Source organism: Helicoverpa armigera, chromosome 12 (assembly GCF_030705265.1).
Source record: "Helicoverpa armigera isolate CAAS_96S chromosome 12, ASM3070526v1, whole genome shotgun sequence".
In the NCBI taxonomy this organism is placed as follows: Eukaryota; Metazoa; Arthropoda; class Insecta; order Lepidoptera; family Noctuidae; genus Helicoverpa; species Helicoverpa armigera.
In genome coordinates this window covers 16,626-88,714 of record NC_087131.1, presented here as the reverse complement: position 1 = coordinate 88,714, position 72,089 = coordinate 16,626, and the positions used below count along the sequence as shown (strand labels likewise).

At 42.7% G+C, this 72,089-nt stretch overlaps 5 protein-coding genes across 6 annotated transcripts; 1 reads left to right on the top strand and 4 right to left on the bottom strand.

Moving 5' to 3' along the window:
- Window positions 1-14,743: 14,743 nt before the first annotated feature.
- Window positions 14,744-23,308, bottom strand: LOC135117649 (uncharacterized). Its single transcript, XM_064037252.1, has 3 exons — window positions 23,047-23,308; window positions 22,772-22,887; window positions 14,744-14,944 (listed from the first exon to the last, which is right to left on the bottom strand). The coding sequence occupies exons 1-3, from the start codon at window positions 23,306-23,308 to the stop codon at window positions 14,744-14,746; spliced, it is 579 nt and encodes a 192-aa protein (XP_063893322.1).
- A 4,460-nt stretch (window positions 23,309-27,768) lies between these two features.
- LOC110383206 (protein ST7 homolog) lies at window positions 27,769-33,984 on the bottom strand. Its single transcript, XM_049838692.2, is given in 4 exon segments — window positions 27,769-29,264; window positions 29,267-29,669; window positions 31,955-32,374; window positions 33,095-33,984. Coding segments are annotated over 4 exon segments (1,338 nt in total). The 5' UTR covers window positions 33,452-33,984; the 3' UTR covers window positions 27,769-29,106.
- Window positions 33,985-36,523: 2,539 nt separating this feature from the next.
- On the top strand, window positions 36,524-36,907 carry LOC110383209 (uncharacterized). Its single transcript, XM_021343954.3, has one exon. It carries the CDS (start codon window positions 36,645-36,647, stop codon window positions 36,819-36,821), a length of 177 nt encoding a protein of 58 aa, XP_021199629.1. The 5' UTR covers window positions 36,524-36,644; the 3' UTR covers window positions 36,822-36,907.
- Window positions 36,908-38,582: 1,675 nt separating this feature from the next.
- LOC110383208 (proteoglycan Cow) lies at window positions 38,583-48,007 on the bottom strand. 2 transcript variants are annotated; one of them, XM_021343953.3, is made up of 9 exons: window positions 45,396-45,527; window positions 43,288-43,354; window positions 42,939-43,041; window positions 42,628-42,771; window positions 42,173-42,350; window positions 41,581-41,659; window positions 41,373-41,471; window positions 40,614-40,994; window positions 38,583-39,927 (listed from the first exon to the last, which is right to left on the bottom strand). In XM_021343953.3, the coding sequence occupies exons 1-9, from the start codon at window positions 45,495-45,497 to the stop codon at window positions 39,842-39,844; spliced, it is 1,239 nt and encodes a 412-aa protein (XP_021199628.3). In that variant the 5' UTR covers window positions 45,498-45,527; the 3' UTR covers window positions 38,583-39,841. The 2 variants fall into 2 exon arrangements, with proteins under 2 accessions (XP_021199628.3, XP_049694650.2); XM_049838693.2 differs by lacking the exon at window positions 43,288-43,354 and having other exon boundaries at window positions 45,396-48,007.
- A 7,315-nt stretch (window positions 48,008-55,322) lies between these two features.
- On the bottom strand, window positions 55,323-60,423 carry LOC110383207 (uncharacterized). Its single transcript, XM_021343952.3, has 4 exons — window positions 60,196-60,423; window positions 56,991-57,657; window positions 56,817-56,926; window positions 55,323-55,596 (listed from the first exon to the last, which is right to left on the bottom strand). Exons 1-4 carry the CDS (start codon window positions 60,401-60,403, stop codon window positions 55,565-55,567), a joined length of 1,017 nt encoding a protein of 338 aa, XP_021199627.1. The 5' UTR covers window positions 60,404-60,423; the 3' UTR covers window positions 55,323-55,564.
- Window positions 60,424-72,089: the final 11,666 nt, after the last annotated feature.

Here is a 72,089-nt window from a genome sequence, read left to right as displayed (position 1 = left end):
AACAATATATAAGTACGATATTGTTGGTATAATATTCTGCTGTAATCTGAAAATTTTCAAAATGTATCGAAAAAGCTATCGACAAACTAAATAGCCGGCCATTCACGTGTGTAGCGGTGCACCACTACAGTTATTCAATGAGCTTGGTATCAGCCCCCACGCCACTCCGCTGGTGCCCTAATGTACTGGCAATAGTTTTTCTGATGCCAAGACAATGTGGTCAAGTGATTGAGCGCAGCTGTGTTGATAGCCGACTGCACCCCCGCGCCTCGCACCCCGCACCCCACACCCCGCGGTCCAACGAAAAACTATAATTTGTTTTTTGTCTGCAAGCGTGACTATATTGTAAGTTATTGGGCAGATTCCTCACGGAGAAAGCACTTCCTCAAGGAAAACGGTGTAATATATGGTCCGACAGCCGGTTTCGCTAACAGTGATAAACTAGGCGTTCAGCGCGTGAACTTAAATCTACCCTCACGAAGTCATTAACGACTGCTGACGCGTGAGTATATACAGTAGGTGTCTATAGGTCCTTGTTATAAGCACATGTACATCCTCTTCTCTCGGCGACACATGCGCCGATAGAACTGGCAGCTCGCGGCTCTCCTTATAATGAATTAGCCATGTCAACAACTCCTCGCGAGCCCCACACTGACACACTTCTGCGTGTGATTACAAACAATAACTTCTGTAACTTCAACTCCTCTGATACAAAGTCTAAGAAAATCTTAACTTGAGCTGTGACATTCCGCTTGCTCCGCGCGAATAACCGAACTAACTAAATTAACTTCTGAATGCCTACTTTATAAAAGTCTCATTTGTGAATATGTTACAGAGCGGTCGAATATGTTTGCACACAATACACGTAACTAAACTGTTGCTGAACTTGTCGCACTTGGCTTTGTACAGAGTTGACCTTCTTCGAGTGCGGCTTGTACAAACTTCATACAGTCTAGCTATAATAAAGTCGGCTTATAAGTTGTACAGACTGGAGTATTGTAAACATTTCATGTGACAAGCTCCGATACTCCGCGGCCCGTGCGAGTGTCTACTTATATGAAAAGAAAACAACAAGCAAGTCGGATGTTGTTGAGAAACATTTGAGAAGGATAACAAAAGATCTGCGGCGAGTTGTTTGTCGTGTCAACAACAAGCAGCTGCTGTCACAAGCGGCGCCGAGCGGGTCGCGCGACGCGGCGTTATCGCGCGCGCCGGCACTACGCCCGCGCCCGGTGATGGATCGCTGCTATTCATTAGGGTCACTACTAATAAGCCACGGCGGGATCACTAATAAATTGTATTAACGAAAATACATAATACATCTAAGAATAATTCCCTTTCATTGCTAACGAGCTTTGTTACTGCCAGTAAGTACGTACCTATATATTTTAGGCCTATTCCCAATAAAGAATATAATATTCCGCCGCTCTTTTCTCTCGAGTTTCGTTTAGTTATCGATAAATTTTGATCAGAGCGTCGCTAGAAAATTTCCTGCGCTCACAGATAAAACAAATTGTATCGACGAGCTCGCGCTTTGTTACAGCCAAACGACAGAATTCGTTTACGCAGCCTGATAACAAACACATTAACTGCCCCGATACACAAATAAACCACTCGACGGACAAACAAAGCGAAACTGTGTAAATGTCGGAAGATTTATAAATCAAAATATATCGTTAACATTGGCGGCCGACAATGTGGATCCAGTCCAAAATAATATGATGTTCGCGAGGCGAGTGGCGAGTGCCGCCGCGACACTACGTGCACTAGTTTTTACATGCCCCACCATTATTAATTTTCCTTTTATCGTTTTAGTGTTCTAAAACCGTTAGGACGAATCTTACGTACAATAAATGAGATCATAGCTGCTATGTACCACACAGTTACGCACGTTAGGCAACACGAACACGAAATTGCATGAAATCGCGCAAGATGGACACTCGCCACAATCTGCATACATTACGCGACGCATGAGGCTCACAATTAGCCGCACAATTAACGCGTCATCATGTGTCACATGCTAAGTGTAGGTACGCAATATACATGATCTGAGTTTAAAGCTGTTATAAGAGGTTAATATTTTATTTTGATATCAAATGTTCAATAACACATCGAGGCAAAAGCACATATTCAATGAAAGTTGCATTCAGATGTAATATTATAGGGTCCAATGAGACCATAAAATATATCCATCCAATGGGATAATACAAGGGAAATGAAAACATATAAATAACTCTAATTTCCATTATTATTGTAGCTTCACAACACAAGTCATTTAAATTCAATAATGTGAACGAGCGGCTCGAGCCACGAGTACGTAATGAATTGATGACGTCCTTAGAACGTCGATAGTTAGCGCCACTTGTCGTACTCATTACCCGCCGGCGCCGCGACCGAGCGTGTGCCGAGTGGCCTGCGCTGGCTATCAGCGACCATTATTATTATGTTATAGATATTCCGTTTATTTTCCCGACAGTTTATTTTCCCTGTGGAATACAATTTAAGCTGATCAGCTCAGTGAGCGTAGCTGTTCGCGATGCCAGCAGTGCGCCGTGTACGACCCACCGATAAATGATCACTTGCTGATGTTAGCCGATCGATGTTAATGCCACTATGTACTCGAATATATTACATGTTACAGTAGACTACACTCATACCGAAAAGCGCACGAAGAGGCAGCACATTCTTTCACATAAGCTCTTCGCAAACATGAAATACCAAATCGTGACGGAAATGAAAGGAAGAAAAATGATATGAACATCGCGGGGGGAGGTAATAGCGGAAGCGGGATCGTTCCTGCGAAATAGTTTTAAAATTATAAAGTGTAGGTAAGGCGTCGGCGCGTGATTTATGACGGCGCGGCGGCGTCATTAATAACCGCGCGTCGCCGCCGCACACAACTTCCTACGTACATGTTATATTTGATGCACTTACAAACAACAAGCCTGTACTTATAAATAAGTACAATTTTGCAAGTGAAGTTACAGTAGTATCGGCTCGGTACATATTGGCTCTGTGTCTCGGCAGAGTCGGGGGGCGCACACTAGCGGCGCCCACTGACTCTGCACTTCTACACTTTACACTTTACGTTCAGTATACTCTTTTCCTTCTCGTCTCAATTTATCTGTCAAGTTGTCTGGAAGAGACCTCTTAGCAATAAGACCGCCCAATATGTTACCTAATTTGATTAGTTCTAAGATCAACGATGAAAAAAATCGTGTACCCAATACCTACAGTACCATAGTATATCTATCTATCTTGCTTAAATTTATAAAATGGCTGGCAAATAATTGTATAACTCATTTTTTTTTCGAAAATTGCTAGAAGTTAAATCATTTATAATATTTAATTGTTTGGATTCAACGTTTACTTAACATATGTACTTTAATTATTAATTCAAAGATACATTACATTATTTAGTAGTATGCAACGTGCATGAAGTCAAACATTAGACGAGAGCGTTCTGTCTGCGCTCGCACATACATCAGTAGCGCTAGCACTGTGTACTCAGGTAAATATAAAGTTATCTCCGTTCTCAGTACATAGGTACTACATATTGTTCCCTAAATTAAATTGTCACTGTCAATGTTTGTCCATACAAGTGAACCTGTTACCTCCGTTCTACTCACATTTTGCGCCACAACTAACAGACTAAGTAGATAATAGATATACAAACGTTTTTTACTACTAATGAAGTTTTTAACATTAAGTTTATTGTAACATGATCATCCACAGAAAGCTCCTGCTATACCAAACTATGTAATGTCAACATAACTAGCTAGCGAGCTAGATCCCGCGCGCAAATCAAACTATTTGCTATGTATCAGATTTGTCGGTAATGATCCCTTCACACGAGCCGCAATATCGGCCGGTCATTAGTGCACCACGAGTCTCATTACTGCGAGCCGATAAATACCCTTTGTGGCGGTAACGAGTGCCGAGTACCAGTGTACAGGTGAGCCGGGCACAATACACTCGCCGATGTTATTAGTCGGAGCAGGCGGAAACAGCGGGAATCCTGAGTATGTTATAAGAGCAAATATCCGCGAAATGCAATAAAGGGCGGGCAGGGCGCGGGCTGCCTTACGTAACACAATATGCTGAACAATCCGGCGGTCGATCGCGACCAGCGGGACACTCGCGTCCGTCACCGCGCGCGTACTCGCAGAACACCCACTACACGCCACCACTCCTACGTGTCACCAGACATTCTGGAAGTACTTTCAGAACAACTGATCCCTACAATTTGCCCGTCTGTGGCTGACTTGTCATATTTGACAAACTTTACGCCTAACTGCCGAGAGCTCACGACTCGTTCACGACTGCAGAGTCTTTCAGAGAGCAGTAAGTCTTCTGCACATTTCATTTTGTAGTGAAACATTTCGAACAGATATTGGTAACACTGATACGTATCGAATATCGACTGATATCAGATATTACGACTTGTAATTTATCACTCGATTTGATATCAATAAGGATAGCGGCAGACCGGCGACTTAGCGATTTATCTTTTTGTACGACAATGTGCTTAACGTAAGTACAACATAGTCGTGCCAACGTCTTATTTGATGTTTTGTATTTATTTATTATTTATTTATTTATTGCTTAAAAGGTACATTTTACATTATAGAAAATATAAAATTTGTTGGACATTTTATATTTTCTATAATGTTTACTGTTTAACTTTATACACAGTTTATCTGTTGTTGTAATATACGTAATCGTCAGACTGCCTCCGTCGAGTGAATTCAAACAACCCATTTTATTATATGGGGTTCTTTTTACTTTCACTTATTTTTTCACTAATCACTACGACCGGACGCGTGTGCCATTAATTAGCTACGCTAGTACTCGCTTCTACGTCTGTCTACTGCAAATGCAATATCATCAAAATAAGTCTGTGTTCACGCTCACGCTGTACTTCACAATCATTTTCAGGCCAATTAAGTAATGCGCGACTGAAAAACGGCGCTCACTGAAGAACAAAGGCACAACAAACAGCCGCGACCCGCCGCCGCTAATTAAATATGAACAAGAAACATCCAAAAATTGTCGCCGACCTTTGACCTCGACCCTCCCCCCCCCCTGCCCCGGGGCACGCTGTCACCCGGCAGGTGGTAATTGGGTTAAGCACCGCGACTGCAACGGTAAACGCTATTTTGGTTCGTCTGTCGATATCGGTCTCTCGATAAAGTGCACGTAATCACTGACACGTACGACCAGTTAAAAACCAATTACACGACTCGATACTAACTTCATTTGGTTATGTTGTGTGGCTTTGTCGCGCACGTCGCTAGCTGTCGCTGCTGTTGTTTCAACAAGTTCACCGAGGTGCGTCATCGTCGCGCTACGCATTGTTACAAGCACTCCGAGGCGCTCATTATTAACTCCGAGCTATTTCGCGGTCCTCATTACAACGGCACTTTAGCCGAGGTTTGGTCGAGAGCTGTTGTCTAAATTGCGTTTTCAAATTGTGTCGTCATTCGTGAACTGTTAAGAATATTATAAGATGGAGTGCACTAGAGATTTAAGCATCTACAACGAAATGCACTCAGAACAGTTGAAACTTATGAACAGTTGGTATCGGGACACACAGCGTGCGGCGCGGCGCTGTGCGGCACACAGCTGCACGCCGCACGGTGACCGCACGCGCTCACAGCGGCACTACACCCGCCGCGTCGAGCGCTCAATGAGTTACGTATTTGAACACCTCGCTGCCATTCATTACATATGCATGCAGCGAATCGGTGCTCCTGTATATTCGGATTCAATACGGTTTCAAAATAAACTACTTATCGATAAAACATTATAACATTAATCTTTATGTATATGTATTCTTATTTACTTTTTTTATAACATATGAACGTAAATAGGGATCCGTTTTTTACCATAACAGTCCCATTTCTAGCTGTGAAGAACGCACGAAGTTTTTTGATAATAGTATTAAGTTGTAATGTGATGGGGAACAAGACCATTGCCATTTATCGCGTCATAAAGGGATTTCCTATTAAAGAGGCCAGAGCTGTAACAGCGCACGAAACGCTCCGACCTCATAAGCAGTAATGGCGTCAAACTTATCCTGTTACCGATGGAACAACCTTCTCATTTCTCAGTGACGGGTGCCAGCGCCATCGCTGCGTGGTTCATTCTGTTTGATTTGATACAGAATGATATGGTGGTGCTAGCACATTACATTCCATTATCCGATCGGCCGATAGACTTTAATCAAATGACAGCTAGTGTGCCGACTGCCGAGCGATACGCTCGCTGATGAGAAGGTTAGCCTAATCCCTGCTTCAGTAACGCAAATTTTTTCAAGTATATGTATTATGTCTGATCTGCTATTAGTGAATAGATACATTGTTTAAGAATTAAATAGTAAATATCAGTGAATACTGGAATCAGCTATTGATATCGGCGCGTGGTCCCTACGCGGCACTATGTAAGTGAGTGATACTTCTGTGCGGGCGAGGCGGGCAGCGCGCGCCGCTCGGCTCCGGATACGTTTTCAATTAACTGCTAGCGAGGCCCGCTCCGTTTAATATCGCGAGCGGACTTTAATCACAGAAGAATCAGGCAATAATACTTAGCCGGGACTCGAGGGACGACGCTGATTGAAATACCTATCTACGTACCGGGTACAGACGAACCGCTGCATCGCGGATGCTGCCTTCACAAATGAACATTCGCCTTTTTATACATAGTGATATATTTTTGGATGGGAATATTTAATTAAATTAGAAGTCGTCGCTGCATTTGGAAGGAGTTTAATGAAACATTCCGAGACGTGTCGCAGCGTCGCCTCCTCGCTAACGTCGCGCTGACCGACGAGCCTCGCCTACTAACTGACTAATCCATGCTTTGCGTATGCCTCTCATGGGACTTCTACAGCCTGCATGATAACGATCTTAGATAACAAACTCAAGTAATAAGTGGCGTGGAACGTGGTCGGTAGTCGATTATCAGCACTAATACAGTTACGCAGTGAGTCACACGAGCATGGAACACAAGCGCACTCGCCTGTTGAGGCACCAAACAAAACTTCACAACAATTCCCAACTCCCTCGGAATTCGCACAAGTTGTGAGACTGCCGCCGCCCCGCACCTCGCACCCCGCACCCCGCACCCCGCACGCCGCGCCAGGGACGGACAGCTAACATATGCGAAGAACCACTCAACACCAGGACCACAAATATGACTGCCATCAATATGTTGTGATTCTGTTACAAATATACTTTGTTCTCACAAATACCTGGTAAACTCGATTAAGTTTTCCGTAACGTGACTCAGGCCACAATAGTTGCTGAAGTCTAGTGTGTCGTTCTGAGCTGAACTTCTCCGCAGTGGTGTCAAAGTCAAAGTCAAAGTCAAAATCGTTTATTGAAAATAGGCTAGATTCTAGCACTTTTTCACGTCAAAAAATACAAAATTACAGCACCCCCAAAACGCCCCCCTTTCACCACTTCCTAGTGTTATGGCTGGGAAGAAGAAGTGGTGAAGAACAAACTTCCCAGCAACACAGCTGTCTATTACAATTTAATTATAATTAAATTACAATTATACAATTCAATATTAGTCGCAAAATATATATATATAAAAAAAAACACTTGTTGTCCACTTCAGAGCTGCCATCTGCGTGTATCTGTGAAATAATCATTAATGTTATAATAAGCCTTTTTAATCAGTATATCCTTAATTTTGATTTTAAAAGAACTGTCCGTTAGTTCTAACAAATGAACTGGGATTCTATTATAAATGCGTATACAAAGGCCCACAAACGAACCGTGCACTTTATGCAATCGATAGTTGGATGCGGTTAATTTATGTTTATTTCTAGTGTTGAAATTGTGCACGTCACTCTTTTTACTAAATAACTCTATGTTTTGCCTTACATATATTATATTGGCATAAATATATTGAGACGCCACAGTCAGAACACCAATATCCTTAAACCTTTCCCTTAGGGAGACTCTAGTACCTAGTCGGTATATCGGTGTGGGTGAAGTGTGCTGCTCTCGAGTGGACGTGTGCGCCGAGCCCACACGTCGCGGACTTGTGCAAGTATCGCGACACGGCTGCCGCACGCGACCCATGTCAGGACGCCCCGGCACATTAACTACTGTGTGAACGTGCCCTTGATAACTAAACGTACAGCAGTCTCAAGAAACTGAAGCGCTTCCCTTCATTTACATTGAAAGACATGTCAGCATTACCATTAATTTCTGGTTACTTCGACACAACTTGGTACTTGGTACTTTTATTGCTCTCTAGGTAGTCATAGGTGCACCATTTAGTGATACAAGGGGACATTTTAGAATTTCCACTGAGATTTATCATTTGTTAGTAAATAAATAAGTGCCAACTAACTCTTACACATATGAACTTCAACTTAGCAATACGCGGTTCCCACCCAATTCAGAAATGCAGGAGCCACGAGCCCAGGGAACAAAGCCAGCCGCGCTTCAGCAAATACTGATACGACGATACGAAATCGCGCATCAGACTTCATCAGCATCTAACAAGCAAATATACACGATTCATTCTAAGACACGTGACAATCCTGCCAACGTGGAAATAATTCACACGAGTGCTTGTTTTATGAAAAGTTCACCGAAGCGTTGTTGACGAGTGAACCAAGTTTCCTTTGCATCAATACGGAGAGTACACAACGGAATATTAATCTGTCGCCAGTGACCGAACAGACTACAAAAACAGAAACATGACAATACTCTGCCGAGGTTTAATAAACAATCGGTTTGTGTGTGGCCAACCGCAGAGCGTCACAGCCGGCCGTCGTGCCCGCCGCCGCCGCCGGCTCACCAATGTCTGCCTTTGTATCCACGTAAATGTTCGCCCGGACGACTTCACATAATGGCACTGCATTTGTCATAAGGAAACTTTATTGCAGTCTAATGCAAGTACGCTCAGGTATGATACTGACGGGCGAAGAGCTGCGTCCTTGAACAGAACACGAATGACTAAAGTAGCAGCTAGGTAGAAATACTGCTAATGTAAGCTGATTACGGCAGATGTATTATTCTGTTTATGTATAATTGTGCACGCATAGTGTGTGTGTTGGCGTCGGCAGTGCCACTGTGGGCAAGCTCATAACCCCCATTTACTTGACTGTATCGTCACACTTTCATATTTTTATGTACCCCTATATATTCCCTTACGTAATCTTTTATGAATCTCTCATCATTGCAGTCCCTCATTTACATAAATTTAATTAAGGTGAATGTATGTATTGTAATTTTTTGTCATATATGCCCGTACAGCTTCCGAACAGTCAAAGAATTATGCAAAAACTTTGGAGTCTATTCGATACAAACAAACAATTAATCAAATCTATCCTCTTTATGCATGAGTACGTTGACTACAGAAAAATCGAATTACAGATTTTAGTACCTACAAGTTGCATCTTAATCATTATGTACTTACTTTTGTTTACGGGAAAACAGCGAGTTTCAAATAAGCTATCAATATTATTATTTTTCCTGAACCTTAAGTTTATTTTATTTAATACACTGTTAAGGAAACTAACTTTTTTGTCCCAGTAGTAAGTACATATAGAAAGTCCTGGTGGCCTAGCGGGTAAAGGACCAAACTCTCAAGTGTGAGGGCGCGGGTTCGATCCCAGGTCAGGCAAGTACCAATGCAACTTTTCTAAGATTGTATGTACTTTCTAAGTATATCTTAGACACCAATGAGTGTGTTTCAGCTGGGACGTTAAACTGTAGGTCCTGGCTGTCATTGAACATCCTTGGCAGTCGTTACGGGTAGTCAGAAGCCAGTAAATCTGACACCAGTCTAACCAAGGGGTATCGGGTTGCCCGGGTAACCGGGTTGAGGAGGTCAGATAGGCAGTCGCTTCTTGTAAAGCACTGGTACTCAGCTGAATCCAGTTAGACTGGAAGCCGACCCCAACATAGTTGGGAAAAAGGCTCGGAGGATGATAGTAAGTACAAATAGCGTAGGACACCCTCAAACAATGTGGCTCTAACGGTAGAATTCAGCATCATCGATAAAAAAAGAATTATTATTAAAAAAACAAAATACCCGACTGCACACTAAAAAAAGAGTAAAACAAGCCCCACAATAATATTGATCAATCAAATGCTAAAAACTAATTATGTAATACCGTTTAAACAATACCTATATTAAAATACACTACAATATGTGTTCGTAATCGATAGTTAAATAAACAGAAACTTATTTTGAATACAAATTTACTGAATATAATTTATAAATATTGATGGAAAGCATCGCAGGCGGGGACCACCTTGACCGCCACCAACGAAAATTCTGCTAAATGGTGCACAACCGAAATGACTATAAATAAGCCTCTGTTGGTCCCCGCCTGCGATGCTTTCCATCAATATTTATAAATTATATTCAGTAAATTTGTATTCAAAATAAGTTTCTGTTTATTTAACTATCGATTACGAACACATATTGTAGTGTATTTTAATATAGGTATTGTTTAAACGGTATTACATAATTAGTTTTTAGCATTTGATTGATCAATATTATTGTGGGGCTTGTTTTACTCTTTTTTTAGTGTGCAGTCGGGTATTTTGTTTTTTTAATAATAATTCTTTTATTTATAACTTTTTAGCTGTTTTTATTTAACGAAAATGTTGTAGATGTAGAAGACTATGTACCTTACTTTACCTTACTTTACCTTATGCGTGTGCCCGCATTCGGGCTGTATACTCGAGCATATCCCCCTCCGCACCGCGCCGCGCGCCGCATGCCAGGCCACGCCCTATCTTTTTGCTTGCTAACGCATGAGTTGCTTTGCGTTGACGCAGAATTAACATGTTCCCGTGGGAATTTTGAGAAAAAACGTATCCTATATTAATTACTCCCGTGATTGAAATGAATCTAATGATACCGCATACATCATCATCATCATCATCATCATCTCAGCCATAGGACGTCCACTGCTGAACATAGGCCTCCCCCTTTGATCTCCACAGATACCTGTTGGAAGCGACCTGCATCCAGCGTCTTCCGGCGACCTTTATAAGGTCGTCTGTCCACCTCGTTGGTGGACGTCCTACGCTGCGCTTGCTAGTCCGTGGTCTCCACTCCAGCACTTTTCGGCCCCATCTGCCATCTGCTCTGCGAGCAATATGGCCTGCCCATTGCCACTTCAACTTGCTAATCCGGTGGGCTATATCGGTCACTTTGGTTCGTCTACGGATCTCCTCGTTTCGGATTCGATCACGTAGAGAAACACCGAGCATAGCCCTCTCCATAGCTCGTTGAGCGACTTTGAGCTTTGAGATGAGGCCGATAGTGAGAGACCACGTTTCGGTGCCGTAAGTCATCACTGGTAACACACATTGGTTGAAGACTTTCGTCTTGAGGCACTGAGGTATGTCGGACGAAAAGACATTGCGTAGTTTCCCGAACGCTGCCCAGCCGAGTTGGATTCGGCGGTTGACCTCTTTCTCGAAGTTGGACCTACCTAATTGGACTACTTGTCCTAGGTAGATATATGAGTCAACAACTTCGAGTACCGAGCTTCCAACAGAGACTGGTGGGCTGAACATGGACATTTGACATAATTTTCGTCTTGTCCATGTTCATTTTCAGGCCCACCTGTTGTGAAACTCGGTCGAGGCCCTCGAGCATCATACTGAGTTCCTCCATCGACTTTGCCATGACTACGATGTCGTCGGCAAACCGAAGGTGAGTGATGTATTCGCCGTTGATGTTGATGCCAAGTCCTTGCCATTCCAGGAGCTTGAAGGCGTCTTCCATTGCGGCGGTAAACAGTTTCGGGGAGATAACGTCCCCCTGTCTTACGCCTCTTCTCAATGGAATCGGCTTCGTGCTATGCTCCTGTACTCGGACCGACATGGTGGCGTTATTATACAAACACTTCAACACCTCGATGTACCGATAGTCAATATGGCATCGCTGGAGTGACTCAAGTACCGCCCATGTTTCCACCGAATCGAAGGCTTTCTCATAGTCCACAAACGCTAAGCATAATGGCAAGTTATACTCCTCGGTCTTCTGTATAACTTGCCGCAGCGTATGGATGTGGTCTATGGTACTAAAGCCTCTTCGGAAACCGGCTTGTTCGGGAGGCTGGAAGTCATCGAGCCTGTGTTCGAGACGGTTCGTGATAACCCTTGAAAACAGCTTATAAACATGGCTTAGAAGTGTGATGGGTCTGTAGTTCTTCAACAGGCAGTTGTCACCTTTTTTGAAGAACAACACCACCCCACCCCTGCTCCATGCTTCAGGCGTTTTGCCCTCGGACAGGACGGAGTTAAAGAGCTTCTGGAGGACTTTAAGTACCGGTGTTCCACCCGCTCTCAGAAGCTCTGAAGTGATTCCGTCCTCACCCGGCACCTTGTTGTTCTTAAGCTGCTTCAGGGCCATCCTAATCTCGTACAGACTGATGTCCGGGATATCTTCGGTATAATGTCGGGACAGCTTGGCTCTTGGATCTCCTGCCAAGCTGTTGACGGGCTTTGCGACCGAAGTGTATAACTGTCCATAGAACCTCTCAATCTCGCCTAAAACCTCTGCCTTGGTCGACGCTATGCTGCCATCCTCCCGTTTCAGCTTAGTCATCTGGCTTTGCCCAATAGACTTGTCCTTTGCGAACACTTTGGAGCCTTGGTTTCGCTGTATGGTCTCTTTAACACGATTCGTATTAAAGAGACGCAGATCGTGTCGCAAGGACTTGGATATTCGTCTATTGAGCTGCCTATATGACTTCGCGTCGTGGGAAGACTGCAACTGTAGCAAGCGTCGTTCAGCCATGAGGTTTAAGGTTTGGTCGGTCAGTTTATGAGGCCTATCTTTACGGCAAGGTCTAAAAACTTAGCCCTACCGTGCGGACAGTTTCCACTAGCCCGTCGTTGATCTCGTCCACTGACACTAAGTTCTCGAGGCAAGCAAAGCGATTAGAGAGCTCGAGTTGAAAGCTTTCCGGGTTTTGAATATGGGACCGAGTAGGTCGGAGCGTAGACTTCATCAGACTGGACCTTTCAAGTTTAACATTGATATTCAGTGAGGCTCTTACGATTCGGTGATCGCTTCCGGTTTTTACCCTGTTGATCACAGAGACATCACTGAATATCCGTCTCTTGTCGGTCATGAAGAAGTCTATCTCGTTTCTCGTGAAACCATCGGGACTCAACCAGGTCCATTTCCTGTGAGGCGGCTTCTGGAAGAAAGAGTTCATCATGAAGAGTTCCTCTTTCTCCAGAAAGTCAGCCAGCCTCTGTCCCCTAGGGTTCCGTTGCCCATATCCAAATTGCCCCACTCTCAACTCATCACCGCTTTTCTTGCCCAACCTAGCGTTAAAATCCCCCATAACAACAGTGAAGTGGGTTTTGGAACTATGTATGGCCCTACTTACGTCCTCATACATAGTCTCCACCTCATCATCGGAGTGTGACGAGGTCGGTGCGTATACCTGAATGACCTTCAGCGAATATCTTTCGGATATTCTGAGTATTAGGTATATCACCCTGTTCGACACACTGTCGATGGTTGTTATGTTGTTTACGAGGGACTTGTGAACGAGAAACCCGACACCACCTTGGGACTTTTGGTCGCCCTCCCGGTAGTAGAGCAAGTTACCAGACTTCAGGGTTACGGTGTCCTCTCCCTCTCTACGGACTTCGCATAACCCTACAATGTCCCAATGTAACTTGCTCAACTCCTCTTCCAGCTCGCAGATCTTTTCGTCAGTCCTCAATGTGCGTATGTTGTGCGTTACCAGGGCCAGTCGTCGTGGGGGTGGGTAGCCGGATCTCTTCCGGAGATTCTTAGCACCCCCTGCTCCGCCGTTACCTTGACCGCTACCCGCGCCAGGGATAGCGGAGCTGCCGGGGACTGGGGGCCTGGTTTCTGTGCTTCTCATTGGGGGGTAATTGCCTTTAATCGCCACGCTTGGCAGGCGGGTTGGCGATCGCAGTGAGGGTATGCAGTACGCGGAGGACGCTGCTGCCCGACCTCCGGTTTGTCCCTTAGTCGCCTCTTACGACACCCACAGGATGATTTGGGGGGAGCGCAATTCTAAGCCGGCGTCCCACGGCATACCGCATACATATTTTTTTAAAGGGAAATTTAGAAAAAATATCCCGTGGGACTTTTAGGATAAAATGTATCCTATGACACTCCCGTAATCAAGACAAATCTAACGATACCTCATACATCAAAATCCATCAAGCCGTTTAGGCTACAGGAGGTCACAAAGGAACAGACATACATACATACTTACATACACTCGAAAAACATTACCCTCCTTCTTTGGCAGTCGGGTAAAGAAGCAGAACTACTTTTATTCGATATACGCTAACTACTTCTATGGAGACGTGTGAAGTCGCAACAGGTACGGGGCAATAGGGGCTCCGATAAATTACAACACATTTCGCAATGAATACCTATGATGTCTCGTGTTTATCTTCAGTTAGTGAGAGCTTATCTGAATAACTTACGATAGTGAATTAATATTCAGCCTGTAGATAAACTGGATGGAATAACATTGGTTGTGGGGCGATGTTAGGCGACACACTGATGGCGGGCCGGGTGTCGAGCACTGAGCGGCCGCGGTTAATGGCTCTGTTCTCACATTATGTACACTCCTTCCACCTTCCCATGGCCCTTCCAACGCTCAGCGTTATACGGGCCGAAACGTGAGGCGGCTGCGGACATCCAGCTCTCTTGGCAATCTATTTTGGTTTCGTCCGCAGGCGCTGCTTGATCTCTACAAGTTGACCATGTGTGTCCCTTTAGCACTCTTCCCAAAATTGGGTCTGCTGACAGCACAAAGAAACAGGACTTCGTCGCCGGGCTGCGCTGGTGTTGTTAGTAGCCGCGTTTCTGGTGTGTTCGCCGCGACGACGTCCTTATGCTGGAGGTGTTGTGGCTGCGATGTTGTTGTTGTTGTTGCTGGTGGTGTTGTTTGCTGGTTCACATTATGTACAATCGTAAAACGCACAGTTTGCTTCTAAAACATTGTAAACAGTCCGGCTCGTACGTGCGCTGTAGAACAAAGCAACTTCAGCAACCGCGCTCATCTCGTAATGAGCTTATCAGGGGCTCCCGGCAGCTCAGTATCGCGGGACTAATTAACTTAATTTACCTGAACAATTACTAATCATACTCGATTTGAGATCAAGGCGTTTACCAAATTAGCTTCTTCTTAATGAAATAATACAATTTGACTTCGTCAGGAGGATCTAACGCTAACCTTAACGATCGCTCACTGCGTCTATGGAATTCTCTGTGTTTTACTAAATCTTATTCGAAATTACTGTTATCTCATACAACTTTACGTTTAATTTGTCGGCAGTAGTTGTGGGGAGCTGCTCGAGTTACAAGTGCCACAGTGGCGACACTTCACGTTTCTAAACAAACTTCTTTGAAAAGCATTGCACGAAGTTTTTCCTCCTATAAACTAAGTATAAAATGCAATGTGTGTGTAATGTCACAAATTTTTAGGTTTTACTTGTCCGGATTGAGTTCAACTCGACTGTACTTCATGAGTCCTGCAGGTCCCCCCCCCCCGCGCCCCGCGCCTCACGCCCCGCTCCCCACGCCCCGCCGAGGGACGCACTCCAGACTTCATTTCGCAAATTATACTCTCAACAAACTCATATCCGCCCAATTACTTACCTGTGATACTACACCCTCTGAAATTGCTTTACATATAAAACCTCCTTTATATAATATTACGAGATTTTTTATTTTACGTTAACATTTCCTTACGGATATGAAGTTTCAGTATATCTCTTACCGCTTTCCACTTTAGTGTCCAATTACTTACAGCCCTAAGAGTTGGTTTTATGGAAGTAAAGCTTCTGAAAATATCTGTCGGATGTTGTTTTCAACTAGAAAAAGACAGTTCCGTGGAAGTGTGACAATACAGTGCGGGTGAGCTCAAACGCGTCGTCACCGACAACAAGCACCGGCGCCGACCAAGCGAGGAACTTAACTACACTAGCTAAATCACAATCACGTACCTTTCTGTGTTACTTAAAACAAGGTCAAAACTAAGTGTCCACTGATGACTAGCCAGCGACGGCGATAGACTGACAATACCAATGAAATGTGAGAATACTCCTGCAGTGCTATGTCTCTCTGCCATAACAATGGCGGGCACACGAGCGGCGTGACGTGTCGGCGGCGCGGATATCTGCTGAGCCGTGTAACTCGATTATGATAGCCCTCAATATCGCTATGGAAAATGCATTACCGCGACAGGTCCTCCCCGCATCCCGCCTGCCCCCGCCCTCGCCGTCCACTACACTCGAACTGAAATAAATCGCTGTTCGACGCTTGCAACTGACTGCCGCGAATTGCTGACTGCGAATAAAATAAAATACTAGACTCGATTTACAAATCCACACGACCATGGAATATCTCTTACGATACACCTGAACTCGTACATGTTCAACAACTACAAAATTCGTGTTCGCTATCCAAAACTAAACCGAATAGACTTCGTAAAACTAGGTGTAGACTTCAGTACGTTGAGTAATTATAAAAAATATATGAGATGAGACCTCTTCATTTTTCAAATACATAAGGATGTATCAGTACGATAAATGTGTTATTTGAAAGTGATGGAACATGAGGAGCGATGTAATGCTCACTGGCGGACGATCTCCCGAGCAGTTCAGTTAGCTGGCAGCGGCGGGACACCTAATGCGATTACGAGCTACAGAGAGGAGCGGCGCGGCGTCGGCGCAACACAAAGGCATACCCGGCGCCCACTAACAAATACCGCGTATTTTTCGTGCAGTGTGGTCTCGCGGCGGCCGACAAGCGCCACCTACTGGAAACATTGCTGGCTTTAATCACGCCCTACCTGCTCGCTACATATTTGTCTCGAAATTAAATCGAAGAGGTTACTGGTTTAGACAGTATTTATAGTACCTACTCGTAAACAAAACAAATTATTGCGTTTACATACAATAATTCTCATGAAAGTCCGTTATATACCAGCCACATACTTAATAGAAATCCAGAACTATTAACACCATAAAAGACGCTCTCATCTCATGTTCTATAACGAAACCTAATAGATGAGGAATTACTCGCGGATCAGAGCGATTTGGATTGTTTTTTGCTGGACAATATTCTATGCATCACAGTTAGCTTTCAATATGGCTATAACCCACGCGCACGAGCAGTGACCACGGAGTATATGTAATAAGTTTAGTGTAAAACACCGGAGCGATGTGATCATCACATCGAATGACAGCAGCATGCATGAACGCCACGAGGCATAGCCAATCATGAGTCAGGTATATTCACACTGATAAATATGTGTTAAATCTGTTCTACGTAGAAAACAATGTTTCATGCAATCACGTCAATTCATTCCGGATAAAGATCTATTCCCTTTACTAAAAATAAATCTTTGTCAACGTCATCGCCATCAGTGGGCAACGCCACAGTATTCCCGCAGCAGTACATCAGGCTCAAGCAGCCGAGCCGACGTGTGACGCCTCCCGTGTCGTGCGAGTCATTCCTAGCGGCTTTCCTCCGAGCCAGCTCTTGTATCAGTTCTGCTTGACGGCACCGGAAGCTCAACGCATCCCTGTTTATATCCGTAGTGGCGTGGTACTCAGCGCGATGGTACTGCAACAAACATTTGAGTGCGCGACAAAACGCCGCTCTCGCTAATAGGGAAAGTTGCACAATAACGCGCCGCCGCACAAACGACGCGCCACTCCGCAAAAATACAGCGAGTGTGTCCGTGTGGGGCCACGCGGTGCGCGGGACGCCACGAGCGCGGTGCCCGGCACGCCGGTACTCACGCGGCACTCGATATGCATCCGTGATGAGTCCCCATGCGTGTAGCCGGTAACCGACTGCTGGAAGACTCCTAGACAATTATATCCGATCAGAGTGGACACTTACATTTATTATTATTGCACTCTGCACTATGATCTTTAATACTTCATGTGATATTCATAGTAATATAAAAACAAAATTGAGAGGTATCAAGGGACTATCAGGATTCATTGTTGTTATTATCACAAAAATAATCGTCGCGACACCACACTGTTGAATGCAATGAGATAGAGACAGAAAGAGAAACCCGCGCACGCCGCACAACTATAGCAAAAAGTGTCGATACACCTTTTGATCTCATGTTGTTCCGTGTAGCCCGCTTTCGATAAGGAACTACGTTCCAAAAATTTATTTTCAGTTTTAGTGGACACACGCGAATAAGCTAACTTGTCACGTTTGTGTTCCCAACAACAATATCCGGCAATATGGCGCGCGTCCCGCCGCCGGCACGCCACCGCCGCACCACGGCCACGCCACAGCCGCGCCGCGACCCAGCGTGGGATCATTACTGGTGGGAACTAATATCGAGACACTCTCCTCGTATTTTCATATCAGTTACAAAGTTGTACATCTCGTGACTTGCGGAGTATTCGTCACACTTGGTCGTGTTGGTCATCACATCGTGTGTGTCGGTACGAGTGCGCGCTTCCCGCCGACCGGCGCTATACAAATTTGATGCGCTTGCAATAATTAGCCCGCAGAGACTATTGAAACAAAATGCGCCATTACATAAATCACGCAGCTATTGCGGACGGTAATACTACCACATAACACACGCCGACACCAACCGTTCATGTTCAATATTAGCCAAACTGCTACATACAATATGATAATGTTACAATTTCGAAATTATTCTTCGTTTTGATTTTAAATTGAAAATTTGTAGCGTACCTCATCATCATGAGTGTTCAGCTATCAAATACTGAAACGGATATTCAAAAAATCGTGATAGCCGTGCAGCCGCGGGTCAGTGAGCGAGCGATGTGAGCGAGCACGCTAGTCGTAAGGGAACCCCGGCGGGGGGGGGGGAGCAAATGCATAAAAACCTGTGATTGGAGCTAACCTCAAAGGGCCGCAAAAAGTTCCGCAGACGCGACGGATCGCTTCAAATTGCATTCAATCAACGCCTCGCGGTGCTACGATGAGCTACGCGACTGCTACGTTATTGCTACCTTCGTAGCATTCTCATCACTTCAGCGTTAGACAATATAAAACGAATACTTAAGCAAATATTTCAATAGTAATCAAGTGCGTATCACTTAAACAAATCACTTCCGCATAATAATTTATTACTATTATACAAAAAAAAAACCCAGAGTCGACTGAAACTTCGTATGTATGGTTGGATTCAGTATAATTTTTAGATTACAAAAAGTATTTCATATCATCTAAAAACCATGGGGTTCTCTTTTTACACGGTTTTTTCAATTAAGATTTTAGTACATAAGAAAGCTTAACTTTTCTGTTTGCTGTTCATTAGAACTTGTGCATAGGGTAAAAACTTTACACTCAGGTGTATGGTAAATATTAACTACCTCGTGTTTGGGCTTATATTATTCGCATTGATAAGAAGTCGCCTTTGCCAGTTCAGAAGTTTACACATAACAGGGAAACCTCTTCAAGTAGGTAAGGTTGGTACTTAAACTTATCTGGAGTGGTTCATGTGAATAGTGCAATGGTTGGGGGTCAAACTCAAGACCTTTACATTACCAGGCAAACTCTGTAACTATGGGGATATTACTATTCACATGTATAATGTTAGTATACCTTGTTTTTTATGGTCCTTTATGTAAATAATCTTTAAAATCAACAGAAATTCAACATAACCTATTTTTGTAAAAATATGATATAGCTCCTATACCCCATGGATTTCAGGCTTGATTTTTTGGCACCATCAAAGGTCTATCATAATGAACCCATTGGTACCCATTTCGTTGCTGTCGATTCTGGGTTTTTTTACTATTTCCTTTGTATTCTTCAACGAGCACGTGAAAAGCAAAATAATCTTTGATTTCGACGGACAAACTCTTTACCGAATACATGCTATCAAAATGGCATGCAATTACAATTTCAGTGAGCGCGCAAATTAATTTCAGATATTAAAACAATAGTTATTACTTGGGTAGATGGAAAGCGCTCGAATTGAATTGCAATCAGCAGGTAGCGATGATACGCGAGTGTACGAGAGTTACTGAAATTACTTACGGAGATAACGCAACGGAAAATCCCCCAACAGAGTAGCGCGCCAAAATGCTGGTGTTATAACCCCCTTTTGGAATCCGCTCATTTTTTAAATATCAAAAATCGTTATGATGTCTCATAAAACCCGAAAGCCTCGTTAGTTCACTCGTAACTGATCGTTTTGGTCATGTCCACGATATGAATTTGACCTTGAAGAAGGCTCCTTACTTACCTGCATATGGAATCTCCGCTCATGTTTCCTTACTCCGTGGTTACTGTGTGGTGCGCGCCCACTCCACCGGCGACGTTTTAATCATGCAGTAACTCGACACTAAGTGTGACATAAAAGTTACCTGTAATGTTATAACCCTTTAAGTACGCTAATAGTCCCATTCGGGACGACTACGGTGCCAGTTAAGGTGAAGCGCGGCATTTCGTTAAGGGCGAGTACACGTTAGCGCTAACTGTCGCGTGATGATACCGACGGCAGCTGTGACGTCACACGCTCGGCAGACACAGCTGAGCACCGAGCACACGCTGTTCAGCTGCCCAGTCACGGCCGCGTTAGTCGCCTCTATACTCCATCACAATTAATAAACCATAATCCCACAGGTGGATTGTTTTCCAACTTTAAAACGTTACAGACCCCTAAAAGTCAATTTTGATTAAAAAAAAAATATTTCCAAAAAAAGAATAAGTACATTTTACAATATAACATTGGCCCAAACTAGGCAAGCCTGTATTTTGGGTACCAATGATTGAAGAGGGATATAAGAAATCTTATACGATTTTAATATCTATTCACCAAATAACCCACTTGACAAAAGTAGGAGGATATTTTTTTTATTTTTCAAATTTAGATTTTTTGATTTCATATTTCGATGTGAAATAGTGAAGAGCCAAATAAACTAACGAATAATCACTCAATACATATTTACGTGAACGAAAACAGAACATATTACAGTTGAGAGTGATGAGATAGTCCACTATACTACGAGTTTCGTAGCACTTGCTACGCCGTAGCACAGCGTAGTAAACCGGCAAGTGTTTGATGCTGATAAGTTGTAACAAGCCGCTGCTACGGTTTTATCACTGTGTTCGGCTCGGAGCCTTCCTTAGCACAAGTGTTGTTTGTTATAGCTATTTGTTATATTTACTTTGTATCATAGTTAAGCATTGTGTTTTATTAAACACAAATACGATGTGTGGGGATATCATTTTATTTTTTATACATATAAGTATGTACTCAAAACGTGTTTGACGAGTGTGAGGATAGCAGTTGAACGTTATGCTGCTAAGGCACGGCGTGCTCCGGTATACTTGGCGTGTGTGCGCGGTGCATGTGAGCGACTCACAATTCTATTCCATAGTATACTTAGTGATAATACACTGCTACTGAGTGTACAGTAGCTCTCTTCTGTTAGTGGACACGAATCCGCTGACACATCTACGAGCTTGTGTTGAGCTGCTGCCGAGACACATTATCAACATGCCATTTAATGATGAATGTTCACACAATCATGAATGTGTCTAGTAGTCAGCCTGACACGCATGTAGTGTGTAAGTGCAAGGCATCAGCAGTGGATGCTCAGTGCTGCAGCCGAGTGGTCGGCGAATGGTCGGCGAGTGGTCGGCGAGAGGTCGGTGAGTGGTCGGTGAGTGGTCGGCGAGAGGTCGGTGAGTGGTCGGCGAGAGGTCGGCGAGTGGTCGGGGTTCGCGACGTGACGTTAGAGAATGTTGCGCGATGAGGGGAGTGCGCCGCCACTCGCCGACACATGAATATTCACCGGCGAGCGCGTGCTCACAGGAATTAGCTTATTATGACCTCACTACCGATTCATATCAACGCTTTGAGAGAGTTGCGTTACTGGTTTGGTCTGTAAGACTCGCTATATAACTTTACATTGTGTTAAGTTTGTTATTACCAATTATTTGAAAATTAATGGAAGTTTTTGAATGATTTTCCGACGTAAAACCGGTGCAGCGGGCGACATTGGTACATCGGTACACTCATACACTGGTACAGCCGATCAATTATAACATTCCTCATGATTTAACATGCAATTGCTCGGAAAATGTACAAAATGTATGAGTAATGAGGCGCGCGCTCGAGCGGCAAATGAGTGCCAGATTACCGGCGCGTTGTTTCACCTCGGACTAATCACTCGCCTCTCACGGCGCGGTACTGAATATGCATCCCACAGCTCATAACATAACTGCCCTGACTAATATTATCTCACTCTACTAAATATCTCCAAACCATCTATACATGTTTAAATAAAAAAAATAAAAAAAATCGAAGACTTTTAATTGGTACTCATATACTTTTATATTTTCACATACTTTTTTTACTTTTGTTTGGTCTTAGAGACAGAAGAGTATGGAAGAAAAACCTTGCTGCGCCGTCCCCAAATAAAAATTTGCGATAATGGCAAATATTACTCGTTTAATGAATATGCCGTAGAGCAAGGCCGTTGCTACGCCGTAGCAGTGCCGTAGCGAGCGTAGTAATAACGCCCCGTAGTGCAACACACGTGAGAGACGCCACTATGTAATGAATTGTCCCACAGAACTTGATCATAGTTATACACCAACACATCATTTTGGGGCTGTCATGTAATCTTTGAATACTCTGTATTTCCGAGTTTCCGAAAAATATATATATTTTTTTCATTTACATCAGTAATATAAAGTACACAAGGCGCGCATGAGTTATATATGTACATAGGTAAATACAAGTGCGACATACCCGAGCGTGTCGCACGGCGGGCTCGGCGGGCGCGGCGGGTGCGGACGGCGCGGGGAGCGCGGGGGGCGGGGGGGCTGCGCCCGCGCCGCCCGGCGTGCGGCTGCGGCGCGGCGGCTCTGCACACACGACACAAAAAAGATATAGTTGTCTAGTACGCATAAGTTTCCATGACTACATATTATAAAATAGTCCTCGACTGAGTGCATTTTTCTGTGCGTTCGCGACAAATCCAAAAGACTGCTATTGTTACATGAAGATAGTAGTGAGATCAGTACCGAGGCACTTGGCGGAGGGCGTGGGGTCGGGAGTGCGCGCGCGCCGCCGCCGCGCGGGGGGCGAGGCGGGGGGCGAGGCGGGGGGCGAGGCGGGGGGCGAGGCGGGGGGCGAGGCGGGGGGCGCGGGGGGCAGCGCCAGCAGCTGGTGGTACAGCTCCAGCTCGTGGTAGAACTCGAGCGAGTCCGGCGAGCCGCCGTCCCCCGCGCCGCCCGCGCCCACCTCCGCCGTCAGCCCGTTGAGCACGAGCCGGCGCGCCGCCATCGCCGCCGCATGCACTAGCGCGCGCGCACCGCCCGCCGGCGCCGCATCGCGCTCACTGCCGGGGCACACGCGACACTGCTGTTTGTTGACAAACGCATACTCCTAATCAACTCCCCTACCGAAGCAAGTCATGAAAAAATACTCAAAAACCAAGAAATGTAAGATAGAGTCTTAACCCTATAATTCGTAGCCTAAACAGATATGACGGCTTAAACGAAGCGCGACGTAAAAGTTATAAAAGTATTTCGAAGACATCGCAACATGACGCGAGTAGTGTCCGGGCGCGTGGCACTCCCGGCGCGGCGCACGCGAGCCGCCTCACTGCCGGAGCGCCTCACGCCGCCGCCGTGTCACACAGCGGCGCTGCGTGTCGCTCAGATCCCTCACATGCCTAAGCAGAACTTGTGCCCACAAAACTCCCATATTCTAGTAATGCTGGCAATACCTTTTGTACGGGACAGTTAAGTTCCTGCACGGTACACTATAATTGTTGCGTGTTAGTTAGTGAGTGTGTCCAACATGTAAAGCACTTCAAGTAGTAACCCAGTTTATTTATTAACTCGTATCGTACTGACTGCCTCGTGAGTCTAGTGGTCGCAAGCGCAGCTGCTGTGCTCGGGTTCGATTCCCGGGTCGGTCCGAAATGGCTTTGTGGGTTTTCTTAAACTTTCACAAAGCAGCCCGTTGTCTGGAAGTTGGTGATTGATTCACCCGTACATCGGAGAGCACGTAAATTTCGGTCCTGCGCCTGATCTCTTTCCAGTCGTATCGGATTGCCGTCCCATCGGGCTATGAGAGTTAAAGAATAGTGAGTGCACTTGTGTCTGCGCAAATGCTCGTGCACTATAATATGTCCTGCGCAGCTGGCTGATCTCCTTAAATGAGAACAGCCGCCGTGGCCGAAATCGGCCGTGGACGCCATTAGTATCGTACACTGTAAAAGGTTGGTGATTTCTACATGTACGTCTGTTCAACGTGTTGGTAAGTTGCACACTAAGTATAAAGAAATATTAGTCATGACAGGAGAACTTGTTGATTCGCGTTGTCAGTAATATTGCAATAAGGTCAACGTGGACCGAACACCTTTATTTCAACTCTAAGAGAGTGTAAGTAGTCTAAAGTCTAACTACATATCTAAGTACGATGAACTTATTGTCGTAAACAGCATACAAATCAACAACTGTCGTGAGCTCATATTATTGTCAAAAAAAGGGGTTCCTCAAAGGGGGTACTTAAGCTCGCACCTACCTACATACGTCGTCCAGTGCACAAGCTGGTTGATCACCGAGGCAAGGCCGAGCGCTTGAATTTGGCTTTTCAGGCTGTCCGACTGTGGTGAAATCAACTTTCTTAACTTTTATTTCCTTGCAGAGGCTCAAGTGGCTTCCGAAATGTTGGGGACCCTAGCAGAGATGAGACCTTAGGTAGGATCTTCTGGGGCTCAATTCTGCGAATATGTGTCAATTGAATCTCAATTGCAGTGTTAACCTTAACGGGAATTCTGCTACTAACATAAGAACAATCGTTTTCCAATGACATTGTGTGCGTTCGCGCAGCGGAATGTTGTTGAATTTAAAGATTTTAATTATGCAGATAATTAGTGTAAGACGTCCTATAATTGTGTATGGTAAATAAAAATTTGTGTATGCTGCCATTGTGGAGAAATTCACCAAAAACAGATTCCGCTGGGCGAACGTTGGCGAACGTTGTCCTGGCGGAACTTTTTTTAATCCATAGACTTTAGAAGAAAAGAGATGTGTCCGAAAATTAGTGTGTATTTGTTTGTAATTGATTATGTATGAATGAAATCAGTGCATGCATAAACTCAACGCGTCGGAGAAATTCAAGTTTCCGCTACGCGAACGTTTGGCCATTAGCTAGTGGCATTATTATTAAAAAAATATTTTTCAATCAAGAAATACAATTGTTTTATTTTTTCCTAACGCTTGTGTACGCAACTGTACCATATTAATAAATACTAACCTACCAACGAACGTTGCTTAGACAATGGCACGGCCGCTTTTTTGTAGCTATCCGAACTTGGTCGGACTATGTAGGGTTTCGATGCTCCGTCAGTATTATAATTGTCTTTCTTTAATTACTGAATTTAATGACATGAAATTTTGCAAGTGAATAGTTGAATGATTAAACTAATTATTGGCATACATTTTACCATGCAATTCCTTTAGAACGTCGTGATATTCGACTGATTTGTAAACAGTGATCTGTTCATGGTAAAATATCCTATAACTTTTTAATTACTAACGGAACATCATTGATACTTGGCAACATGTTGGAAACACTTACAAGGTTTGTGTAAACGTGAAAATCTAGACCCCAAACTGCATACTTTAAGAACTAAGACCTAATAAGTGTATTTTACGTTTATATTTTTATCTTTTAAACCCTACGACTTTTTCTAAATCTGTTTTTTAAACAAATATAAACAAATTCAAAACAACATGTAAAAATCTACAGCTCTCTATGTAAGCGCTTTATATGAAAACTAGCTAATGGCCAAACGTTCGCGTAGCGGAAACTTGAATTTCTCCGAAGTTTATGCATGCACTGATTTCATTCATACATAATCAATTATACACAAATACACACTAATTTTCGGACACATCTCTTTTCTTCTAAAGTCTATGGATAAAAAAAGTTCCGCCAGGACAACGTTCGCCAACGTTCGCCCAGCGGAATCTGTTTTTGGTGAATTTCTCCACAATGGCTGCATACACAAATTTTTATTTACCATACACTATTATAGGACGTCTTACACTAATTATCTGCATAATTAAAATCTTTAAATTCAACAACATTCCGCTGCGCGAACGCACACAATGACATTCCATTGGTCTGCCATGGCTCTAGCTAGAGTATAGTCTGCTCTGCAATCATATTGCAATCGTAAATCATTTGCAGGCAATATGATTTATTATGGAATCAAATAAGAGGATAATAACGTTTAGGTATTTAAGGGCTGATTTTTCAATCATCGGTTAACTTCTATCTGAGGAATAAATATGGCGGTTTGACATATTTTCCATACAAATTCTGTCAAAACGTTAAAAATATTCCTCAGATAGAAGCTATCTGGCGATTGAAAAATCAGCCCTTAAACAAAGAACGAATGCAACATATACCTACTTCAATCGTAATTGAGTCGTGATTGAATCTTAGTTGGATATCAATCCTATATCGCTTAAGTAAAATTAGCAGAATCAAGTCCCAGGTCGGAAGTGCTGTACAAAGTCTATAATATCAAGCACCTATAGGTTCAATCGTATATAAAGTATCTTTATTTCTTAATTCCGTTATCAAATTTTTTAACTGTTCGAGTCTAAAATCTAAAATGATTATATACTTACTTCATGGTGATTTAATTAAACACTGTGTACGAGTTCTCGGCAATACCTACCTACGAATATACCTTACTATAAGTAGCTGCTACCGCTAACCTATCTCGAAAAGATCTCGACAGTATTCATAAAATAAGCCCTAATACCAACTCCACACTTGAATAGCCTCTTAATTAACAATATAGTATCAACTAGCTTTTGCCCGCAACTTCGTTCGCGTGGAATAGTGACTACCAGCAGATTTTTGATTTGACCAATAGATGGCGCTATATGTCCGGAATAATTTTCATTTTATTTTTTTTTGTAATAAAAACTATCCTATGTCCTTTCTCAAGTTTCAATCTATGTCTGTACCAAATTTCACACAAATCGGTTCAGTAGTTTAGGCGTGAAGAAAAGACAGACAGACAGACAGAAAGACAGACAGACAGACAGACAGACAGACAGACAGACAGAGTTACTTTCGCATTTATAATATTAGTTTGGATATACGTGTATGTAAGCGATCTTGATTACACTAAAATAATGATTGAATTGGTTGTTATAATTTGTATTTTCGGCTAGTCAGAAGTCAGTAAGTCTGATAATAGTCTTACTTACCAAGGGGTACGTACTGGGATGCCCGGGTAACTGGGTTGAGGAGGTCAGATCGGATATCGTAGATCGGTAATCGCTCCTTGTTAAACACTGGAGTTCATCCGGTTAGACAGGATGCCAACCCCAACATAGTTGGGAAAAGGCTAGGGAGATGATGATTGTCTTAACATTGATTTTAAACGGAGTTCTTAGGTGAATAAAGTAATTATGATGGTTTTTTTTTAGTTAAGTGCCTGTTCAAATAGATGTAGCCGCTGTAGGTAGGTATAGCGTTGAGGAGTTCCCTCGAATCTATCTTTTCCAAAATTCTCACAGCATGAGGTGAGCTCACGCCACGTTGCCGTGGCGTCTTGGTTGCCGCGGGCGGCGAGTTCGCAGTGAGTCGCGGCGCGTCCGTGCCGAGTCCGCGACGTGCCGCGCAGACGGACAGCCGCTCGCCCTTAACACGTTCCACTTATAGTCCAAGCGGGGTTAATGTTTGCGTAATATCCAAAACAAACACAATGCATGCAAGAAAATTTATTGAGATCTCACTATAATATTTTTATTCGTATTATGAAGTAGTACCTACTTATGAAGTTTTTACTACAATCGAGTACCTACCTACATTGTACCTCCATAAGTATGTGCCTACCGTAGATATAGTAATGACTACGACCGCTGCGCAGTGCGCCCAGTATTACAAATGCTGTGTGTGCGTATGTTTTTTCTTCATTAATTAAGCACTCGAATAATACTATCTAAAGTTATCCTCGTATATAGATAGTTGCTCATTGCGAAAGTTGATTTGACGTGGAGAGCTGAACGGACGCTTATGCGTCTTCATACAACATTGTTCATTCCTATGAACATTAGCAGAATGTATGCGTACTCATTACGGGTAGTCAGAAAACTGCCAGTCCAGTTTCCCGGGTAAAGCTTGGGTTTCCTAGGAAAGCGGTGCCGTCATATAGCGGCCGTCATATTACGAACGCAAATACACGGTCGTCTTTACGGTGATGACATGTGGAAAGTTCCACGGCCGTTTTAACACACCGTCATGAACTTTTTGTTAGTTGTATCATACTTACTAACCTGTTTTATTTAATATTTCTCAAATTTCACAACACCAATTCTGTTTTAGTTGACTTTTTCTATAATCTTTACTTTTTATATTATAGAATTGCTTCGTGGTTACGAACCAAATCTATTAAAATTTCGTCGTCCTCGCTGCTCCAAGAGTTGTATCAAAATTTTGACGTTGTTCCGAAAAAAAAAACCACAAATACGTATTAATAAAGCTTCACCGCTTTCAATAAAACGTTCACCAAACTATCTGACACCGTCAAGACGGCCGTCATGCAAATGGCGGCACCGCTTTTTGAAGTTACGGTGTCGGTTACCGCTCTCTAGGAAACCGCCCCATTTTGTTTACATAGACAACGTTCTGGTGACGTCTTTTACCGCTGTATTATGGCCGCTATATGACGGCACCGCTTTCCTAGGAAAAAACCAAAGCTTAACGGGGTTATGGATGATAGATAGGCAATCATCAGTGCGCAATGCATGCACAATGAACGCATGTTTTGGTCGCTTCATTTGCTTGTAGGTACATATAATATTGCAGTAAGATAAGAGCTGAAATAGCTTTACCTTCTGTAAGGATAAATATTCAATTAGTTCATGTTCCACTGCTATACCTTAGTTAGAGCAATAACAACTACAATTACGGTATACAGATAAAGGTATATACGAGTAACAGTGAGACTGATGGGTTTATTGATCGTCGATAACAAGGATAGGCCAGAGTCGGGCAGTACTAGTTTATTGCATGAGTGCGGTGTGAGGGCGGTCAGTAGGCGGTCAGACGGCGGCGAGCAGCGCGTGCAGGCGGCGCGGGTCGAGGCCGGCGGCGGCGGCGCGGGCCAGCGCGTGCGCCTGCGCCGGCCAGCGGTGCGCCAGCAGCGCCAGCAGCGCCGTCAGCGCGCACAGCGCCGCCGCCAGCGGCAGCAGCGCCGCGCGCGCCGCCGCGGGAACACCGACAGCGCGTGGTGCGCCGGCAGCAGCTCGCGGTCGGCGCAGGCGGGCGCGGCGCCGCGCCGCGACGCGCCCGCCCACGCCGCCGCCAGCACGCGCAGCGCGTCGGGGCAGGCGCGCCAGTGCCGCAGGTGGAAGAAGGCGTAGGCCAGCGCCTCGCTGTCGCCGCGCCGCAGCACGTGCTCGGGCGGCAGCGTGAGCGGGCGCAGCTCCAGCAGGTACTCGGGCACGTGCGGGTTGAACTCGATGGCGCGGCGCGCGGCGTCGAGCGCGGCGAGCTCGTGCGCGCGCGGCGCGGCGGCGGCGGCGCGGGCGCGCAGCAGCGCGGCGGTGTAGCACACGCACGCGGAGCGCGGCAGCCCCACGTCGTCGTAGCGCGCCAGCACCGCCTGCGCCACACCACTACACTTAGCGGAACAATCAACTATTCGCAAACATCATCAATGACCAGCTGTAAGTGCCGATCTCGACAGGTATTCTGTCCGGATATTAGGAACTGCAGTAATTTTGAAGTCATTGTTTATTGCTACAGTTTCGATCTCTGATCAATTGGTGTTCAGATTTTATTTTATTTTTATTAATCTGTCTAGTCTTTTCCCAACATGTTGGTCGGCTTGTGATCAATGTTCTTTTCAGGACTTGTTAAACAAGTCCAAACAAAGCTATGATACGATTTTCCATCATCAAGTGCCACTGTAACAGTTCATATCTTCTGGCTAAACCATCACAGCAGTTCGACAGAATCATTGTATAATATTATTTTATTGTCATCAAAACTACATATATAGCAAATAATTTTAATGATGAAGGATTATACCTTGGTAGATGGTAAAATTAGTTACCATGGACACCATCATAGTCCCCAGGCCGGCGAACAAATTTTTTTTTTTATACATATACATTTAAGACTTTGTGAGTGCCTTCCTTACGATGAGTCCGACAAAGTTTTCGAATGCGCAAATTTTGGTGCCGCTGCGTTTTTTAATGCCTGACTCCTGGAATTGTCGATATGACGTCACTATGACTCTTCGTACATACTTGTTTAATTTTTTGAGATTTGTTTAATAAAGTTAACTAGAAAATTGTGGTCAACTTGCCCGATAAAGATCATGCCGCGTTTAGAGTGTCCACCATCCGAAAAATGTCGATATGAAGTCACTGTGTCTCCTCATACATACATGTCGGACAAGAATAACAATGATAGATAACATTATTCTAAATGCAAATATGGACTTGTCCGACAAATACATTGAGTTAAATAGTCAGTTCGACGGAAGAAGTTTATTCTTTTTGTCAATTTCTGACTTAAATATTCACGTGCATTATTTAAGTATATTAAATTGGCATACTACTTACCAATTTTAATTACTATTTTAGAAAAAGTAGCCTGACTAAGACGTATTGTTGATAGTTTATATTATGTTAAGGAATAATATCCCACATCTATTAATGGACTATATATCAATCAAAAGGTCTTTTTAAGCGCAACATTTTGTCTCAACATACCACTTATCAATTCTTAGTATTTTAGAAGATATAGCCCAAATAAGGCGTATTATCGATAGGTTTTACTATGTTAGGGAATAATGTCCCACCTCTAGGTATGAACCATATGTCAATCGAAAGATCTTTTTAAGCGTTATATTCCGTCTTAACATACCACTTACCGATTCTTAGTATTTTGGAAGACATAACTGACCTACGGCATATTATTGATACTTTACATTGTGTTAAGGAATAACATCTCTCTTGAAGTTATGAGCCATATTTCAATCAAAAGATCTTTGTAAGCGCAAGGTTGTATTAGCATAACTCCGACAAATTGTTAGTACTTTAAAAGCTAGAGCTTTTTTAAGATTATATTATCGGTAGGTTCTGTCAAGCTAATCCATTACTTCTTTAGTAACAAATTATATATTATTTGAAAAACCTTTCCAAATGAAACATTTCGTGTTAATATACTTCCGACAAATTGTTAGTAGTTTAGAAGCTAGAGCTTATTTAAAATTATAATTATTGATAGATGTTTTCAATTAAATAAATCCCATCTCTAGTAATGACTTATACCTACATAACTCAAAAGACGTTTTTAAATGCAACATTTCATATTAAAAAAACTTCGGCGAATTGTTAGTATTTCAGAAGCTACAGCTTATATAAGATTATTTTATCGATAGGTGTTTTCGATTTAATAAATCCCTCCTGTAGTAATGATACATATATCATTCGAAACGACTTTCTAAATGCAACATTTACCTACTATTAACATACTTCACACCAATTGTCAGTACATTATACCAAATCTTAAAATATATCTATATTTTCCGGACGGTGGACACTCCATATGCAGCATGATCTTTTTCGGACAAGCTTACCACAATTTTCTAGTTAACTTTATTAAACAAATCTCAATAAATGTAACTTGTATGTACGAAGAGTCATAGTGACGTCATATCGACAATTCCAGGAGTCAAGCATTAAAAAACGCAGCGGCACCAAAATTTGCGCATTCGAAAACTTTGTCGGACTCATCGTAAGGAAGGCACTCACAAAGTCTGAAATGTATATGTATCAAAAAAAAATTTGTTCGCCGGCCTGGGGACTGTCACATATTTATTTCCATAAAAACATGATAAAAGGGAAACAAAGTTGGCATGGCGATCAGTATAGCGACCTGCACGTCGGCGTAGGCCTTCTGCTCGAGCAGCACCTCGATGAGGTTCTCGTGCAGCGCCAGCGCGTGCAGCGCGGGCGGCGCGTCGCGCGCGAGCTCGCGGAACAGCCGCGCGGCGTCGCGGAGCCGGCCCAGGCGCCGCGCACACATCGCCGCGCGGCGCTTGACGTGCGCCAGCACGGCCGCGTCGCGCCGCGTCCTGCGGCGCGCCGCGCGGCCGACGCTGCGCGGCTCGGCGGCGCGCCAGGCGCGGCGCAGCACGCGCTCCGCCTCGTGCACGGTGGGCGCGTCCTCCTCGGCCAGCAGCAGCAGCGCGGCGGCGCAGTCGGCCCGCAGCGCGAGCGCGGCGCGGGCGGCGGCGACGCGGGCGCCGGGCTCGCGCTCGCGCCACGCGCGCGCCATGGCCTCCTCGGCCGGGCCCTGCGCGACCACACCCCGACATGGTTTTTATTTTTTTCCTAAGTATCGATAGAACTTTATAATGTTCATTATATTGATTTTTTTTTAAGAACAATCTTTTTTTCAAGCAGAAGAACCACTGATGGCAGTATCTTGTTTATAATAATATACCTGAAGACACTAAACCTAATACCTCATGTCAGTATTGTCTCTTCATTCAGTACAGCAAAAGCTTTTTGAATACTTAATACTCGATCTTTGCAATAGACATTGGTTAATACAGATAATCAAATATCGTCATTTCCCGAGCCTTTTCCCAACTATCTTGAGGTCGGCTTCCAAACTACATTGGAGTCTAAATGTTAAATATAAAATTATACATAATATTAAGTCAATGGGTCATCTTAATGGCGGATATTGGACTAGCTTTGGTGCAAAGTCAGTCACTACCTCTTCCAGAGTTCCAGAATTCAGCTCGGAAACTTGAAATCTCCTGACTCCCTGAATGCAATTCATAAACAATTTTTATAGTACCGGATAGTGCAAGCATGTTTTTGGTCTCTTAACTTTTTTTCACACATATTTACACCAAAACAGAAACCAACTAAATGAAGAACATGTCTTCTAGTACGTTTGAAGTCTGTAGGTATAACAAATAAAAAAGTACTAAAATACACTCTTTTTTTTCCTCTCAGATCAGATCAGAATCAGAAGTCACACCTTCGCGCCCCGGCTACATACCTCAGCGCCACAGCCGAACCAGGCCTGGTGCTCCTGCGCCGACAGGTTCATGTCGTAGTAGGTGAGCGGCGCGCGGCGGGCCGCCGACCACAGGCGCCCGTACTCCGCCCCGCGCAGCAGCGACAGCGGGTTGCGCCACACCTTGCAGTCGGCCGCGTCCGCGTCGCCGCCGCCGCCGCCGCCCAGCCACGGGCCCAGGTGCGTCAGCGACACCTGCTCGATGAACGACGTGCCATATTTGCGGAAGTACCACCACTCGAAGATCAGGATCAGCCCAGAGATCAGCGACGACGTGCCCGTCAGGGCAACGTAGAACTTAGGCGTCAAGGCGCCCAGGAAAGCCGACGAGTCCCACATCGTGGACGCCGTGCTTGCCGGCGGTAGCGCCACCCTCGTCGGCCCCGATCCACTCTCGTAAGTTCTATAGATGTATGTATTTAAGTGCGGAATAATAGTATTTAGTTACACATCACAAGCATCACAGTGTAAATCTTAACCAGCGAAAAAATATCCTTAATAGTAGAGATCAGAAGTGATACAAATTCGATAATGTAAGTAGCTAATTTGTTTTGGTGTAATTGTAAATATAAATAAATCAAATAATCGCTTGTGTATTCGAGTGACTTCTGTCTGTCAGTCAATGTCCGTCTGTCTTCTGTCATTTTCTGTCTGACAGTTGGCGTGCGTTCCGAAATATTATCTGCGTATTCTTTTTTTTTACTGCCTTATGCTCATTTGTATGCTCTAGTACTTTTTACTGCGGTGATGAGACCAGACCAGTAAGTATGACGTGGGCTATCACGGGGTTATATCTATCGCGTATGAAATAGAGCACCAGAGCAGCCACTACAGGCGCGATCGGCTTTTGCAGCGAGAGGTCTTCGAAACGTCAAATGTCACTGTTCGATTACGCATTACGCGCGCGGGTTTTTTTTTAAATCAAAACTCTTTAAAAGGGCAACCCAATACCCCTTGGTAAAAGTAAAACTGATTTTCAGAATCAGTGGCGGCCCTAGGGGTGTGCGAACTGTGCCTTCGCACAGGGCCTCGCGCTTGGGGGGGCCTCGCGCTACAACCCACACTAATATAAAAAAAATATAATTAAAAAATCTATATCTGGTCCAAGAAAAAAATATGCATTTTTTCTTTATTTATAATTCATTCTGCGTTTACTTTTTGAGTTCTAAATTTAACAAAAAGTTGGAACACCAAAGTAAGAAAAACAACTGGCTCTCGATCCAGTCACGGATTCTTTTTATTTGTGCTTAATTCCGAGTTTAATTTGAGAGTCCTTAAACAAACAATTTAAAAAAATTCGGCTGTTCACTTGTCAGTACAGTTCATTCTAACATGATTAGAGTACTTTTATGTCCCAAAACTCAAAAATTTTCGCGCTCGCTACGCTCGCGGCTGTTCACTTGTCAGTACCGTTCATTCTAACATGATTAGAGCACTTTTATATCCCAAATCTCAAAAATTTTCGCGCTCGCTACGCTCGCGGCTGTTCACTTGTCAGTACCGTTCATTCTAACATGATTAGAGTACTTTTATGTCCCAAAACTCAAAAATTATCGCGCCCGCTACGCTCGCGACTTCACCTTGCACTGTTGTTTACTATACAAGTTTAGATGCTTTAGTGACCCAAACCTCAAAAATTTTTGCGCTCGCTTCGTTCGCGGGTGCTTTATTTTCCGCTTCTTTTATTTTTATCATCCTTTTATAGCCAAATCCTTGTAAGTCCTTTTATTAACAAGAAAATAACTCCTAGCTCGCAACACAGACTTTTCACGTAGGACAAAGGGCCTCGCATAGACCTGCCGCACGTAGCCTCGCAATGGCTAGGGCCGCCGCTGTTCAGAATTTATGACTACCCGGCAGTGATGCCAGATGGGGGGGATTCCCCCCAAATTTGTGGGTATTTTCTGCCCACGGGGGATTTTTTGGGGGGAAGAATCCTTTGGGGGGATCAGCGGGGGGATTAAAAATTGGCTTGGAGGGAGTTGGAGGATTTTTCTAAAAAGTTTTATGACTAAACGCTACCAAATTACTCACTACTTAATTTGAAAGATAAAGATAAAGATAAAGATAAATTTATTCGCAAATATGGGTACAATACAGGTGACACAGATACATTACAATAGTTCAGCCATATTTTGCCATGAAGGCATGCAAATTTAAATAGTTTTTTTTTTTAAGACATAAACAGATTTTTTTTAAAGGACATTATAAGTAAAAATAAAATAAACTAAATTAAAAAATGACATATACTAGTAATTAACTTACATAAGGCTTTCAATAGCATTATTATCAATCCTGATTAAAATACTCTATATAGTAAAGTCTTTTTCATTGAGGAATTCACTTATACTGTAGTAACGCACCATAGAACACACAAAAACATACACACACTACCACATGACACGGACATGTAAGCAAATGAGGGTTTTCTAAAATGGCGTCCACCAGGTGGCGCACTGAGTCGTCAGGTCCAGGTAACTGTCAAAGTGCTTATCTTTACTATGAATAGTGAACGATTTTAGTGGTTTTTTTATTTTATAATTAAAGCACTGCATTATTGTTTTACTATTGAGGTTGAGTAAATAAAAAAAACTAAATCATATTGTGTTAACAAATTTTTCAACTACCAGTGACTTTTGCACCCTCTCTCTTAGCTCAATTTTTAGTTCGGAAACCTTATTCTGACCGTAGTCCATAATAAAATCAATAACACTTCCAATATAACAGAATTTCAATAAACAATAAGTTCGGCACCTACAATTCCATACTATTTGACAGCTGTTTGGACCAGACGCATACGTGGCGCCACCCGGTGGCAGAAAAAATTTCAAAAACCCTCATTGGCATTAGGAATTTTGTCGTTGCCTTTTTCTAACGCGGTTGTGGAAAGAGCTTTCTCGCAAGTTGCGATTATTAAAGACAAACTGAGAAACAGATTAGCCATCAACACGACCGAATCTATTTTGAGAGTATATTATTATGAGAGATATTCAATGCCGGAAGGATGTGTTAATTTTAAAGTAACTTTTAAAGATGCTCAAGAGATTTACGGAACTCTCGGAACTGCAGCCGGCGACGTAAGTGAGGATGCTGATCCAGTATTTAAATAAATATTTTTCTAATTACTGGGGGTTTTTTCTCAAAACACTAACATTTTGGGGGGATTTTGGGTAAGATTTGGGGAGAATGCTAGATCATCATCTGGCAACACTGCTACCCGGGACGACTGCCAAAGATATTCAAATGGAAGTTGGTACACATAGCAGAAGAACAAAATTACAGAATAATACATAGTATTAGTCATTTTGGTACGTCGCGTCATAATATTATTAATTTTAGATATTTTTTCTTATGCTTAGGGATAAACCTTTTTTTGGCGTTGGTACCACTCACTGTTTGACAAGTTCTTATATAAATAATCTGTGGTTTTCACTGGTCGATCGAACTACCGAAGATCTTGGTTGGAAACTTATTTACGTAACAACTCGCAGTTTTGCAAACGTTGAGGTTAGACTTGGTAAAATCTTTCAAAATGTTGGGCCGTTTGGGAAAAAAACACGTTGAGATAGCGGCATCGTTCGCGACATCAGCAGTTGGCTTCGGAGGTGCGGCGCTCGTGGGCCTCATCTACGTCACGGACTGGAGACGGTTCTGCACCGTGATCCCCTTCTACAGGGGCAAGTTCCAGCATGAGCAAGAAGAGAAGTAATTCACAAAGTGAAATTAGCGAATCAATTATGAATTGTATATTTATTTAGTGTCAATGTTATTATAATATCTAAGTCAGCATTCTAATCCAGTATTTTTACTTTGACTGTCTCAAATCCTATTGGAACCGGGCCTGTTTCTTGAGGTTTAAGTTAGTAAACATTTTTTGATGTTTTGGTGGTTCCTGACATCAATACAGTGACTCAGAGAGTCCGAGAGTCAGAACCAAGGATTCCAGCTATCTGTGTAATAGTTAAGGGTAATATACAGTACTAATATAATGTGTGTACCTGTGTGTGCCTGATACTTAGCTGTAGGCACAGAATAAGGAAAGACAAGCGGAGACGCCCTAATGCTGGTAGGTCAGGTGCCTTCTTCTAGATCAAATAGGTATGGTGGCACAACCACAATGATCAGTTTGAAGTGAACTATCAAGGCATGCAGGTTCTATGCAAATCAATGATTTTTTGTAAACAAACAACTGGTGATTTTAAAGAAGTCATATAAGGGTGGAGACAGTAGCATTCCTTGTCTTCTGAACACCTACATTTTACTGTGTTGTCAGATTTTCGGCCATCTCCTTTTTTTTAGGGTTCCGTACCCGAAGGGTAAAATGGGTCCCTATTGTTTTTGCTTCTCTGTCTGTCACCAAGCTGTATCTCATTTGAACCGTGATAACTAGTTACAGAGTTGAAATTTTCACAGATGATGTATGTCTGTTGCTGCTATAACAACAAATACAAATTTTCACATTTGATGTATTTTTGTTGCTTCTATAACAAAAAATACTGAAAACTCCAATAAAATAAATATTTTGGGGGGCTCCCATACAACAAATGTGATTTTTAGCTTATTTTTGCTCCATATCGATAACGGCAACAGGTAGATTGAAATATTCACAGAAATAAATAATAGTATGGAACCCTTTATGCGTGAGTCGGACTCGCACTTGGCCGATTTTCTTGATTTTCTCCACTCCTAGTCATTTAGTTCTCAATGAGTGTAGGTTTGCCTAACATTAACTATTGTATCCATTAGTAATTTCCAAAGAAATGAAACAAATATTTTTTTTTTATTGGTTTATTAATTTATAAGTACAGGGACAGATTTAAAAAAGTGCAAATAATTATCTAACTAATGTGATTTATGTAGATACCTGTACTTGCTTACAAGTAAAAATAATATTCTATAATATCTAATTTCCTACAACACATTCATAAGAAATAGTAAGAATCCCAGCAACACAGAAGCGTTACGGCATACTGAACAACATAGGCAACAAGCAGTGAGCTGCCACAGACGAGTGTCATGTGTGCTGCTCTCTTGCCCATTATTACATCTAGTCATTTAATATCAAACATTCATAAGCTTAGTTTTCATAGTATGTAGGAATGTCTGAGTATTTAAGGGTTATAATGATTTAACTTTCTAAATAATTAACAAGGCTGTTTTCTTACAAACATACATATGTATGTACATATATTTATATGCATAGATTTCATAAAAATGTGTTTACAGTACTCTTCATGACACATCTTATACCTGCCTACTTCACACAAGTACATAGGTATCTGCAGTGTACAGCACAGCATAAAATAAGTAGTTGGTAGGTACTAAATAACCAGTATAGGTACTTAATTTTGTAAAAAATTAAAATACATTCCAGAAGTTCAGCTTCACAATGTGTCACAATGCAAAAATTACTACATGGGCAGTGACTGAATATCAGCTTAATTTTATGTAGGACTTCTTATAATATGAGTATGACCTATAACTTTCCGATTTGTGGAGGACGGCTAATCATGTAAATAAAATAGATCAGTTAAGTAATGCATAGATTAATCTTAGAAGATTATGAATTAGGCCAAATAGTCACCTATTAATCTCACACCCTGGACAACTATAGAATACAGGGTTATATAACGTGAATATAGGTAACAGCTTATTGTTTACCTATTTATAGACATTTTATTTCTTCTACATTGAAATATGTGGGTACTACGAGTTGTTACATAGAACTATGCACCTGCTGTACCTACCATTAATTAGGTACGTTGTATATGTCACCGTAAGATTACAAACATCGTTAGATTACAATCTATCTCGAGAGATTGTAAACTGTCGAATTATTGTGAACCGTAACATCTGATTGCAATTTAACGCATTATTTTTCGCTATATTATAATCTATCGATGAGAAATTGTCAAATTGTCAACTGTCCAAAAGCTCTCCCTGATTGGTCAGTCCTTTTGTAAGATCGACCAATCACGACCAGCCGTTCTGTTCCCATGGAGTTCCCGTATACTTTTATATAACTAATTCTATAGATATAAGTTATTTTCAACAGGAAATCAATTTATAATCACGAAAACACAGTTGTTTACACAATCGACAACAAACGAAATAAACAAACAAAATGGCGGGAGCGGCGGGGGCACATTACGTTCTACTACTCAGCGCGCAAGATGCATTCCGTTCTACGCCAGTTGACAATTTGACCGCTTTACATTGATAGATTATAATATAGCGAAAAATCATACGGTAAATTGTAATCAGATGTTACGGTTCACAATAATTCGACAGTTTACAATCTCTCGAGATAGATTGTAATCTAACGATGTTTGTAATCTTACGGTGACATATACATCCCATTCATAAGTAGAAGGTAGTGCTTAAATTCTAGGTAAGTAGGTACTTACCTGTTGCCTTCACGATAGTGGCCTATGTAGGTACCTACGCACTTTTATAGGTGCCTATTATTGATACGTACCTAAGTAAAGAGGTACCTTTGTACCATTAATTTGTAGGTATACCTAAGTAGCTAAACTTGTAAATATTTTATACATATTCACGGCTTTGTTCACACGTTCAGTGGCTAGGTTTCCTTTGTCAGAGTGGTTACGTACAATGCCTACATTAGGTAGGTATGATTTGAGAGAAGTCTTCTGTGGAAGACTTGTAAGTACTACGGAGTTATCCGACAGCGCTCTTCGTGTGTGTACGGATGGCAGGCGCGGGCGGCTAGAAGCGCAGCTCGGCGTCGCCGCTGCCGCCGCCGTCCTCGTCGTCCGCCGGCGCCCCCTCCGCGCCCTCCGAGCCCTTCTCGCCTGCAACGTGCAACCGCCACAAACGACGTGACTTTTATAACATTTCTTTATTGACAGCTAGCGGGGGCCCGATTCTTCTAAGTAAATATTGTAAAAATTTAATATAAATTGAATCGCAAAATGATTTATCATATGGTCACGTCTATTGCGGTTCAGTTCTCAGCGTTTTGTTTAGTCTGCTGTGCTTTTGCCGTTAAAGTACAAAAATTAAATATATGGAACGTTTCTAATGGTTATGCGTATTCCGATGTTTTCAAGTCAACGGGCCCTTAAAATTCAATATCAGACTATTCAGATCTTTGATTTTGCTGACTCCGTAGTCGCTGGCATAAGGGACAGGATCCGCGTACGAAGTCGCGGGCAGAAGCTAGTTTTACATAAAAATGTGACGTTTTGTCAACGGTCGGGTAAACAGTTATCGGCACGGATATTGAGCTCTCGGCGGAAGAGGGGATCGCATTGTGCATTGTACACATATCGCAATAAATCGATTCTGTGCAGGTGAAGGTCAGGGCTCAATATCCGTGCCGATAACTATCCCGCCATCTTGAAAATGTGTCATTCTTTGTTTACATTTTGGCTCATCTCGGTGAATAGGGTATAGTAGCATAATGCCCGCTAAGGTTAAAACTGCTATTGAGATCCAATTGTCACATTATGAACGGCAAGTGTCGGGCGGAGCGTACCGGGGCAGGCGGGGGCGCCCTTAGTGCGCGAGCCGGCGAGCTCCTGTCCGTGCGCGTCCACGCACCAGCACACGCCCAGCGCCGCGTGGCACTGGCGCGGCCGGTAGTAGCCGCGCGCGTCGCACGCCGGCACGTAGGCGCCGGGCGCGGCGGGGTGTGCCCGCGCGAGTGCTGCACACGGCCGCGCCGCGCGCCGCATGCAGCCGCACCACGCCGCGCGCGACACCGCCGCGCCGCACGACGCCAGGAAGGGGCGCAGGCAGCGCTCGCGCTCGTCGTGCCGCAGCGCGTACAGGTTGCCGGCCGACAACAGCCCGTCGCCGTCCGCGTCCAGGTGCGCGAACATCCAGCGCACCTCCGGCTTGCAGTCGCCGGGGAACCCTGCGGGGGCGGACCGTTAGCGAGGCGCCGCGCGTCTGAGGCACGCCGCTGATTGTAACTTTTTGTCAACGTGACTTTTTGTCACTGTCACCTGCTGTCACCCACGATGCGCTCACTGAATCTGTTCTTGGGTGACAAATCGCGTTCATTTTCGTATGCCGGCTGAGTGACAAAAAGTCACCAGTGAGTGGACTCCCATTGTAATGTACAGGGCGAGTGACAGTCACGTCACTCCAGCATTGCCTGCTGCTGCAACTATTTGTCACCGTATCCACGTCACGTCACCATAATGAGCGCACTCAGTATAGTTTTCATTACACTTGACTAAGTGACAAAAAGTCACGGTGACGAAAAGTTGCCATCAGCGGCTAGCCTTACCGTCTGCCGGAGGAGCCGTCGCTCCCGCTTCGTCCATCAGCACCGAAAACCAGTCTAAGAGTCGATTCGCCATCTTGTCCAGTGCACAGCCTTCGGATCCTGTCGATAGAACATTATCAGAAGTTAAATACTTCTTATATGTATGCCTCCATGTGGCTCTTAGCGAGAACTGATGCGATAGAAGTAAGCGTAGGTCTGTGAAATCTACCTTGAGCTAGGCGCCGTCTGGATTGCCTTTCGGGCAGAACTTCATTGTGAGATGATTCAGATTTTCGTCGTCGCCAATCCTGTAATTAGAAGTCACACACATTGAGTTTTATGCATATGGTTCGCTTAATCTAAAGTTACTTATAAAGGGATTTTGTTTTTAATTCTTTTCTTAGCTAATGATAGGATGGCGCTGACCTAGGTACCTACGCGACTGAAAGGAACGGAACGTCATATCAACATCATATAATTTTCAGGTTGTATAACGGAAAGTACCTACTTGAAATGAACAATTAAAGAAATAGGGAGAAAAGAAGTCAGTCAGATTATTATCAGAATTTGGCGAGAGATTTTGAAAACAATTTGTCCAGAATTTCTTGGGTCTCGGCTCAAAGGGCTCGGTGCAATGTTTTTTTTTTAGTTTGCCAAGGCTCACTAACGTAGTAGGTACAACGCCACCTATCTTCTTCGTCTTGGGAATAATTTTTGTAAAATTCCGAATAAGAAAACCTCCTGTTATAGAGAAATACATATACCATAGAAATGTAATAAATAGATCTGTTGTCGTATGAGTGTGGCAGTGTGGTACGCACCGGCGGGGGGCGGCGCGCGCGGCGGCGGCACGGACAGAAGCCGCGGCACGCCAGCCGCACGGGCCGCGCCGGCCGCCGCACGCAGTTGTGCAGGTCCAGGCGGCACAGCGACGAGTACGTGCGGTTGTCGGAGCCGCACAGGAACTGCGCGCGCGCGCGCCCCGGGCAGCCCACGCACCTGTGCCGCAACATGAACGAATGTACCTACGAAATACTTCTCAGCCTTCCCCTGTGAACTACTGCGGACCTGTTATACCGGCCGCGAGTCGCACGTCCCCGACGCCACGAAAATGAGACAGATGACAACATTAGAGGGAGGCACAGGCGGCAAAGGTATATGACTGGATTTTAGTCAGAAAAGTCTGACACTTCTCTGCGCTGTGACCATTCCCCTTTGCGAAATCGATAAGTGGATAAGATGCAATGATCACTTGGATTGAGTCGAGCAGACTGACCGTTTGGCGTCGTCTGCGTCGAGGCCGGGCTCGGCGTCGCGTGCGTCGTAGAACACGTCGTCGTCGTCGTCGCGCTCCCACTCGCCCGCCTCGCCGTCCCCTCCGCCGCCCCCTCCGCCGCCGCTAGCCGCCACTAGTATGTCACTGCAACAAACGTCATCAGATTTATAGGTCATTACTCACCGACCATGACGTGTGCAGTGATTTAGCACCAAGGCAGAGGATCACATCGCAGGCAGCGCAAGGCAGAGGATCGCGATACGATCCACTTCCCAGTCACACAGGAACGCATCAGGAGATGGACAACTCACCCTCGGCGCAGTATATCCTTCTTGGTAGCGCAGAGCGCAGTGAAGGCGTCGCGCAGCACGCACACCTCGCGCTTCTTGCACACCAGCGAGCGGCACAGCGAGTCTGTCAATCGATACACAATACAATGCTGCCGCTCTTATACATGTATTTGAAGATCCCACGTACTCCATACATGGGCCCTTAACAATTAACTCAACCATTCGAATTAAGCTTCAGTGTTGAAAAAACAATAATACCTATCTTTATTGGCAGAGATAAGCTAAATAAGTGTTACTGCTACGATGTCACATAAGTAGGTACAGTAGGTAAATATTAGCCTGAAGTCCAGATTAGATGAAAAGCACTCACTGTGGGGATCGTAGACATACCGACGAGGCCTTCGCGAGTGCGCACCGCTCACCGCTGTGCCCGCCTCCTGCAACACAGCACGCGTGCTTCATAACTACTTGCACAGGTGCCACTCAAAGCTAAAACTGCTATTGCGATCATATTGCGATTCAATTTCTATTCGGTTTTGACATTATTAACTTAGGAGAATCCTAGAAAAGGCTCGGAGATGATGGATGGATGGATATGGTGGAAGAGGACAATCAAAGAAACGATGGATGGATTGTGTGAAAGTCGACATGGCTAGAAAGAACGTTACTTGTGAGATGACGGCAGACAGAAGAGTATGTAAGAAGAAAACATGCTGCGCCGACCCCAAATAAAAATTGGGATAAGGGCAGGAGGATGACGATGAGTGTTTTTAAAAATCGGTTCAATGTTTTTGTAAAACAAAAATTATTTTTTAGCTTTTCAGTGATAAGCATAGTTGTCACTCTCCGCATTAGTGGAAAGTTCCCAATATAATAATATAAGCCCTAATACGAGGTAGTTAATATAGGTATACCGTTGCCCTCCAAACCTCCACTCTTGTAGGTATATGTAGTGTAATAACCAGACATAGGTATAGGTACGCCTGAGTGTCAAGTTTTTACCCTACGCATGCCTGCAACCTTCGAAAGTTGCCCTCGATTTCTCGGGGTTCCCTTGGATCCTGATTTTATAAAACTATGGGACCACTTGGGAAGTATACCTACCCTAAGAATTTTGTAAATCGGTCCAGGCGTCTTTAAGTAAGGTTTTTGGGAAGTCGGTTATAAATAAAAGGAGAAAAGTAATCAATCAGATTATTATCCGAATGTTCCGAGAGGATCTTTCTGCAACTGACGCATAACGGTTAGTAGGATGTCGGATAGGTATAATATTATACCTCTGTTGGTTTTTCGATACCTACATTTATTAAAATATGTAAACCGCATGCTTGCAAAAGATTAGAAATTTGGTATTTTGTAATTTTTTTCAAAAACTGTACCTTTATAAAGTTCTACATTTTTTTTTTCAAATTTTTAACTTATGTGGGACATGTTTACCAACTTTCAGAGCATTTGTTTCCGAAAATATTAAATAAAAAAATAAAATATTAATTAAATTTTAGTAAACCCTTATTTATTTTAAAATACCTATTCAACGATATACCTATATCATAAGTCAGGATTTTGACAACAAAACATATTTTGCGTGGTTTCATAGTTGACTACGGAACCCTAACATTGCTTTGTCAGTTACACCTACTTCCCTAATGTGGATGGACTCCTAATACTTTCGGCACCTTCTCCACATTTTCATTGCATTTTCCTTGCGTTACCTGTCTACCTCATCTGAGCCCTTAGTAGGTAGGTATATCAAGTAGGTAGGTACCTAGACTACAGTTAACTGCCTACTGGTAGGCTGGCCAGTCGGCGCCATACCAGGCTTCTACAACACGAGATGCAGGAGCAGAGATTTACAAAAACCTACGGTAAAAAATACCATAATAGGCATGTTACCTATACAAAATCGATATGAACCTACGAACAGCCTATGAACGTATTGTTGATATAGGTATAATTGCATTGAATCCATGGGCCCGATTCTATTAATTTTACTTAAGCGACATACGATTCACATTCGACTGAAATTCAATCACGAATCACGACTCAATTACGATTGAAGCGTATGTGGCATTCCGCAATTTTTTCATGGAAATAAACGTTTTTATCCTTTTCTGACATTTAACAATGAATCATTGTGTCTGCAAATGATTTACGATTGCAATATGATTGTAGAGCAAACTACCGTATAGACCAAAATCACCAAAATGTCAGACCACTCGCAATCCAATCGAATGTCGCTGGAATACGATTGGTCTTTTATTAGTAGCAGGGCTGCTGGACCGTGTCTGAGTTGTACCTACTTATGCTTTTGAAACCTTTCAAATCTGTAGGTAGTATCTTTTGTATACCGAGTGTTTAGGTAGGTAACTAAAAAGGAGCACCCTAAGTAAACATGTCAATAACACCCTGGGACTGCAGGAGCACTTGACACGAAATGAAGGCGCAGTGCAGCGAGCAGAGGGCGCGTGCGAGCCTCACCGCGTCGTCGTCGAACTCGAAGTCCTGGTCGGCGCGCCTCGCCGCGGCCGCCGCCAGCGCCAGCAGCGCCGCCAGTGTCGCCGCCCTCACGAACGAGTGCATCGCGCCACCGCACTCGCGCCACTGCCGCGCGCCGCCTGCCCGCCCCGAGCCCGCGCCCCGCGGTCCGACCCCGCGCCGCACACTGCCTCTGGGTACTATGCCTACAACACTTTGCCTTCTGGGAAGTTTCATTCTTCATTTATAAGTACCTACCTAGCTATTTTATTTGGTTGTCAACGTATTTTCGGTACTTAATTACAGGGATGTCTCTGTAATTCGAGCTTGTGAGTTGTGGTTCTGGTTCAGGATTATTTACTGAAAGATCATAACTAGATGATGACAACATCATGAAATATCAGATGTTAGATAGGTACTTATAGTTATCGGCACGGATAATGAGCTCTCGGCGGAACAGTGGGGATCGCTTTGCCCACTGAACACTTAAGGCAATAACCCAATAAATCACTTCTGCGCAGGTGAAGGTCAGGGCTTAATATCCTTGCCGATGATTATACCTGCCTACTACCAGCTTTTTAGAATTCCGTATCCAAAAGGTAAAACAGGACCCTATTGTTTTCGCTCCTCTGTCCGTCCGTCCATCACCAGGCTGTATCTCATGACCCGTGATAGTTAGAGTTGAAATTTTCACTGATGATGTATTTCTGTTTCCACTATAACATCAAATACTGAAAACGGTGGCTGGGAGTCGTTTCGCGACACCCGGCGCCCGTGGTGTCTACCTGGTCCAGCGCGGCGGCCGGGATGAGAGGTGCGAACTCTCTGTCATTCCGCCGTCTCCCTCTCGACCCGAACCATGGCCCGAACCAGGGCTGGATGCGAGAAGCCGTCGTGGTCCACCGTGTCTTCTGGGCTGTCCGCACAGTGGTGACACCCGGGCGCCTCCTCAAGACCGATTCAATGCAGGCACACCGGACACCGTGTTTGGTGAGGACCTGCGTCATGCGGTACGTGAGGTCGCCATGACTCCTCCCGAGCCACTCCTAAAGAGAATATAGGCTACTTTATTTCCGCCGCCCCATGTACATTCCTCTGAGCCTTTTTCCCAATCATGTTGGGGTCGGCTTCCAGTCTAACCGGATTCAGCTGAGTACCAGTGCTTTACAAGAAGCGACTGCCTATCTGACCTCCTCAACCCTGTTACCCAGGCAACCCGATACCCCTTGGTTAGACTGGTGTCAGACTTACTGGCTTCTGACTACCCGTAACGACTGCCAAGGATGTTCAATGACACCCATGTACAAATCTTACAAATAATAGGGGTTAAAATATGAAATTGAAAATTACTGAAAATCTAAATTGTTTTTTTTTTTAACAAAATTATTTAATCAAACTATTTGCCATTATGATCTATACAGTGCTGCCATCTAATAGGAAGGTCATTTATGCCTTTACGATAGAACTCTGAGGATCTAGACTGCAAAAACTGGTTGAAAGAATTTTGTGCTGCCTCCTGGGAAGAAAACTTCTTGTCTCGCATATAATTGGCCAAATCACAAAAAAAAAATGGTAGTCCGTTAGAGCAAGGTCTGGCGAATATGGAGGAAGATGAATAGTTTCCAACTGCAGTTCCTGAAGAGTTAAAACGGTTTCTCTTGCTGTATGAGGTCTCGCGTAGTCATGGAGCAATAACGGTGAAGGTCGATTCATGAGTCGTGGCTGTTTTACTGCAAATTTTTTCAACATTATTCGGTGTTCGACTGGGTATCTGCGTAGTTTGACTAGGATCGGCTTTCACCATCTCTCTTAATTCCTCGTTAATCACCTGTCAGGCGGTCTTCCTCGTGGCTCGTTCTTCGAGTTGAAGTTTCCACCACGAAAGCGTTTAATCCAAAATCGCACGGTGCGTTTATTAGCAGACACCTCTTCAAATGCAGCATTGATATTGCGGGCTGTTTCTGCCGTGTACTTCCGCGTCGGAACTCATATTCAAAAATTAGTCACATTTTCGCAGTACCTACCTATCCATCTTTCTTGTTTAAGTTGAATAACAAAAACAATTAAACATCGATAGGTAATCAAATGTCTCACATTTTTTAAAAGAACATCACAGAAACCATGTGAAAAAAGTTTCATTCGAAAACTTCAAACCATGAAGACTATCTATGGCAATTCAAAAACCTACAAGAACAAAACGGCAATTTCATACTTTAACCCCTAATAATAATTTTCCATTTGTAGTAAATTCGGCTATTTTAGGACTGAACTATTTAAAGTACTTATAAAACCATGATAAAACCAGTGGACGTGTGTAACTTTTATCATAGTTATTAACCAGATAATGAAATTCCAGATAATAACTAATAACTTAGGTACTACTAAAAGGAGTAAAAAATTCCTCCCCATGGCTACCGACTGGGAGCGTGCCCAAAAGGCTGACAGCAGTGCCATGCTGGACAAGGCCAGCTTTTAGTCACACGAAATGTCAACCAAGAGCTCCCGTACGTATGAACAAAGTAGCCTGAACCCAGGCTATGTCATTCAAGATCACAGAATTGATTTACAAAAACCCAAGACTCACAATCAAATATGTCCCCAAAAAATGCTTATTATCTTTGATTAGGGCTGCCATCTCGAATTCCGCCAAACCCGGACAAACAGTAAATAAAACCCGGACATTTGGCGTAAATCGCATTTTTTCCCCGGACGAGTCCGATTTTTTTTCTTAAACAAAACAAGACCTGATTTTTAATCCATTTACTATAACCACATGCATAAATTCTATGAGGTGTTTCCTTACATTGAAAGATTGTGACTTCGAAGGTCATAAATAAGAAAGCTCATATGAAAACTAGGAGTTACTTTCTTGTTAATAAAAGGAATTTAGTTAGACAAAAAATTATGAAAAATACAAACAACTGCAAAGTGAAGTAGCGGCGAGCGAAGCGAGCGCAAAATTTTGAGAATATAGGGATATTAAAGTAGCTAAACTAGAAACAAATGATAATGTTAAGTAAAGAAGCCGCGAGCGAAGCGAGCGCGAAAATTTTTGAGTTTTGGGACAGAAAAGTACCTAAACAAGTTATAAAAAAGCCACTGGGAACTGCAGAGCTTAGCGAGTAAAATTTTTTTAAAATTGTTTGTTTGACTCTCAAATTAAATTCGGAATTAATCACAAATAAAAAGAAACCGTGATTAGGATCGATAACCAGTTGATTTTGTTAATTAAGTGCTCCAACTTTTTGTTATATTGTACTCAACAAGTAAACGCAGAATAAATAAGAAATAAAGAAATAACCGCGAGCGAAGCGAGCGCATTTTTTTATTCGCAGGTTTTTCGCACACCTTGCCGGTTTTCCCCGGACACTTCTTGAAACCCCGCCCGGACGGCCCCCGGACGGCCCCCAAACGAGGACAAATCCGGGGAAACCCGGACGGATGGCAGCCCTATCTTTGATTCTATTATTTGCATATTGTCATATACTGTAATATACAAAATATATCAAACAATGTTTAAGGTTCTTCTAACCTGCAGACAGACATGTGTAGCTGGGGAGTTCGTTGAGCCACTTCTTCTTCCCAGATTCCAAGTAAAAACACATAGGCAGTGGTGAAGGGTGGGTGTTTTAGGGGCTATCTATTGTAAATTCCTGACGTTCAAAAATTGCTGTCTTGTGGCTGCAAGACAGCACTTTTCAGTTTGAATAAAAGATTTTTTCATCCCACCATTTCGGAAAGAGTAGGTACATTGTTTTACCCTTTGATATCTGAGCGCAAAAGCGCGAATTTTTGCATAAATAAAATTTTCCATTGAAACACGATGGAAAATTTTATTTATGCAAAAATTCGCGCTCAATTTCATCAAAATTGAGTCCGCGGTTAAAAGGCAGCTTTGCACTCTTGTATAACAAATAACTATTGATTTGATTTATTGACTTTTCATTATGCGGTTCCACAGGTACGAATCAAGGACTTATTACAGAGTAAATCGTCGTGCACTGTATTAAATTCTTTATAATGATCTATTTGTATATTGTAATATTGAATTGTTGTGCGAATGCGCGTGTCGCGTCTGGCGCGCGCGTAGTGTTTGCGCGCGCGGGCCGCGGCATCCGGCCCCCGCCCGCGCCGCCTCCGGCCTCTCCCACACAGCCTTCAGAACGCTGGCCCTACTCGCAGCTTCTTACCACCCGCTACATAACTACCTACAACTAGTTCAAACATTTAGTTACTCCGCTGTGGCACAACATCCCAATGGATCATTCGCTGTTTGTAGGTATATGCTGTTATGAGCAATTTTTCCAAGTAGGTTTTTCTGCTTTTCACAAGCATGCGGCAAAAATGCGGTTTGTGTGGTGCGCGATCATTCACATTATTACCGACCATCCCATATGTTCATAATTTTATCAGACGATTGCGAAGAAAAAATAGGTACCTAGGTACCTAAGTACTTCATAATACTACGGAAACCTTGGCATCGCTTTAAAGATAGGTCAAAGTAAGTGCCTACCTACATATTCTATTGTTTTTAAGGCGACCTGCGTCGATAATTTTGCCAATGTCAGAAGTGATGAGAAAGCGATGCAAAGATATTCTTGTACCTGGGCGAGCCCGATTTTGCTAAGTTAATAATGTCAAAATTCAATAGAAATTGAATCGCAATAGCAGTTTTAAACTAAGCGGGCATCCTGCTACTAATATAAGACCAATCGTATTCTAATGACATTCGATTGGTTTGTGGATTGGTCTGCTGCCATTTGGTCTATACGGTAGATTGCTCTACAATCATATCGCAATCGTAAATGCAGACAATATGATTCATTATTGAATCATAGAAACGGATAAAAACGTTTATATAAAAGAAAAAAATAGCTGGGGCCCGATTCTCCTAATTTTACTTAAGCGGCATACGATTCACTTTCGACTCGACTCAACTGAGATCCAATCCCGACTCGATTACGATTGAAGCGTATGTGGCATTCCGCTATTTTTTCTTTGAAATAAACGTTTTTATTCTTTTCAGTCATTCAATAATGAATCATTTTGTCGGCAAATGATTTACGATTGCAAAATGATTGTACAGCAAACTACCGTATAGACCAAAATCACCAAAATAGCAGACCAATCGCATACCAATCAAATGTCAATCGAATACGATTGGTCTTTTATTAGTAGCAGAATGCCCGATATGGTAAAACTGCTATTGCGATCATATTGCGATTCGATTTTGACATTATTAACTTAGGAGAATCGGGCCCCTGAATGCCACATACGCTTCAATCGTAATTGAGTCGTGATTGGATCTCAGTCGGATGTGAATCTGATGTCGCTTAATTAAAGCTAGTAAAATAGCGCCCTTGGCATAGCCCTCTCCTAAGTGACTCTCAGCTTAATCCTGCGGCCTATAATTAGCGACCCCATCTCCTTGGCACCCGCCGTACACATGACTGCGACGAATCAAAAGTTCTCATATCAACAAGCTCAGCCACTGGGTACCTACTGCTCCGAAACTGTTGAGGAATTTCCTTAACTGTACCTTGATGGCATTCATAACTCGTCTTCGTGTAGGTGAAGTGATCGGCAGTAGGTATTTAAAAAAAAACCATTGAAGACTTCCCTCGAGTCTCGCCTCTCTGATCAGCTCCAAATTTTTTATACTTTGTAGTACCTACTACCTTTTGGTACACACCTATTAGGTATATCAAGATTTGACACTGTTGGCGCCTACAATTTTCGAGAGTACCTAGTTCTAGATTACCTTGTTTTCGCGAAAAGATATATAAGTTGGGTTAGGATATTTATCTTTACTGTAAGGTTGATGCACTCACAAAGTAGCCACAGTAGCCAGCAGTGCCGGATTTATATTTTTCATTAGTGTAGGCTACTTTATTTCCGCCGCCCTATGTACAAACCTTACAAATACAAGGGGACATTTTTTTTAAACTTTTATCTTCTGAAATCTGCCGCCCCTAGGCCGCGGCCTTCGTCATTTGTCTAGGAAGATAAAGGAGTGTGTTCCATGTTCAGCAGGCTGTTGTACATATCTCATACTTTCTAACTAAAGGCTCGCACGAAACTGATTAGTTTCCAATAATTACGAAAACCTACGAGTATGTAGAGTATATTGATTTTTACTATACCCTTTCACTTACGTAAGCTAATTAGGTTTGGAGGCAAAAACGCGAAAACCGGCCAATTGCAAGATCGGTCTCACACTCAACCATTATCCATTCCATGGAAATACCACGTTTGTTGTATAGGAGACCTCTAATTTGTATTATATTGTAGATTTTAATTTAGTTCTTAGTAGGTAGGTACCTATTTATTGTAGGTAATAGCGGCAACAGGAATATATCATCTGTGAAAATTTCAATTAATCTTGAGATACCTCCTGGTGACAGACGGACAGCGAATAGGTAGTACCTAATAGAGTTTTACCCTTTGGGTGTTCGGAACTCCAAAAGAAAAATATGTAAGTAGGTATGTGAATCGCGAGGCTCGTGGATAGTTGGGGCCCTGTTCGGTGAGCAATGCTCATGGGTAAGAGAGCTTCGGCGGCAGTGGGTGTTGGTGCAGCAGCGAGCGGCTCGCGGCACTGCGGCGGCGCGGCGCCGGCGATCGATCGCCGCACGCAGACACGGCGGCGACGGTCGACACTTTCACTCGCTACCTAATGCCTTGTTTGGATTGAATTTTTTAACCAACTGTCAAGGGTTAGGTATATGAATTTCTCACGCGTATCTTGTCATTCCACATGCATGTAATATGCATTATGAAGTACATACATACATACATCCTATTGAAAGTATTTAAAACAATCATTTGACTGTTCACGACAGTCAGGTTTTCCATTACCCAAGTGTTCTTAAATCATCATTATAATTTATTTATTTATATAAATGACCTCCCAGACGTAACCAACTATTCCTGCACACTTTTTGCTGACGATGTATCGGTAACTATACCTAAATTAGAGAAAAATTATGAGGATGAAATCAACTGTACAATAAATGAAATAGCCAAGTGGATGGAAAATAATTATTTAAAACTAAAACGCGCCTTAACTCAAAACTAAATAACAAATCATTAAATAAAACGGACAAAACCACCTTTCTAGGAATAGTTCTCGATGAACGATGTTCGTGGAGCAGTCATGTGGAAAGTGTGCGGGAAAATCGACAGATTTGCATATGCTTTGTGTTTTTGGGAGTCGGTTTTATTTTTTTGTAAAAAGTTTTTTATTTTTAGCTTTTCAGTGACAAGCATAGTTGTCACTATCCGCATGTCATATCCGCAGTGTAAGTTCTCATTAATACGAACAATATAAGCCCAAACACGAGGTAGTTTACACATTCATTGTTCAAGTTCCCTCGACCTTCTCTGGTCTTCATCATCAGGTCAGCTCCAAACCTTCACCATTGCATAGTGTTATCAGACATACGAATTAGTGTCAAGTTTTTACCCTACGTATGACTACAATTTTCGAAAGTTGCCCTCGATTGCTCAGGGTTTCCATCATCAGATCCTGACCTGGTGACTATGGGACCACCTGGGGCCCGATTCTCCTAATTTTACTTAAGCGGCATACGATTCACTTTCGACTCGACTCAACTGAGATCCAATCCCGACTCGATTACGATTGAAGCGTATGTGGCATTCCGCTATTTTTTCTTTGAAATAAACGTTTTTATTCTTTTCAGTCATTCAATAATATCGATATATATGTAGGTACTACGTACTAGATAGAACGTTCCGAACAAAAAGCTTACCACACTGAACTGCACTGCAGACTATGCAGTGCCTAAAATGGCAAATCAGAGCGATTTTGACACCTGCGTCAGATGGATGTCTATGAAACGACAATTATAAAATAGAAAATACATATCAAGGTATAAACTTACACATATAAACTATTCGAGAGTCAAGTTAGTAAAATTACACGCTGTTCATGCTATTACAACGCTTGTATATCATACTTTTCATTTATAATTTAATTTTACAAATATGCATTAATTTGTTAACGCCCGCCATCTTAAATTATGGATTAAGAAAATCGTGCAGAAACAGATGTGCCATAAAACTGGCAGTAGGTAAAATATCAATGAAAACAGACTTCACTTTGTCATGGTATGTTCTTACTTTCAAGAAAAAATAATTAAATTCGCGAAAATTTGTGATAATCTTAAGAAAAAAAAACATCGTAATTAATATTAAAAACCCTAAAAATAAGTTCCTGGTTTTAATATATTACATGAGTTTGCATTCAATTAGATATAAATAAACTTTTTGATATATTACATGATTTTGAATTCACTTAGATATAAACTTTTTGAGTAATGAAACATGTAGGCAAAATACGAGTGACACTTCTGCAATTAACATCAATGAGGATGACTACATGTCACAATACGTCAACGAGATGTCAACAGACGACATATGCGGGTAAATTATTTGTATGGATGTTCTTGTCTATCGCTAGAATATATGTCAATGTTCAATAATGAATCATTTTGTCGGCAAATGATTTACGATTGCAAAATGATTGTACAGCAAACTACCGTATAGACCAAAATCACCAAAATAGCAGACCAATCGCACACCAATCAAATGTCAATCGAATACGATTGGTCTTTTATTAGTAGCAGAATGCCCGATATGGTTAAAACTGCTATTGCGATCATATTGCGATTCGATTCCTATTCGATTTTGACATTATTAACTTAGGAGAATCGGGCCCCTGGGAGGTAAACCCTATCAAATAAAAAAAAAATTTGCAAATCGGTCCAGGCGTCTCCGAGTAATCGGTGAACATACATAAAAAATAAATAATAATAAAAAAGATCTCGACGAATTGAGAACCTCCTCCTTTTTGGGAAGTCTGTTAAAAACGGTGTATTCGAGCTATTTGTAATGTGGATAATAAGACATCATGTAAACCGCTTTTCAAACAGCAAAAAATTCTAACACTTGCATGCATTTATATAGAGGAAGTTTGCAAATTTACAAAATTGTATGAAGATATGTTTAAGAAACTTGATGATGATTGCACATTTAACTGTAGATTCTCAAAGAAATTAAATTTACCATTTATGAGAACCGAATAGTACCGTAGAAATTGTTACCCAATGTGCATTCGAATTTACAATAAGCTACCGTCTCGCATTAAAGACCTACCAATGAGTAAATTTAAGAGGTCCCTCAGAAATTGGCTTATTGATAAATGTTTTTATACAGTCAAAGAGTACCTGGAGGAGAAATAGTTATAATGCAAAATGATTGTAGGTACTTTTTTAGCTATTAGATTATAGAACTTAAGATAATATTTGCATGACTAAATTATAAGTCGAATATAGTGAGACCATATTTTTTATTGTATCGACCATCATATTGTGCCTATATTCTGGCAAATATATAAATTTCAATTTCATCAACAGCCTTTTTATCGTCCCACTGCAATGGAGTTTCTTGCCGGCTCTTCTTTATCAGAGCAACTTTTTGGAATCGTGAAACTAGTGTGACGTTACATAAGAGCCTGCAAAGGCCTATTTGAAATAAAAACTTCGACTGCTGCTGTGCACAGGCCTACCCCCATGCAGAGAAGGGATTGTGCGTTAACGGTTGATCACCACGCCAGCTCAATACTAAAGCTGGTGGATGATTTCCAAAAAAAAACTATTTCATATTTAGACTTTATAAAATCATCAAATCAATCAAATCTATCTTCCTACTAGAGATGATTTATAATTTGGTGTCCAAGATATTCTTAAAACATAGAAACCTAAAATCTATGATTTGAACTAGAAGGTACCTATCTACACTGCATACATACATACATATACATAGAATAAATTATGTAGGTACCTATATCAAACTTATCCTTAACTAAACATTTCATTTAACACGGATTAGCATAAATAATGAACAATCTAATGAATATAACATTTAATCGAGCACTATAGATAGAGGTACATTACACTTAGAATAGATAATTAAATACTTATGGATAGCGCAACCTGCATGACACCGTCGCGGCGAGCGCCGCAAGCGACAGCGGCGCAGCGAGCACCGCAAGCGACAGCGGCGCGGCGAGCGGCCCGCGCCCGCCCCACCCCGCCCCGGCCTCGCCCCGCCCCGCGCCCTCACCCGCCCGTCCCTCCCCGCCCCGCGCCTCACAGACTCGACAGGAAGTGCCACTTGTCCACTGCAACACATGAAACGTCACCACAAACCTGACATTTGCCAGGTACTACATGCTCACTGAGTACCTGCCTATTAACCTAAATTACCAAAACACTTCGTCCGTTTCCACTGAGGTTTGCCGACTCTCCCTGAGGAGCGCTTGGAACATCGCGCTGACACGACTGTTGTCCCCTGGGACACTCACCGCCTACACACCCACGCCTACGGTGGCCGTTATCGTCAGAAGTTCTCGAAATACATCTATCATCAATATAAAAGTGAAACCCGGTTTCCGTTGTCACGACATGAAAACGGCTTGACCGATTTAGCTGAAAATTAGAGGGGAAGTAACTTTGACCCGGGAGGTTTTAGGATAGTTTTTGTCACTATCCGGCTACGGGACGCGGGTGAAACCGCGGGCGAAAGCTAGTATACAATAAATCATCCTCATCATCCTCCGCGCCTTTTCCCAACTATGTTGGGGTCGGCTTCCAGTCTAACCGGATGTAGCTGAGTACCAGTGCTATACGAGAAGCGACTCAGCCTGACCTCCTCAATCCCGGCAATACCCGGGCAACCTAATACCCCTTTAGACTGGTTAGACTGGTTAGACCTAGATAGACTGGTGTCAGACTTATTGGCTTCTGACTACCAGTAACAACTGCCAAGGATGTTCAATGACAGCCGGGCCCTACAGTTTAACGTGCCATCCGAAACACAGTCATTGGAGTCTAAGATATACTTAGAAAGTACATACAAACTTAGAAAAGTTGCATTGGTACTTGCCTGACCTGGAATCGAACCCGCGCCCTCATACTCGAGAGGTTGGTTCTTTGCCCACTAGGCCACCACGACTTCTAGCTTACAATAAATGTAATAATTTTTCCGGCGTCGGTCCCGAAAGGATAACGTCGACCGCTTGAAGCTGTCGACCGCACTCATTAGTTGCAAAGTTGCAACTGCTTGTGTGCGTCCGTAGTAGTTCACTGTGCAGTCTACAGCTTGAAGCTGTCGCCATTTTCGGCGGTATGGCGGACGGCGGATTTTGTTTGAACCTTGCGACTTAGTACAGTAATAATTCCAAGTGAAGAGATTTGAAAGTCTCAATCACAGTCAGATAGATATTAGACTGGTGGATGTATTATAATTAGATAAGGTTGTTTGTTATCAATTTTGGTTTGTAAACCCACAAAATAATGCAAAAATGTAGGATGAGAAATGGTGTGGATGCATGATACCGACCTGCCTGCGGAATGGGCTGCGGCAGTCCACGCGGCGGCGCCTTCGCCAGCACCGCGGCCGCCTCCGCGCGCTCCACGCGGCCCGCGCTGCCCTCCACGCTCACGTTCGTCCTGCAACACAACCGCTGTAGTGCTCCGCGCCTCGCCAGGCCTCCGCCCGCCGTGCCACACTCACTTGCTGATGTCCGTCGCGTCCGCCACGTCGCCCGCCACCAGCGAGCGCCAGAACTCGTGCACCTCGTCCACCACCTTGTACGCGAACTCGGCGTTCTTGGCCTCGCCGTCGAAGGCGAAGCGGTTGACGGGCTTGCCGTCGGGCACCTTGTAGAGGCGGAACCACTCGACGGTGGCGCGCAGCAGGCCGGGGAAGTGCGTCTCCACGTCGGCCACGTCGTGCAGCTTGGCGGCGCTGGGGTCCCGCGCGTCGATGGCGATGAGCTTCCAGTCGGTCTCGCCCTCGTCGATGAGCGCGAGCGTGCCGAGGATGCGCACGGGGTACACGTCGCCGCGCGCCGCCACGCGCTCGCCGATCTCGATGACGTCGATGGGGTCGTTGTCGCCGCGCGCCTGCGTGCCGGGGTCCACGTGGTGCGGGTTCTCCCACGTCTGCGGCAGCGCGCCGTAGTTCCAGATGTAGCCGCGGTGCGGGAACACGTTGCTGACGAAGCGCAGCGCGCCCTTCTTCACGTCCTGCTTGATGGGGTTGAGCGGCTCGCCGAGGCTGATCTCCATCTTGGCGTTGGTCCAGCGCGGCACCTCCACCACCATGTTCACGAGCCGCTTGCTCTTGTCGGCCCACAGAGGGATGTCGTGCAGCGGCGAGATGGGCCCGCTCTCGTCCTCTGCAACCACATTGCGTGCATCTTATTTATAATTGACACATTATACATCACGAGCACAATATTATTTATACGCTTGCCTGAACACGCTAATCTCGGGAACTACTGGTCCGATTTTAAAAATTCTTTCAGTATTAGATAGCCCATTTACCGAGGAAGGTTACTTTTTACTCGGGGTTTTTTTAGGAATGGAACTTTTTAATCGAGTTCGTGCAGAGGCCCTCACGGGATGCGGGTGAATACCGCTGGCAGAACCTAGTTTACTAAATTTTGACTCGACCATTTTGTGTTTCTCCCTGAATATTTGTCAAAATATTATTTAACCTTTGGTTTCTGTGAAGAACACGTACGGAACCACATGCAGATTAAAGGAATTTAGGTATTTAACCAATTTACTAAATGTAATTATGTACCTATGTAAGTATACCTGAAAGGTAGTCTTAAAGTTGTTGTGAAGAGCAACAGAGTAATGTACAGAATGCGATCGTCATAATATTCTTATGGTTATGCGTATAGCGTTGCCAGGCGACCGGATATAGCCGGACATAGTTAGGCTTTTTGATTGCATGTCCGGCTAAAATAAACGGTGTCTGTCTTGTCCGGCTTTTGTTAGGCTTTTTAAGCTGCGTCTACGCTAAGAGCCGAGCACGAGCGGAGCACGAGCCGAACACAATTCGTTTAGTGTGGACCAACTTACAAGCCTCTAATGAGCGCGCTGCGAGTATTTCGTTCGTGCTCGGCGGCGTTCCGCCTATTGTCGGTTTTTGACGAACACTTGGGATTTGGTAACAGTGATCGTTGTAGCTTCGTTGTACGTCCACACTTGACGCCGCGAGCGACGAAGCCGAGAATGGCTCCGCTTGTGCTTCGCTCGTGCTCGGTTCGTCTAGTGTAGACCCGCCTTTAGAATTTAATTTTGACTGATGACTATTTGACTGATTAATAATAAACTACCTATCTAAGACTGATTTGGCATTCGATTTTATTTATTATGTCACTAGTTTACAAGATTTATGATAATAATCAAAAAGACTTGATTTTACATAAAAATAAATGTCGTACCTATTAATACTAAGACAAAATCCTCAATAATATAGGGTGTCCGGCTTTTTTAACCAAATGTCCGGCCAAACTGGCTGGTCTGTCCGTCTATTAGGTTTGGCGACCTGGCAACGCTATATGCGTATATGCGCGTTATGAGTGATTAGAATGCCGCTTCTGAGCTATGAGCCGCGCAGCAGAGCGCTGGCGCGGGCCGTGAGTCGTGACGTCACGCCAGCCGCGACAACTATCACATGCTCGTGCTGAAACTACGACCCGCGTAACCTCGCGATACGTCCCACTCCACTATCGCATCTGTCAGAATGTTCAATGGCTTCAATTAATCTTTGTGTTCATAAGATAACGAATACATCTCACTCTCAGCTTTAGCAATAACTTGCATAGCGTTACATGCGTCCTGAACAAGTACTTCGATAAACAGTAGCCTACCCTCATAAAAAAGCAGTGGCAAATCTACCGCAGTCTGTGGGCGGCACGCCCACAACCCTAATGTACTTGTTCCTCTAACTAATCCCTTACGCATTCCCATATATAGCTATTCTTTTATTTCATTTCCTTTGTACAGTCAGCTTTAAAAGTCGCTATATACATCCATAATTCCAAAATTGTTGCATAACAGCGTAGACTACAAATCTACATACACACATCAAAAAAAGTTTGCGATCACTTCGAAAAACTGAAGTAGATATTATTATCAACAATTTCAGGAGTCAAGCATTAAAAAATTAAGAAAATAGTGTTAAAAATTTCAATGAATATAAATTAATAATAGTGTGAATACAAAAAAAAAATATTTTATTGAATAAAAGTCTCTCAACTCTCAACAACAACAAATATCCTGCACCAGAAATGGAACAGATTTGTACAGTTTGATGTATTTTTATTAAATTTCAGCTGTCAGTCATAACATATTTTAGCTAAGTATATCCTATGTGTATAATTACATAAACTTGAATAAATAACATGTAGTGATTATAATCAGAATCTTGAATATTAGATACGGTGTTGCATATCGTAACCTTATCAGATAATTTAATTTTATGCCATGATAATAGAAGTTGTGGACCAATAAATGTAAATGTGAAGTGAAAGGTTCTGCATTCTATATTGAGTATATCCTTGAACCATAACTGTATGCTTACAATCACCATCTAAGCATTGAGCTTTAGTTATGCCGCTACTTGTCAGTGTCTTGTCTTACAGTTTCCATTTGAAGAGAATCTACACTGAGCTTACAACTGCGGCCTTTCAATAAGTTCAAGGTCATAGGTTATGTCTACGTCTGGCATACTGTGTGACTTTCACGATTACTATCGCATACGTCTCTCATGGCGATATATATATTGACAGAGAGCAAAGTCCGATAACTTGGAACTGTCTCGGGAAAGGGTTCAGATGGACGGCGGCAGTAGTGAACATGCGGTATTACTCGGCGGGCAGGCCAGCACCCGCTGGCAGAATGAAGCTGGTTGTACTTACTGAAGAACACCCGGTAATCGGGCGCGTAAGGCGAGCCTCGTTCCTCCGCGATGTACATTGTGCTGGTCTTGGGTGACGGAGCTGTCGCACTGATACCGCTACTGGCACAGGTCTGCGCGTAACTAACACTGCTTGTCACGAATGTTCGTCTCAATATCGACAAACAAACCGGAACCGACACAACTGTAATGCAACGTGTTAATGACATTTTGCTGTCTTTGACGTCTGACGTTCACATTCCTGACATTTGTCAGTTGAATAAAGTGTTGCACATAGGGTTGCCAACATTTCATCAGTATTTTCCAAAATAAGTAAATTAAATAAATAAATACATAGTATTTTATGAATATAAGAATAAGAATCTTTATTTGTATGAAACACGGGGTACATAGATGTAACATTTGTTATAAGTTCTGTATGTTTCGCCGTAGCATCGGCATACAAATATAAATAAAAAACGTATTTATCAGCTAGAACAAAATTAAAAACAAATAACAATTTAAAATCTTAAAATTAATAATACCTAAACAGTTTTTTCCTTAAGAGCCAAATACTCGGCCATAGAATAGAAACATTTCTCTAAAAGCCATTTCTTGAGCACATTCTTAAATTTATACAGTGGGAGTTCCCTTACAGTTTTAGGTAGCTTGTTAAATATTTGGATAGCCATACAATGACAGTTCCTTTTAAACAAAGTAGTCGGACAAATACTTTCTGGTTTCGCTAACTTTCTCGAATAACCTTCCATGTTTTTTAACGAATACCCCAACTTCATAAATGTAGAGGCATGTTATCGTGAGCACTTTAATTTTTTTAAAGAATGGTCTACAGGACTCCATTGGACTAATACCACTTATTGCCCGAATACACTTTTTTTGGGATATAAATGCTCTATTAATATCTACCGAATTACCCCATAGTAAAATTCCATACCTCAAAATTGAGCCTACGTATCCATGGTATGCTAATAGTGCAGTTTTCTCAGATGCGAGTTTACGTATCTTTCTAAGAGCATACTCGAACCTGTTGATACGCTTGCAAACATTATTTACCTCCACTTTCCAATTACAATGCTTATCAAGGAAAATCCCTAAAAACTTCGTTTCATCGATTTCCTCAACTTTTTGGCCGCGATAATTTATTTCTAAATTTTGAGTTTTGCTATTGTAGTTCCTAAACTGGATAATTTTAGTTTTAGATATGTTAGCTGTGAGGTTGTTTTCACTGAGCCAGCTTGCTACGTTTTCTATTGTGCTGTTAAGTGTTTCTTTGTATTCAGAAAAATCTTTGGTATACTCAGGTACTACTATGGAAATATCATCTGCAAAAAGAGTGCACTTAAAATTTGTAACTTGTGGCAGATCGTTAATATAATATATTAAGACAAGAAGAGGACCTAATACACTTCCCTGGGGGACTCCGAAACTATTTAGTTGATAAGGAGATTTGTGTGATGTAGAAATAAGATTTTTGTCAACGCGAATAATTTCTACACATTGTTTTCGATTTCTTAGGTAATTAGCTAACCACTGCAGTGCATTTCCTCGGATCCCGTAGTATTCACATTTTTGTAGCAGGATTTGATGATCAACAAAGTCAAAAGCGCTTGACATATCAAAAAAGATTGCAGAGGCTCGCTTCCTCTTGTCTAGAAATTCCGTCACATTTTTTTATTAGAGAAAAGGCTGCAAGCGTAGTTGACTTGTTTTTCTGAAACCCATTTTGATCATCAGATAAGATGTTATGTTTATTCAAGAAACTACTTATGCGAAAGTGCATTAACTTTTCGAAAATTTTAGAAAAAATGGGTATTAGCGTTATAGGCCTATAATTATTCAATTTCTCTTTCTCATCCTTTTTATACAGTGGTCTTACAATTGAAAGTTTAAGTTTGTCAGGAAAAGTGCTCTCAGAAAATGAAAGGTTAATAAGATAACTGTTGCAATTTCATTTTGACATTTTTTAATTATTTTAGTTGATATAGAGTCGTAAACCAACAGCATTCGTATCCTTCAGTGATTTGATTGCTTTCACTACCTCACTTCCAGTGCAAGGTGATAAATAAATGGTTGAATCGACTGAATTAAGAAGGGAATAGTTAGGATTATTTTTGTTACGCTTATTTGTCTTTGTAATATAAAACTCATTGAATGCTTTAGCTATTTCTACTGGATCATTTATAGTATTTTCATTATATTCTATACTAGCTGTTGCCCGCAACTTCGTCTGCGTGGGCAATATAGAATAGTTAAAATACTACTTATCCCGTAGGTGCATTCTTTCACGTGACAGTATAATTAGGATTAGCACTTAGCAGTCGCATAGATTCATTGATCAAGGTTGTGTTGTGGATGTGACCATTTATCTAAACAAAAGAAGTAAAGTTTGTGACGTTGTGAATATCTCTGGATCTAGTCAGCCAATTTGGAAAATTATTACGTATGGTGCGTAAGTAATTTTCACAGGAAACAGTTATAATCTATGTCTATATGCTTTGATCTCAGTGGCGTGCACTTGGAGAGGCCTATGTCCAGCAGTGGACTGCGATAGGCTGATGATGATGATGATGATATGCTTTGAGTCTGACAAAGCTGTCATTTGTACATTTTCTGCAGCTGCTGCGACTAATCAGAAGCCAGAAAGTCTGTCAGTCTTACCATGGATATCGGCTTCTGTAGTTGACTGGATTGAAGATAGGTAGATAGGTAGTCGCTCCAAGCAAAATATTGGTACTCAAACAGATTCGGTGACTGGAAGCCAACACCAACATAGTTGGGGAATAGCCGGATGGGTGATAAAATGAGTCATCATCATCTGCAGGCGCATTGGGTAGGATAGTTTCACTACTGGGGAGAAACACTTGTATGACGGGGATTTTCTGTGCACTTACTCACTATGGTAAGGCTAACCCCACATTAGGCGTGCGCGATCCTCGGGCGTGTGAGTAGCGCGGGCGTCGCGAGCACGCTGCATGAACGTCGCGTTTTGCTGCCCTGCGGCATGTGTGAAGAGTGCAAGCAACGCGGCGCTCGAGTTGCGTTCTTACCCCTTCGCCTGCTATCCCCGCCACCCGCTAAACGCCTTAGCAGTTAAACGTCAAGGAGAGCGGCGCGTGCGCGCCGCGACCTCGCTGTAGGTAAATGCCGCAGGGCAGCAAAACGCGACGTTCATGCAGCGTGCTCGCGACGCCCGCGCTACTCACACGCCCGAGGATCGCGCACGCCTAATGTGGGGGAGGCCTAAGCCGGGACTCCACCGAAATGTTTGCATTAGTTCACGAATAGGCAAAATGTACGTATCTGTGAGAGTCCACTTCATGTTTTCGTACTTGAAACCTGCAGTTTTGCCAAGATTTTCAAAATGTACGCTCTCAATTTGTCATTTCTTGGTGGAGCCAGCAAATCAAAAGAAACAGAAGTGTTGTATACTGGGCGTCACTACCGCACACCAGGAAAATTTCGCTCTTGCGTTTATATACCATATTTTGTGTCACACGTAAACAGGACGACAGTAAGTAAAAAAAGTCCACCGAAAAACTTTCAAAGATCTGATGAACGAACAAATCAGACCTGACTTGGTCAACTGGGGCCAATCAGAGCTCTATGAAGCGATCATATGCTTTGGCTCCTACTGTTATTGTGGTTTCTGAAAATTTATTCACCTCATTCAACGATGAATGTAATTCTGATGGTACTATTAAGAACACTTGCTTAGCGCAGAAGCTGACGTTGGCAGGTCGACTCTTTTGACTTCTCGAATAGGATACCATTGGTTTTTGTGCAATGCACACCTGCAATGCATGCTGGATTAGGATAGGATACAGGTGGATAGGATTTGCAACAGAAAACAATTCTGTCTTTGTGATTGAATGACATCAAACGTAGTTTTATATAAAAGGTGTTTTTTTAGACTTGGCTCGGGTCTTACTGAGACTGTTCGTAATCGTGACCAGGGTATTTGCGATCAGAAGTTGAAAGTAAGCATGTCTCTGGTATGCGACGCGCAATTTGTACGTTTTCAGACGCATAAAGCATTTTACGTGTGTATGGTATTAAATCGAGAAAGCTCCCATTTCTTATCTGCACTTTGTATCTGGGCTTGTTCTTAAAGCTACAGAATCCTACATTACCTACCTACCTCACGCTTAGCAGCACTTGCGAGAGACAGATCCTCCTTTCTTCTAGGATTAAGTTTACATATTTTGCATCGGAAAAAATAATGAAGGTCTACTTAATACTATTCACTCAAAGTAATTTGTTTTAAGGCCACCACATTAGTGGAAGAGAAGCTAAACTTAGTTTATGAAAAAATCCTGATATAAACTCCATCTGTAACTTAAATGATAATTAATTGTTATGCTTAAGTCATCATTTTTGACATAATATTCAAAAAATAATTTAGATGGCACCGTTTTAAATTTGGCTGAGAACTATTATTTTCCTTTCATCAAGGTAATAATTATAATTGGATTTTGATGTGGCACGGCAAACTGACAAACATTATTGAAATGTCTATCGAAAAATTACACTACGTGTTAAAGTATGGTGAATTACGGAAAATACACAACTCCATCTGTTGAAATAATAATCCTCTATAAAGAATGTATGGTAATTTATTGTCATTTACCACCTCGCTCCTTTGACCAATTTTATGTATTTTATTTAACACAGATTACCACAGATGGAGCTACTTTAACCTTGGCTAAACACAATTTTCATTTTTTTTTTCTTCCGAAGTTACTTATGAAGGTGTGATTTTCTGTGTAAAGGTTAATAATAGGCCGATCAACTAATATAAGTACAACATTCAAATGTACAGTTTTGACAAACAGATTGCGTGTCGTAATATTTTACATCTTGAATTCACAAAATTAATCATATCTTTTGATGGAGTGAATCGATTTCGATGAAACAAAAACTAAGTAATACCCCAAGTTACGTAGAATTTTTGTATATAAGCATTGTCTGCATTGAATTCGTAGATTTTACGTGAATCCCGAACGAACAAACAGATAAACAGACAAACAGACAAAAATGACAAAAATGATGGAAATGGGTTCTGTTAGTTATCCTTTAACATGCTCTCTTTTTTTTTTGTCAATTTCTTCAATGTACAAAAATTACTTTTCTACAGATTTATTATATGTATAGATAGATAATCAGTACGGTTAATAATTTTGTTTTAGACTGATTTCACTCGAGGGCAGTTGTTGGAGGTGGCCATGGTTCCGACGTCATGGGTAGTTTTAAATTTGGTGTTGTGCTGCAAGCAGTTGTAGCACTTGGGTGCGCCTTTCTTCTCGCGCAGAGGGCAGCTGCTGGTGTTGTGCCCCTCTTCCGAGCAGTAAGAGCAGGGTGCCTGTGTCGCGGTACATTTTGCTTTAATGTGGCCGAACTGCAGGCATTTCCTGCATTGGAGGAATGTGGAGAAGTCTTCTGCGTGTACCCGTTGGTAGTCCACGCAGACGCGCCCCATGTCTATAATTTTGCGCCATATGGCGGGCTTGGCGATGAGGACGGCGTTGTACAACTTGGGGTTGCGGTTATTTCGCTTGAATGCAAGCCGCAAGTCATCGCTGTCAACTGCGAAGGCAGTCTCTCAGCTCTTCGTTTTGGCCGCGGATGACGTCGACCAGCTCTTCCGATGGTGTGTCCAATGAAATTCCCTTGAGAATAATCATTGGTCTCAGTAGCTTAGCCGGTTCAGCAGTGAGTTGTGAGGACTTTTCTAGTTTTTTGACTGTTTCGTCGCGCTGTTGTTCAGTCTCGTAACTTATTATTAGACACGGCCTGTATTCTAGACGGTGCGTACGAAGTGGTGCGGAAACTGACTGCGTTCTTGAACGACTGCTCTACGTCCTGACGTGTTTGGGACGTGCTGTCGCCCTGCGGCGCAACGATGAGAGCAGGTTTGTTAGGTGGAGGTGGTTTAGAGACTGGACGAGGAGCCGGGGCGCTAGCCGCCTGTGCGTAACATCTGGGCAACGGTGCGGGAGTGAGTGGTGTCGCGATCGTGGCGAGGTGCTTGCTAAGCTCCTCGCGCACGCATGTAGCTATTTCCTGTCGCAGGTTTCCGTCTTGGGTCGCGCAGATTTCCTGCGGGGCGGAAAAGGTGGGTATTTTAGCGGCCACGCACCGAATCTCATTTGCGGCAGAACTATGAGTTGCTTGTTGGCGGTCGTGACGCTTTTCCCTTCGGCAATAGCAGCCGCGATGCACTCCGCGAGTTTGTTTAACGTGCTGATGCACGACTCGGTGCTAGTGGCATCTGCTGCCGTCGCCGGAAGAGACAAGACTTCGCCGCTAGACGGCGCCATCGCGGTGTCCACAAGAGTTTTCACCGGTTCACGTGCTGTGGAACTCTGGGCGGGACCGAATACAAGGGATTTTATAGACGAGAAAATGTTTGAACGGTAGAACAGAAATTATTGAGAATAATATAAAGTAAGAAAAAAATAAACCCTATTTTGAAGGTTGAGAAGGTTCCTAGTCGAGTAAAATGACGCCGGTGAGGGCAATATTTATAGCTTCGGCACCAGGATACTCCAGGGATTATATTTACGTAATAAAAAATTTTTAAGAAATGGGACCGAAAGTGTTCCCCTTTTCCTATACACAGCTTAAATCTGCCTAAAGGGCGGGTGGCTGTGATTTTTTGACGTTTGGTAAGAGCTATCCGCACGTTAGTGGTGTCGTTAGAAGCGCCTCGGCGAGAGCTATCTAACGGTGTGCATATGAAAGGTAAGTGTAGAAGAATTTTTTAAAGTTATGGTCAAAAAACAGGTTTTTTAGTACTAAATTTACAACAAATTATGCAGAATTACAATTTCTATGGCGAAACTGGTGGATTCTAGGCGCACAAAGCGGTCTAGACACCAGCCCCGACAGGTAAGCAAAGTTGGATCGCTAATAAGTGAAGCTAATTAGCGCTAAACAATGGTAAAACTATTTAATCAAAAATAACGTTTATATAGGGTATGTAAGGATATAAAAGTGTATTTATTTCGCACCTAGACAGTATATAACGTGTCTAGGGGTTGGACAGAGCCAAGGTAAGATGATTAGAAGCGAAAACAACGCAGAAATACGAGGTTTTTTCCAAACGTGTCTTCAGATGTATGGCGGTTTTGTTCAGTACAGGTAAACTTCCGGTGAGTATGAAAATCGATGATAAGGCAATTTCTCACGTTTGGTAAGAGCTATCCGCACGTGAGTGGTGTCGTTAGAAGCGCCTCGGCGAGAGCTATCTAACGGTGTGCATATGAGAGGTAAGTGTAGTAGAATTTTTTAAAGTTATGGTCAAAAAACAGGTTTTTTAGTACTAAATTTACAACAAATTATGCAGAATTACAATTTCTATGGCGAAACTGGTGGATGGACACCAGCCCCGACAGGTAAGCAAAGTTGGATCGCTAATAAGTGAAGCTAATTAGCGCTAAACAATGGTAAAACTATTTAATCAAAAATAACGTTAAGGACCATGGGCAAAAATGTATGAAGCTTGGGCTCACCCACCAACAGAGATGAGACCACTATGAATATACTTGTAAAGCACTAAATATAAAGATTTTAACTCATTTTTGCGAAGAATCCATGGGGTTATTTTGCTATAAATATTTTTCTCCGACCACTAATAAACTAATATTCTGCAAAAAGTAGTGCTGTTATGGCATTGTAGGTTTTGTTATTGAACACCTTTAACTAGATTTAATTCCAGGTTTAATGTATACATAAAAAAATAAACAGCTGCTAACAGTTAAAATTATTTTTGTTAACATTTCAATCAATATCAATAATAATGTCGTCTAAATATCCTGCCGGTGGATTAAATTGTGTGTGCCTGCTTAACCCTAGATACCATATTATGGAAATGATATGAGCACAACTTCCTACTGTGCGTCTACCTGTTAGACACGAGCAGTAATACTGATCGATGGCATCTCGACCCATTTCGTTTCTGTTAACCAGAATGTACCTATACGTAATATGTACGTGCACGAACATCTCTTGACTGTACCTATTCTTCCTCTTAATAGTCACACATGTTGGTGATGGATATTGCATAAGTCAGTCAGTGTCTAATGGATGTTACTGAGTTAACACGCCACCGACTTCTATGCTAATGCACCTAAGAATAGTTTTTTTTGCTTTTCAGTGTTTTTGGGAGTCGGTTTTATTTTTTTGTAAAAAGTTTTTTATTTTTGGCTTTTCAGTGACAAGCATAGTTGTCACTATCCGCATTTCTGGAAAGTTCTCATCAATACGAATAATATAAGCCCAAACACGAGGTAGTTTACATATTCAGTTGTCGAGTTCCCTCGACCTTCTCCGGTCTCCATCATCAGGTCAGCTCCAAACCTTCACTGTTGCATAGTGTTATTAGACGTACACCTCATTGTCAAGTTTTTAACCTATGCACACCTACAATTTTCGAAAGTTGCCCTCGATTTCTCAGGGTTTCCATCATCAGATCCTGACCTGGTGATGAAGGTGGTCCCAGAATCCTAGCATAATCAAATCCTGCGAATTAAGTTTTATGTCATGAACAACCAAGCGCACTACGACTCCTAACAATTCTTTTTCTACAAAACCTATTTAGGTGCATATCTTTTTTTTGCCATGGAATTGAAGGTAGTGTCCATAGTAACAATTTTAGTACAAACAAAAATCTCCACAACGGCATATGCTATAACTCTGTTGGACAATGAGCCCAATTTGTCTCATGATGCATATGTAATAAGTTGACGATCTTTTTGTGTACCCCATGCTTACCAGGCCATATTACTTCTAATAAGGTGGAAGCATGGGTCAGGCTTCTTTGTTCCTACGTACGATTTTATTTGCAATTGTTTCGGCATACTCTAAAAATTTTTCTCGAACTTTCCGTTTAAAGGCTCGAGCAGACCGGATGCGTATGCGTAACCACGTCGTAGTCACGCGCGTAGTTACGGCGTAACCATGAGTTGTAATGTATGGAAATGTATGAGACAGGCGCCTTAACGACGCGCACGTCTACGTTACGCAAGCGGTGTGGCCTGTCTCATACATTTCCATACATTACAACTCATGGTTACGCCGTAACTACGCGCGTGACTACGACGTGGTTACGCATACGCATCCGGTCTGCTCGAGCCTTTATTCATTATGTGGCTAATATTTTGTAGGCTCAGCTCTATGTCTAACTCCTGTTCCAGTGTCCACCGTTCTCGCGAGAAGATAGGGCATTCTATTATGATATGGGGGACAGACTCGATCGCACTGGGGTCGCAGATGCACGATGGGTTCTCCTTACACTTGAAGCGGTGCAAGTATTCGGAGAACCCGCCGTGCCCCGTCAGCACTTGTGGTATTACCCCACGTGGCAGAATTTTTCTGACGATCCTGCATGTCGATTCTATAAAATATTACAACTCACTTCGACATCACTCTCACTTCGACTTCGATCTAAAGGTAGAATTCCGTGGACGCGACAATAGTCAACCTATGAAAATGTATGGCACCGTTGCCGAGGCCTGTGACAGTCGCGCGCGGCCGACGAATTTCGTAAGCTGCTCGCGGCATTGTCAAAAATTTAATTCTGGTTTTACTAAAATTCTATAGATGTTATTAAGCGCTAGACCATGTTGAGAAGCGTACGGCCGCGAGCGGCTCACGAAATTCGTCGTCCGCGCGCGACTGTCGCGGCCCTCGGCAGCGGTGCCATACATTTTCATAGGTTGACTTTTGTCGCGCGCGGCTGCGACAATCGCGACCCACGGAATTCTACCTTAAAGTTTCGTGATTGACATTGTCAAACTACACTAGCGCTACACTATCGAGCGTGTTGACAAGTTGAACTAAATTAAAGTCGAGATTTTGACAGATCTGTCAAAATCTGTCTATCTATAGGGGAGGTAGGGGCGAGATGGGCAGTTGGGAGACATGATCAAATCAGAATAAAAGGGGGGTCCTTTTATTCTGATTTCTGATCATAGTTTTGTTTTTTTTTTTATTGGGTAGTTTACGTTACCGACTGGTAACGGTGTTCATCCATAGACTATCTGTCATTTCTGTGAGTTGTCAAGAACAAACACTCGTAAAAGTACTTAAATATTTTGTTGCGGTTTCGGATCGTTATAAAGAGAAACTAATGAAAGGTATGTGTATTTTCTATTATTAATTATTGATTGTCAAAATCTCCAGTTACAATTATAGTAAGTCGATGCAATCCACACCTATTATACCTTTAGAAGAGAGTACTACAGCAATAGTTAATGGGCCCCACGTTTTTATTTTAGTCTAATATGACCGGGACCACCTACGTAGGTTGACAGGTAAGTAACTATTTTTTATTTTCTAGTTTTCAGTGCACATAAGATAAAACCGTTTAACTTAAAAGTTTTTTTACCGATTTTTTTTTCATAAACTAAGTCAAAAGTGTCCAATGCTCCCTATGGTAGGGAGGCTTGGACATACCATGTAATGTATAATTTGTAAATTTTTGCTCTTCTTCGTCAGTGAAAATTTGTGAGGTTATAAATCTGCGCGAAAAATCCTTTATAGAATCTTGTTTCCTTGGTCCACTGTTTGTGGGTTTTGATGGTGCCACCTATACTATTTAAGCGCACGGCTAATTCCTCCCACTGGCTTCGACTTCGCTCTCTGGCATTTTGCGTTCTCACGAAACCCTTCGCCAGGCCAGGGTTTTGCTCCATAAACTCAACCAGAGTTTCAACCTGAGCCGACGAAGGGTGAGACGACCTCTCATTGGACTGAAATTATTGTTGAATTAATAAAATAAACACTTCTTTAATTAATATTATTTTTAACTTTATAACAAGAAATATAAAATTACTTCATGATTTTATCACAATTACGGCGAAAACCGGCGAAAACAAACAAGCTTAAACACAATATGAAGACAGAAGATACCCGATATATTACTTTCCTCTATGACAGAAGAGAAGAAAATATTGTCCACAGATTAATAATGGTATTGGCGCTGTCAGTATTTTTTTTCGTAGGGTAAGCATAGATTATATTCACAGCACGAATTTAGAGATTTCTGTTTATTTTATACTTAAAAGCTGCCTCAAATTCCTTACAATAACAAATTATAACTAAAACATCATATTTAGCTAAAATTCTGTGTCAAAACTGATAAAATTAAAAACTGATTAATCTCGGTTGACATTTTGTCGAGTGGGGAAGTCACTAGCACAGCATTGGTCGATGTCGAGCTCACTTCACTTCGCAAGTGATTAGGTGATGTTTACAGAATGCAAAATCAAGGTCGTTCTGAATCGAATGCGAAGTGAGAGTGAATAGCGAAGTGAAATGCGAGTTGTTGTTCGAATTTTATAGAATCGACGTGCAGGCAGGCCTTGGCCCTGTTGCGCCCTGGGGTTGCTGACAGTATTCTACTTGTGTAGCCCTTTCATTTGATACCCATATTGAGGGGCTGTGCCATTTTGTGCCGGCGGCCATATTGGATTTAATTAAAGGTGTATACAAAATTTCAGACCAATCGGTTGACAGGAAGAGGGTGAAATTTGAATTACTAAATTTGATCCAAGAATAAATAATAAAACAAACGGGGTGAGCTAAATAAAACCGTTTAAATATCTCGTAATGTTGAAACTGATTGTAATTTTTAGGAAAGCTCTTTCATTATATCTAGCCGAATATAAGAAATGGCAATAAAAGTTGATAATGATCTGTAAAATCTGATTTTTTATGCAATAAATTGTGAAAAAGTGCCCATCCCTCCCCTACCTCCCCTAAAGTATGAAATGACATTACGAATCGAAGTGAAATGCGAGTTGTTGATCGAGTTTTATAGAATCGCAGTACTGTACGCGTCCGCAGCGTCCGGCAAGAAGATCTTTGTGACCCCCGCTGTCGCTCCGTTTCCGT

Excerpts from the sequence above, each read along its gene's own strand:
- LOC135117649 (XM_064037252.1), bottom strand. The coding sequence starts at position 23,308 with ATGGCGGCGCGCCGGCTCGTGCTCAACGGGCTGACGGCGGAGGTGGGC. Across the intron at positions 22,888-23,046 it reads GCCCTCCGCCAAGTGCCTCG|AGCCGCCGCGCCGCAGCCGC; the intron begins GTACTGATCTCA and ends TCGTGTGTGCAG. Across the intron at positions 14,945-22,771 it reads CCGCCGTGCGACACGCTCGG|CAAACAACACCACCAGCAAC; the intron begins GTATGTCGCACT and ends AATGTGAACCAG.
- LOC110383209 (XM_021343954.3), top strand. The coding sequence starts at position 36,645 with ATGTTGGGCCGTTTGGGAAAAAAACACGTTGAGATAGCGGCATCGTTC.
- LOC110383208 (XM_049838693.2), bottom strand. The coding sequence starts at position 45,636 with ATGAAGAATGAAACTTCCCAGAAGGCAAAGTGTTGTAGGCATAGTACC. Across the intron at positions 43,042-45,395 it reads TCGAGTTCGACGACGACGCG|ACTCGCTGTGCCGCTCGCTG; the intron begins GTGAGGCTCGCA and ends ATCGATTGACAG. Across the intron at positions 41,660-42,172 it reads GCGCGCGCCGCCCCCCGCCG|GATTGGCGACGACGAAAATC; the intron begins GTGCGTACCACA and ends TTCTAATTACAG.
- LOC110383207 (XM_021343952.3), bottom strand. The coding sequence starts at position 60,403 with ATGTCATTAACACGTTGCATTACAGTTGTGTCGGTTCCGGTTTGTTTG. Across the intron at positions 57,658-60,195 it reads CGATTACCGGGTGTTCTTCA|AGGACGAGAGCGGGCCCATC; the intron begins GTAAGTACAACC and ends ATGTGGTTGCAG. Across the intron at positions 55,597-56,816 it reads GCAGCCCATTCCGCAGGCAG|TGGACAAGTGGCACTTCCTG; the intron begins GTCGGTATCATG and ends CATGTGTTGCAG.